General features: G+C 33.8%; 2 protein-coding genes across 2 annotated transcripts; both read right to left on the bottom strand.

The window, feature by feature from the left end:
* Positions 1–25,021: 25,021 nt before the first annotated feature.
* On the bottom strand, positions 25,022–26,082 carry LOC131040561 (glucan endo-1,3-beta-glucosidase-like). The gene is made up of 3 exons (XM_057973507.2): positions 26,070–26,082; positions 25,635–25,684; positions 25,022–25,546 (listed from the first exon to the last, which is right to left on the bottom strand). Exons 1-3 carry the CDS (start codon positions 26,080–26,082, stop codon positions 25,022–25,024), a joined length of 588 nt encoding a protein of 195 aa, XP_057829490.2.
* A 13,983-nt stretch (positions 26,083–40,065) lies between these two features.
* LOC131040327 (glucan endo-1,3-beta-glucosidase-like) lies at positions 40,066–41,476 on the bottom strand. The gene is made up of 2 exons (XM_059217014.1): positions 41,333–41,476; positions 40,066–41,222 (listed from the first exon to the last, which is right to left on the bottom strand). Exons 1-2 carry the CDS (start codon positions 41,343–41,345, stop codon positions 40,249–40,251), a joined length of 987 nt encoding a protein of 328 aa, XP_059072997.1. The 5' UTR covers positions 41,346–41,476; the 3' UTR covers positions 40,066–40,248.
* Positions 41,477–72,089: the final 30,613 nt, after the last annotated feature.

The following is a 72,089-nucleotide window of genomic DNA, read 5'->3' as shown; positions in this document are numbered from 1 at the left end:
AATCCAAGATCCAGCTTGGTGATAATAAATCATTGGAGGTTGCTGCCAAAGGAGCTATGGAGGTCCAAACAAAAGAAGGTATAAAGAGTATTCATGATATTTATTATACTCCACAATTGAAGCACAATTTGTTAAGTGTTGGGCAGCTATGTGAGAAAAATTATAAAGTAGTCTTTGAGAATAAGACTTGTACTATCTATGATAAGAATAAGGATAATAGGGTGATCACTGTTGTTGCTATGATAAGAAATAGGATGTTCCCTTTGAGGTTTGGTGAACATAACAACAGTTTGGCAAATATGGCTTATGAGGATTCAAGTTGGTTATGGCATCTCAGGTATGGGCATTTAAATTTTCATAATTTGAAGTTTCTAACCTCACATGCATTAGTTTCTGGTTTGCCCAAGGTTGAGGAACACAAGGAGGTTTGTGAAGGTTGTGCTAAAGGAAAGCATGCAAGAGAAAAGTTTCCAAAGGGCAATGCATGGAGGGCTCATCACCCACTTCAGCTTGTTCATTCAGATATATGTGGTCCTATGCAGACTAAGAGTTTGGGTAAGTCATCATATTTCATCACTTTTATTGATGATTACTCATGAAATTGTTGGGTATATTTTTTGAAGGCCAAAGATGAAGCCTTGGATACATTCAAGAAGTTTAAAGCCCTTGTGAAAAATGAGAAAGGGTGCAAGATCAAATGTTTAAGGACTGATCGTGGAGGAGAATTTTGCTCAAAGGCTTTCCAAAGTTATTGTGATTTTAATGGCATCAAGAGGCAACTTACTACTACATACACACCTCAATAGAATGGGGTAGTTGAAAGGAAGAATCGTACTGTGGTTGAAATGGCAAGGTGCATGTTACAAACCAAGGGATTGAGCAATTCTTATTGGGGAGATGGAGTTGCTACAACAGTGTACATCCTCAACTATAGCCCAACCAGTGCACTAGAAAAGATGACTCCTTATGAAGCTTGGTATGGTAAAAGGCCTAATGTTAATCATTTCAAAGTTTTTGGTTGTTTGGCTTATGTGCATGTATCGGATCAGAATAGACAGAAGTTAGATGCAAAGAGTGAGTCATGTATTTTTATTGGGTATAGTGAGAAAAGCAAAGCTTATAGATTGTATAATCCCCTCACTAACAAGCTTATTGTCTCAAGAGATGTGATTTTTGATGAGGGGGGAGTTTATGGTCATAAAAAAGGCCATGTTGAGAAGCCAAAATCTATTTTGAATGATGATATAATTGCTGATATTGATCATGAGCAGCCATCTAATGTTTCTATATCCAGTGGTTTAACTCCACCAAGCAATCCTTCATCAAGTACTTTAGTACCAAGTTCAAGTCCAGCTTCTTCTCCAAGTTCTACAAGGAAAGTAAGGAGATTGAGTGATATCTACCAAAAGAGTGGAAATCAAGTACATGAAGAAAACCCAATAGGTGAGACAGTGAACTTTGCTTTATTAGCCAAGGCTAATTTTGAACCATCATGTTTTGAAGATGCATGTACTAATGAAGTTTGGGTGAAAGCCATGGAAGAAGAGATGGATTCCATTCACAAGAATGATACATGGGAGTTAACAGAACTTCCACATGACAAAAAAAGGATTGGCACCAAATGGGTCTACAAGACCAAATTTAACAGTGATGGGAGTGTTGAAAGACACAAGGCAAGATTAGTTGCTAAAGGCTTCACACATAAATATGGAATTGATTATGAAGAGACATTTGCACCAGTAGCAAGACAAGAGATCATAAGAATGTTGATTTCATTAGTAGCTTAGAAGAAGTGGAGCATACATCATATGGACGTGAAAAGTGCCTTCTTGAATGGGTACTTAGAAGAGGAAGTATATGTGGAGCAGCCACAAGGTTTTGAAGTGTAAGGAAAAGATAATTATATCTACAAGTTGAAGAAGGCTTTGTATGGCCTCAAGCAAGCACCAAGAGCGTGGTATGCCAGGATTGATGGATACTTTCAGGAGAATGGCTTCCAGAGAAGTAAGAGTGATCCTACCCTATACTACAAACAAGAAGGTACTGATATTCTCATCATAAGTTTGTATGCTGATGAACTTTTGTATATGGGTAGTAGTTCTAAGATGAAAGATGAATTCAAAGCTGCTATGATGAAAGAATTTGAGATGAAAGATCTTGGTCTAATGAAATATTTTCTAGGAATGGAGGTTTATCAAAGTAAGGATGAGATTTTCATTTGTCAAACAAAGTATGCACAGGATATGCTGAAGAAATTTAATATGACTGATTGTAACCCTGCCTCCACTCCAAGTGCTCATGGAGATTTGTTATGTAGAGATGATGGTGCTGATTTAGTTGATGAGACAACTTACAGAAGTATTGTGGGGAGCTTGATGTTTCTAATCCACATGAGGCCTGATATTACCTATTCAGTTTCACTTGTTTCAAGGTATATGACAAATCCATCTGAAATACATATGAAGGCAGCCAAGAGGATTTTGATGCATGTGAAAGGGAATTCAAGTTTTGGTATTCATTACTACTCTTCTGAAAAGTTCAATCTTGTAGGCTTTAGTGATTCAGATTGGGGAGGTAGTATGGATAATCGTAAATCTACATCTGAAAATTATTTTTCTTTTGGTTCTTGTTTGATTACCTGGAGCTCGAAAAAACAATGTATTGTTGCCTTCTCATCTACAGAAGCAGAGTATGTTGCAATTACCTCAGTAGGTACACAAGCCCTTTGGCTCAGAAAATTTTTGAAAGAAATTGGAGAAAAACAAATTCAGCCTACAGTAATTTATTGTGACAATGTGAGTGCCATCAAGTTAGCTAAGAATCTGGTTCATCATAGCAGAACAAAGCATTTTGATTTGAAATATCACTTCATACGAGATTTGATGCAAAAGAAGGATGTCGAATTGAAGCACATCAACACCCAGGATCAGCTAGCAGATATATTCACCAAAGTGGTTGTGAAAGCTCAGTTTATAGCACTACAAGATAAGATTGTCAGCCCTCTCAGCATCAAGGGGAAGTATGTTGATAAGTGATGCTGCTCTAGCATGCAACTCCAGTTTGGACATGAAGCTATCCATTCATTGCCATGCACAAGCTATTTTTAGTTAATAGTTTTTTTTTGTTTATTCATGCAAATAAAGCATGTACTCCAGCATGCATGAATCCATAAGATTATTTTTAGTTTTGCTTTTTGCATGAGTTTGTTTTTAGTAAATAAAGCATGTTGTGCATGCACTTATTGTATTCTTAATTTAGGGAGTAGTTTGCTTTTTTTAGTTTGAGAGCCTTAATAGCTTTCCATGCAAAGCTAGGAATATATTTAGAACTGCAGTTATTATTTATTCTTCTAGACTATAAATTCTTTATATATACAACCTCTATGTAATTTTTTAATTAAGCTTCAATAAAGATATTGGTGTTTTTCTTCTTTTTGCTGTTATTGTTTGCAGTTGATTCAGAGAGGATAGGTCAGGTTCAAAATTCTACAGTTTTCCAAGCCCCTAACATTCCATAACACACTCCAACTGCAGGGCATTCAAATCCAACGGTTCATTAAAAAATCACAATCACAATAAAAACATATGCCACTACTCTTTCAATAACATTTTTAACAATAATTGCTCTATATACATACCTCTGGCCGCCATGATGCTCTTGAACTGCTTGCCTACAATTCCAACAAACTGATTTCTTTCAAAAGCTAAATATGAAACCAGCAAAGGCTACGATTTTGGCTGTAAAATGCAATACTTGTGATTTAGTAGATGCAATACTCGTTAATGAAAATCACAAGGCACGGTTAGGTATTTATAGTTTGCAATTGAATCGGTCATTGCGGGACCCTGTCCTAGAAACCATTCCGAAATAGACTTTGCCACCAAATGATAAGGAAAATGTAAACTCCTCAACCTTAATTTGAATTTGTTTGATGCCCCCTTATCGTAACAACACAACTACATTCAATTTCATTCGTTGGATAACGCTGATGCGTCTCTTTTAGCTTGCTCATGGTTCTACAAGGATAATGTCTATCTATTTTCGCTTAAGATTAAAAATAGATATATATACTTTGAGCGTCGAACATACAGTCCACTTCATTATCCTGCATCGACCACACGAAACTATTTTACCCGTTTGACCTGCGACTCGAATCAAAATTTGAACTTCATCTCACCACAACCTCTACACATATAGATTTAATAGCCAAATTACAGATATAGATGGTCTACTTGGACACAGCATCATGTTCTAGTTGCCACGTACGGTGGAACACTTGCAGGTAATTTGTATCTCGAGCTGTGTTTGCAACGTTGATATTGATAGATTAGTTTGAATGCTGCGAGATAGCAACGACTATTTATTGCAAACACTTCTTCTAGACTTCTTAATGCAATGATAGATTTTGATGCAGACACCTGGGACTGCCACTTGGCATTAACGCATAATTCCAAGTGGTTGAGGACATTTGGGAGGTTGCTTTTGAAAAAGAAAATAAGGGTAAACAAATAAGCAATAATTAGATTAGTTTTAGAACTTTCAAGTTGAGAAATAGATGAATGTATTTTTTAAATGATAAGCTTACATTAGTGCGATGGTACAAAATTATAAATTATCATTTTATTATCTACAATTAAATTTTAGTATTAGACGTTTGGGGATGGAATTCTTAATAACAGAAAATTTGTATACTCGTGTCATTTCCCACTTAGTTTTTGGTCTTTCTTTAAGAAAATGCATTGATACATTGACTAGAAACAAATAGCATATCTTTGTAGAAAAGTTCAACCTCTTCTCCTATCCCACCTACCTATTCGTTACATATATTCCCTTACCCTATTCACATGTTTAGGCATTTCGATACAGCTTCCATGTTTATTACACCAATGCATTCTACAAACCCTTAGATATCATGAAAGTGGAGAACCGTTACACATCATATAGACAACCAAAAGAGAATAGTTTTGCATTGCATAGGGTTTATGTTCAAATTTGTGAACGTAAACTTGACTTAGAGCCATTAAATTTACCTCAAGCTGTGTACAATTCTAATGTACGGTCTCAAGTATTATAGAGATGGAGATACACTAGTTCCGAAACATACATCAATTAGATCTTAAAGTACTTTGTAAAGGAAACCATTCTTTAGCCATAGAACTAAGAGTTATCTAGTTGCAACTACTTTTGTTAAAGCACATGTTTCAACTATCGAAATTTATCATTCCCAACTATCATCTCTTAATCTAGTCTAATTTTTGTTTATGTGAATAAATTCTATTAGATTGGCCTAGATTATAGATGAGACATGTTTGTTTCCTTTAAAATTTTTGTGAACTACAGGATCATGACTTCTTTCTACAGTTTTATTCATAACAATGGGATTTGCAAATCTACAATTTTTAAAATTTACATTCTATTTCATAATCTAAAATGTCTTTCCCACTTTTTTGTTTCATTTAACATGTGGGTAACAAATACCATAAATCTACGTCATTTTTTAGTTTGTCTTTTGAAGTGCTAAATTTAGCCATTTTTAACTAAAAGGTTTTTATTTAGAGCAAGTTGAAATGGTAAAAACATTTCCTACCCTAGTTTATGATCAATGATAAGATAGAAAGATATAGATCTAACAACTTCTTATGGGAATTAACACATGCATGAACCTGCACTGACATGTAAATCACATTAAAAGAAATTTAACTAGCATTAAACATAGTGGATATACTATTAGTTTAAAAAAATCCTTTTTGGAAAACCTAGCCTTTAATTGGAATCGATCATTAAAACATTCTAAGGTGCATGATATTATCTCACTTGTTGTATAACTTGCTAGAGTAAAATCTAAATAACATGAAACTATGAACTGTCTACTAGGATTCATGATGCCTATAAGCTCACTTAACCACCTAAACTTCTCAACACTCTATATGGTTACTATTTTAAGTAAATTCACATTTGTGAATGTATAGATGTTAAATATTACACACACATCCAAATGGTTAAATGAAGACAATGATGAAGAAATTGGTTTAATATCATTTTTCTTTTATGGGAAATTAATAGTTCCATTTTTTTAAATATTCAAATTCAAATTTGAGGAACTTAGAGGCTCTGGATAGTCTTGAAAATTGCCCAAAAAAAATAAAATGTTCAATAGTCATATTTTGTGGACAACCATCTTGTTGAGAGATTTCTAATGATTTATTGTAATTAAAAATCCATTAGTCGAATCAAAAGTTATGACTCCAAGATGTTGTATTACTGAAATGCAAATTTTCAAAATACCTTCTAGAGCAAGAAAAATGGATGGTTGGACTTCTAGCATCTAAATTGGGACTAGCAATATCTATAGTATTCTATTGTGATTATGCCTTTTTAATAAAAAAGGTGAACATGGCTCATAGAAGGTAATTCCACTTCTAATAGTGCAAATTGTAGCTTTGGCTTGTAGATAATTGTCATGAGAAAGTCCATGTGGTTGTAACATGTTATTTTCTAGTTGTTGTAGTTTTAATTTTATCAGAATAAATAGAAGTGAGTGTTTCTTTCCTAAATTTTCTATTTATTTCTCTATTATTGTTGCATGCTTGTTTTTGTAATGCGAGTACCCTTCATAAAGGTTTCATCAAAGTTTGAATTCAAGGAGAGGTAAAGATCTCAAAATTGTTTTCGGAGTTTGACTTAGAGGTTTTATTCTCTAAGCATTGCTGGTCATTTTGCATTTGTTGAGAGGGATGAAATTCATTGTGTGTATTTTTTTCTTTGAGTAATAAGGTTGATATACTTTGTATTTTCTAAAATGGATATTCGATTAAACAAGTATTCTAGATTCAACTTTCATACTTGGAGAATGAAAATAAAAATGAAACTAATGAATAAAAAATCATTGGGAACAATGGGTGGAAAGAAAAAAGCACCTACAAATGTAAAAAAATTATTGGATTAAAATAGTGAAGATGGTATAGCTAACGATATTATTGGTCTTTCTCTATCTTATTTTGAAATAAATCATATGTATTTAGATAACTCATTAGTAGACATTTGGAATAATTTGAACAAAATGTTTAGAGCAAAAGTATTTAGTGCAAAGTTTTAATTAAAAACTCATTTTTTTTTGCATTTGAAATGGAAGATGAACTTAGAATTTCAAATCACATAAATAATTTGAGGTCACTCATTAGGAAACTAGTAGAAGTCAAGGCTCTAATAGATGATGATAATACTAAAGATATTTTGTTTAACATCTTGCCTTTAAAATGTCATAATGTTATTTTTACATTCGTCCAAATAACTTCACAAATCTTAGAAGATATGACTTTAGCCCTTTTAGAAAAATAAAAGAGAACAAAATAAGATACAAAAGAATATTCTCAAGAGGAGAAATCACTATACTGATGAAATAATAATAATAGGTCAATCAATAACAAGTCCAAGAAATTAAATATTTTCACAATAAGAAAAAGGGCCACACAACTTGGTCATCTAAAAATGGAGATAGTGATGTTGTTAAAGAAAAAATTAAGGATAAACCAAATGAAGGTAACTTAGTGTATGTTGATGATGAGGATTCTCTAGATGATGAATCTTTCTTTAATAATTCTTCTTTTGGTGCAATTAATAGACTCGTACTTTGAGCCTCCACATTTGAAGGTTAGTAGCACCAAATGACAGAGGAGTAACTATCATCTCAATTTAGCTTCTTTATTTATATGATTCTTTACATCAAAACTGTTTTTGGCTTTAATTTCATTCTTTTCTTTTAGCTTTCACTGTTGGCACTAACAAATTTGGAGAATACATATATTGTGAATTTTTATTTTGGAGATAAGGGATTTGGTGTTGAGATCAATATGGATTTTTGTCCAATGAGTTTACGATACTATGATTAAGAATCGTACCATTCTTAGGGTAATTGGAATTGTTGTCAAACAATTCAAGAATCTATTATTTGAGAGTTTATGAATGAGAACTTGGGAATTCAACTTAAAGGTACACCCTATTGAGGGTCATAAGATAGCTTGGTGGAGGTTTTTTTATTTTCTATTTGTTACTTCAAAGACATATCTTGTCAAGAATTTGTATTTATATTATGTATTTAGCATTTTTTCTTATGTGAGCCTTAATGGGGGTGTAGGCCCACTAAAAATCAAATTGCATGTAAATAGACTAAAAGAGTAACCACCAACTCTAATCTACTACAAATCCTCAATCACAAACAAAAAAGGAGGGAATTGAAATTCAATCAAAATTCATAAATGAGAAATTAAACAATCAAATGAAAACCAAATGATGAATCCATGCAAGTTCCCCCATTGTTCTTCTCCTTCTCATGTAGTGTATGACAATTCTCAAAATCAAAGCACAATTATGGTAGCATGATTGCACATGAATTCAATGAATATAGTTGTTCGTGGTTTGAGAATGAGGTTAAATTTATAGATTTTTAGAATTTGAATCAATGATTAAGATTGATTTGACAATAGAAAGATCGATGATGGAGAATTGTTGAGACAATTTGGTTGGGAGATGATCACTCACATAAATAAGATTGATTAGTGAGTTATCTCATTTGATTAACTTAACTAGTGGATGGACGAATTAGTTAGTAAACCTGATTTTGAAAATGGTGGACTGACTTACTAGTTAGAAAAATGTGATTGATGAGTCACTAAGAGTCAGTTGTAATTAGCTATTTTTGACATGTTCTATACGATAATGGATGAAATTAGCATTTTAGTTAATTTGGAGAAAATTTGGTTTTCAAAATATGATGGAAATGAAATTAAATAAATTAAGAAATTGATTTAATTGAGAGGACATTGTTACCTAATTAAATTTGGGGTAATTATTCAGTTATGAGAAGATAAGTAAAACTGATTTAATTTAACAGTAAAGATTATTTAATTAAAGTAAATAAATGTGTTTGGTTAAATAATAAAACTATTTTATTAATATTAGAGGAAAATTAGTTAATTAAATAATTAAAGATTATTTAATAATAAAATTGAAGGGGAATTTGAAATTTGAAATTGAAGCAGAAGAGCGATGTTAAATTAGAAGAATGGAGTCCAATTAATTAAATAATTAAATTTATTTAATTAATAAGAATGAATAAATAGTGAAATTAGTGTTTGCAAGAATAGGAAAAATTTAGGTGTTTTTATTTAGCCCCTCTTTGAGACAATGCAATTTTAAGTATTGTTTCAAGGAAAAATCAATAAAATTCTGCCCTAGTATGCCCTAGAGGCAATAGGGTAATGTAATGCCCCTTTAAGAGATTATTAAAGGCATGAAAAATCTCTTGAAAGAAGAAGAATATTATATGTGAGATAGAGAAATGGTTAGCTTGATGACATGTCTAGGTTTGATTGGATAGAAGAGATGGTTGGAGTGATTTGTAGATTGATTGATTGATCACATTGATTGGATTGACTAGATTAATTGGTAAAGATAAAGTATAGTTTTAGGAAGCATACATCTTGTATAAGATAATAAGATAGATTATTTTTTGGTTTTAGGAATCACACATCCTATATAAAACAAATAATATATGATCACATGTAAATGGTTGATAGGAAAAATAAGTGAGTAGAAGAATCATTAGTTAGAAGTGAAGAATATGAGTTGATGATAGAAAAGAGTTGATCGATATTGGATATAGATAAGTGTGATTGATCAAATATAATAGATAGAATGGGATTGATTGATTGAGGATAATTGATTGGTTGATAGGAAACAATCTTTTAAGATTGTATTGTGCTTCCACTAGTGTACAATAATATCGTCATTGAGCCTATATTGTGGCAAATGGATATATATCACCATCTTCCGGAAAGAATAAGGTGAGGACTATCCATTTGCATAGATAGACACAATGTAAATAAAGAATGCCTTGACTCATACTAGTGGCAATATATCCTCGTCAGAATATGTGGGAATGTAACCACAAAGAATGTCAATCCTTATACAAGAAATCTCTCGATGACCTTTTACTTGCATAAGATGTTTTGATAATGCCAAGTAGAATCCTAATCATGTCTAGAAAACAATTTTACTATTGAGAGGGGGGCGAATTAGTAGTAGACAAAATGTAGATTTTTAATTACTTAATCCTTTTAATAAATTGATTAAATACTTTAAATTGAAATTTGAATTAAAAATATCTAAAATTGAAATTTGAAAGAGATGCACCACAAAGTAAGACTAATGCACAAGAAGATACATGGAAACCCAGGATAGAAAAATGATGATGAGAAATGTTGTTAGGATCTACTAGTCCTAATCCAGCATCATAGTTAAAATGTTTGCAATCGTTTAGGGCACCAACCATAGGGAATCACTAAATCCATTATCAAAGCACCAAATTTTTGAATCACAATCTGCTTTAAGCTAAGCACCAACTCAGTTTCATCAACCATACAAATATGATAAAATTGAATGAATACAATTGATTAGAAATAAAAAAACATAAATCCTTTAAAAATCAGTTATATTATATTGTTTTGTACTTCATAAAATAATCAACTTGCAAGCAATACATTTTCTACGTAGAAGTCTTTCTTCAAACATTCCAAACCCTTCCCAAGAACTGTTTCTTATATCACTCTCATATCCACAATCTTAGAAAACCTTACCAAAGGCTATCATGAATTGAATAATTATGTTGTCTAATTATTCTATAACATGTTACTTATCAATAGAAAAAAACAATTTAGATGTTAATTAAAAGCATAAAATTTTTGCAACAACAAAGACCATTCAACATTGTTATGAGAGTAGTATGTAGAGCAACAATGTTATTGCTCCATTGTTTTGATATCTTCAGTTACTAGAAATATAATTTTCCATATGCCTTACTATCTTATTTTTCATACTATTATCATACCCACCCTTTCCTTTGAATTGACTTATGTATTTAATAGTGTAAGTTTGCGACTAGTTATAACTAAATGAGATGATAGTTATAGGTTAATAGTTAAAAATCTAGAATCTGTTAAAACAATACTTGTAATTACAAGTTCAATCGTACACAATGCACTCTCATTATCATTGATGATACAATTATTTCAAACACAAGTATAAACTAACTAGCTTGTTCTACCCATCCCTCAACCAATCAATGTATACATTTGTTCATTCTTTACATTTTTTATTATTTTTAAATTATTATGAATGCATTGTCTTTCCAGGTTTACATATCAGTTAACACATACTACTAATATCTTGAACTTCATTACTATGTGTATTCAATACAAAGATTAATAGAAAAAAATACACTAAATATTAATTTTTCTCCTCCTTACATTGCTTATTTCATAAGTAACCTTATTCACAGAAGATTCATGAAGTTGATTCTACAATCAACATATCATCTGTCACAAATTGTCACAAGTTAGAATTGTTGTAACATATACGCCAATTTAGAACTTGACATCAATGATAAAAAAAAAGCTTCTAATAATTCACACTCAAGGAACTTAGTTACCCCAATAATATTATCAAGACAAACCACAAATAGAAATCAAAGATAAAAAACATGATCCATCCTCACTCATTTAATCACTTTTGAATATCATTGAGTAGTATAGGAACATGATGTAAAGATAAATCAATAAAAGATAAAACTATCTAGACCAAATAATTTAATAGCCATTTAGATATTTTTGCCAAAGAATTATTTCTTGATATGATAATTATTTCATAGGATGCCCATCATAAGTGTAATGTAGGGAAATAGGGTTCACTAGAAAACTAGAAAATTTGGGCTTATTTTTTCTTTGATTATATTGAGAGAGAGAATGATCCAATTGGCCTAAGATTTTCTAAGGTAGAAGGTGAATTCAATAGTCTCTCATGGGGGATAATTGAAAGTGAATATGTAGATTAGGGAGAATAAGACACAATTAGGTGGAGAGATGACCAATTTTTGTGTCTGTAGAGTTGTAATAGGGTGAGAACCCAATTTCGGAAGAGAATACAACAAAGTAGATAAGAACTAGACAACAGTCCAAATTTCAGGCAAAAGTATAGGGACTAGGTTGCCCTGATTGGCCTGCTCCCGAGACTGGGTAGTTCTGGTCATCCTACTCCTGATGATTTTTCTGGGAATAATTACGTACTGTAGATCTCCACCTGATTAATCTATAACATTTTTTCAGAGGTGTGTTGCTTATTCTTACACAATAGAAAATAGAGAAAATTTTAGGTAGAAATTGGTTTGCCTAATTCCAACCCAGGTTTAAGAATCAACCTTGAAATTGAATTGACATGTGCTTGAAAGAAAATCATGTTCATGTATAGTAAAGGCTAGATTTTTGAAGCAGTTGCCGGTGAGGAGGGACCTCAAAGAGATCAATTCGGAATGGTCAGCAAGAATTAACACAATGGAAACACAAAGATATGATGGAGGCAATGCAAAAAAATAAATTTATTGCATAAAAATTGATTTCAACTAACCAGTAACAATCGGGTTACAACATACCCGCTTTCAAGCCTGCTAGAATGTACAAAATAGGTCACAACTAGGACCTTGGATCTTGAGATCTATTTTCTATGCATAGTCTAGCTACTTGATTCTCTGATTGATTACATTTTAATGTGCAGTTACAATTATATATATATATATATCGATCCAAAGGATCCAATCGTACCAAAAGGAGCAAAACCCGAAGAACAAGACCTAACGTGTAAAATAACAAGGTCGGCCTCCGGAAGGAGATTCCTCCAGAAAATCCAAAGGATGAAATTTAGATTGCGGGATAAGGTTGGCCACATGCTAAGGAACATCAAAATTAACTCTCAAGGATCCACAAGCTTCAGAAGGGGTTCTGGTAGATCACCAGAATAGGTCCATGCAACCGGTAACAAGAACTGTCAAGGAAACTGATAGCAATATCTTGCCGAACAATGTTCCAAAAGACAAAACCGAACACATAGAAAGGAAAACTAAAAATGCAAATAGAAAGCAAAATAGAAAGGAATTTTTTTTTGGTTGATGCAAGATTGCTATGAATCGGGGATGCTCTTGCATCAGACATCCGTGGTTATTTAAAAAGTGAGCCTCTCACTTTGCTGGGGTCAAAGGGAAACCAAGGCGATCTACCTTTTCCTGAGAAATTCAAGATGAATCTTCAACTGGTTTTTCCTTCCACTTCACAAGATATTCTTTATACTGATTTCTCTGGGTACTATGCCCAACCCTTTGTCCAAAATCTCTTCAATCTAATCCAGTTCCTTCAGGGGCAACTATTTCTCCAAGTCTACAAACATGTTCTCACTGAATTATGCTTCATGATACTGATGAAGATCTGCAATGTTAAACACTAGTGAAATACTTAGACTATCCGGTAACTCCACTTCATATGCATTTTTGGAACTGATCTTCCTCAAAATCCTGCAAGGTCCAAACTTCTTCATCTGCAACTTATTATAAGTTCCAACTAGGAATCTCTCTTTTCTTAGATATACCATCACTTCATCACCAACTTTAAATTCCTTATGTCTCCTCTTCTCATCTTCCTTCTCCTTATACTTCATGTGTTCCAATTGTCGCTTAACCTGAATATGCAATGTTCCCATGTGATCTGCAAAGTCATCTTCTTCTTAACTTCTCCGGTCTTCACTGCTATTGTCTCTCAATTCTGATATACCTCTAGGATGCACTCCGATAACAATATCAAAAGTTGTTCTTGTGGAACTTCTATTAACTGAGTTGTTGTAGGCAAACTCTACTTGTGCAAGGATAAAATCCCAACTTCTGATTTTATCTCCCACTAAATATTTCAACAAATTTCCCAAACTCTGGTTAACAACTTTTGTCTGTCCATCAGTCTATGGATAAAAAGTAGAAGTGAACTTCAAATCTGTCTTCATCTTCTTACAAAGTGTTCTCCAAAAATAGCCAACAAACTTAGTGTCTCTATCTGAAACTATGCTTTTAGGTAATCCATGCAACCTTACCACTTCCTTGAAAAAGAGGTTTGCTACATGCAATGCATCTAATGTCTTCTTACAAGGTATGAAATGAGCCATCTTCGAGAATCTATCCACTACTACTTACACGTAAAGTCTCAACTTCTTCAAGGCTTGAACTATGGCATAAAACTCTTGATCATACATTGAATATCTCCTCCAAACACCATTCAATTTATCACTGAAATAAGCTACTGCTCTCCCTTCCTGACTCAAGACTGCTCCTATTGTTATTCCACTTGCATCACAATCCACTTGAAATACTTTATTGAAATCTAGTAAATCTAACACAGGCTACTTAGTCACTTTCTATTTCAATAGTTCAAAAATTTGTCTTCTCTGGTGGTCCACTTGAATTCCTTCTGATCTCCTCTCATGGTATCAGTCATAGGTTTAGAAACTGAACTAAAATTATTGATAAACTTCCGGTAAAATCTAGCCAATCCATGAAATGATCTTACCTCTCCAATGCTTTCCGGTGTAGGCCATTCAACAATTTCTTTCACTTTCTCAAGGTCCATATTCAAACCATCCTCAGATATCACAAATCCCAAATAGACTATTTCATCCTTCATGAAAGTACACTTCTTGATATTGATCAGCAAGTTCTCTTCTCTCAACCTCTGCAAAACTTGTCTTAACTACAACAAATGCTCCTCTTTTGTCTTACTGAAAATCAAAATATCATCTAAATACACAATTAAAAAATTACCCAATAATTTCTTCAATACCTCATTCATCAGCCTCATGAAAGTACTCGGTGCATTAGTCAATCCAAAAGGAATCACTAACCATTCATATAGTCCTTCATTTATCTTAAATGTTGTCTTCCACTCATCACCTTCTCTGATGCTGATCTGACGATATCCACTCTTCAAATCTATCTTTATAAAGTATTTTGCTCCACTCAAATAGTCCATTATGTCATCCATCCTAGGCAAAGGAAACCAATATTTCACTGTGATCTTGTTTATTACTCTAGAATCAGTACACATTATCCACTCTCCATTCTTCTTAGGTTCTAATACTGTTGGTACTGCACAAGGGCTCAGACTCTCCTTGATCAAACCTTTCTTCAATAGCTCCTGCACTTGTCTATTCAATTCTTCATTATCTGTCAGTGTTAACTGGTGTGCAGCTTTGTTAGGCATACTAGCTACAGGAACCAAGTCTATGCATGACTAATACCTCTCACAGGTGGAAATCCATCATGTACATTATCTGAAATGATGTCCTCATATTCTGTCAGCATATATTTTATCTCTTCTAAGTGTTCTCCTCTCGATTTTGGTTTCTCAGTCTTCTTAGGAATTAAGACAAAACACACATTCTCATGTCTCAATCTATCCAAGAATTTCCTTCCATCTACCAATTAGATTCTAGCATTCATACCAACTTCATTCTTCAAAGGTTCCTCCAAAGGTAACAAGGTTTTCTTCATCCCATTGGCCAAAATAGTGTATGTATTCTTTCTCCCATCATGTATTGCCTGTCTATCGAACTGCCAAAGTCTACCCAGCAAAAGATGACAAATATCCATAGGCATAATATCACACAAGACTTCATCATGATAATTCCCAATTTTCAATTTCACCAAACATTGTTCACTTACTAACAACTTATGTTCATCCTGAATGCATGTTATTTGATAAGGCTTAGGGTGTTTTAATCTCTCCAATTTGAACTTATTCACCATTTCTTCCGAAACAAGATTATCTGAATTACCACTATCAATAACAACTTTAAAACAATTACCGGATACCTTACATCTAGTCTTCAATAGATTCTTCCTCTACAAGAGCTCTCATCTCATCCGGTATGACACAAAACTCGCCTCATCACCAACAGTTCTCCATCTTCAGATTTATTGTCTGATCCGGTGGGGTTTTCTTCCACCACTGTTGCTCTTTCAGTAGTTTATGTCTTCTTACACTCAAATGCATGATGTCCTTCTCCTCCACACTTAAATAAGGTTCCTCTAAATGTCCTCTTTTCTTGTCTTCCAAAATTCTCATTCTGGTAACCATTTGGTTCTCTCCTCCAGTAGAAATTTCTATCATCCTTCCAATATGAATTACCTTCTTTGTTAACTTCCTTGTCCTTTCTCTGATCTGTACTGGTTCCTCTTCCTCCTTGAAATCTTCCTCTGGTAAATATTCCACCCCTGCCTCTCTGCCTTTGCACATGTCTTTTGTTTAACTTCTCTTCTACCTTTAGGGCATATTGGTAAGCCTCCTCAACACTCTCTAATTTGATCAAACTCAGTTCATCTTGTGTAGACATCTGTAATTGATTAAAATATCTTGCAACGTGTTCAACTTCATCATCAACATGTCTAAATCTGATCTTCAAATTGTAAAATGCTTCGGTGTACTCCTTCACACTAGATTCCTTTTGTCTCAAATTCTGCAACTTTTGAAACAGATCCACTTGATCATTCACTGGCACAAACTTTGACTTCAACTTAGCAATCATCTGATCCCATGTCTTAATCTTCTCTTTACCTCTTCTCTATCTATCAACTTGCAAACTCTCCCACCAAAGAGATGCACATGACCTTTCAACCAGGTATAGGCATATTTCAACTTCCTCTCTTTTGTAGTGTTTTCAAAATCAAAATACTTCTCCATCTTCAAAATCCAATCCACCAATTCATTCAAATATATCTTCCCATCATATTTTGGTGGGGTAAAATGACGTTTAGTATTCACCCTACTTAAAAACCTCAAAAACCTTTCCTCATCCGGATCAACCGCCAGTAGGTTTTCTTGTTCTGTCGGGGCTTCTTCTCCTTCATCTTCACTTAAATCTTCAATATGTCGGCCTCTTCTCTGGGCTGTCTCCATAGCTTCCAACCGAGTTGCTATACCTCGCCACATCTTGATCACAACAGGGTCTGTATTCCCATGCGCTCCACCATTCCTTGCTCCTCTTCACACCATCATTCATGCTAGTCCTCTACAGCTACAAATCCGATTCACAATCCACCACCCTACAACAAAATTTTAGGACATGTAACCTCCAGAATGAAGCTTCTCTCTAATACCACTTGAAGCAGTCACCAGTGAGAAGGGACCTCAAAGAGATGAATCCAGACCAGTCAACAAGAGTAAACACAATGGAAACACAAAGATATGATGGAGGTAATGCATAACAAATTATTTTATTGCATGAAAATTGATTACAACCAACCGGTAACAATCGGGTTACAACATAATCGCTCACACGCCTGGTAGAATATACAGAATAGGTCACAACCGGGACCTTGAAACTTGAGATCTATCTTCTACGCATAGTCTAGCTACTTGATTCTCTAATTGATTACATTCTAATGCATAATTACAATTATATATCGATCCAAAGGATCCAGTCGGCCCAAAAGGATCAAAACCCGAAGAATAAGACCCAACATGTAGAATAACAAGGTTAGCCTCCGCCGAGATATTCCTTCGAAAAATCCAAAGGATGAAATATAGAATGTGGGAAAATGTCGGCCACATGCCAAGGAACATCGGAATCAATGCCGAAGGCTCCGCAAGCTTCGGAAGGTGTTCCAATAGATCACCAAAATAGGTCCAAGCAACTGGTAACAAGAACTATCAAGAAAACCGATAGTGATATCTTACCGCAAAATGATCCAAAAGCATTGCAGTTTGGAAGAAAGAAAGATGATCAAGTCTTCAAGAAGAATCCAACTCTACGGGATCTGGTGAGCCAAAACTGGGACACACAGAAAGGAAAACAGAAACTACAAACAAAAAGAAAAATAGTAAGGAGAATGTTTTTGGTTGATGCAAGATTGCTATGAACTGGGGATGCTCCTGCATCAATTTGAGAATAGAAATGTCTTTTACCTTGATGATGAAAATTATTCTTTGAAGATGATCATAAATATATCATAAAAGACATTCTTGCATGAAGGTGTCCACAATGAAGAATATGGTGGGATGAAATACCTTGAATTCTTGAATTGAATTTCCTATAGGTTGCCTCCTATGCTTAGTTTGTGATTACCCAAACTGAGGTAGACCTTTCATATATACCACACAAGAACTTTGGGGTGCAAAACATAGAGAAAGTCAACATGGGAAAAAATCTTTCTCAACCTAGCCAAGCATGTTGTGATTTGAAGTTGGGGCCAAACATCAGGGAGCGAGTCATCCTAGGCGACCTGGTCCTGATAATGTGGCCGCAAATTGGGGCCTGAGGTCCAAAATGAGAAGAAGCTAGAATGACATATGGAATTGAGTTACAATAAATGGTACTAGAGGTAAAAGGGCATACATGCTAAAATAGGGCCTAGATGAGAAATAAATTTCATAGCGATGCAATTTGCAATGCTACATTTACCCCCACTTTAGTGGGAGTATGAACATACACATATACTCATGGTAAAGTAGAAGAAAGAGAGAGAGAGAGAGAGAGAGAGAGAGAGAGAGAGAGAGAGAGAGAGAGAGAGAGAGAGAGAGAGAGAGAGAGAGAGAGAGAGAGACATTAAAATAGAGAGAGGAAATGGATAAGCCTGCAAAGAGATAGGGAATCTCTATGTTTGAGGGAAAAAGTCCCCAAACCAACGGTCTTAACTCATATAACCACGTGCAAGGAAACACAAAGACACACAAAGAGGTTAGTACTATGAAAAAAGGTTCCAAGTCAACTAGTTAAAGAGATCTCAATAATCAAAATGTCTCAACCACTAATATCAACCTCAGAATGCTATTGGAAGAGAACATGTGATCACCTTGAAAGAGTAAAGCACACATCAAAGAAAAAACAAGACTCCATGGTCCAATCAACTAGCACGGGTATGCTATGGGATCATAGAGGAGAGAGAGAAAGAGAGCATGGATTATACTGGCTCGCAAGTTGTGTTATGATAGGTGATCAACTAGAGAAGAGGAAGAGTATAAAATAGTAGGGCATAGATTTTGTTGGCTAGCAAGTTGTGTTATGATAGGTGATCTACTAGAGAAGAGGAAGAGTATAAAATAGTCTAGCAAGTTGTATTATGATAGTTCCACTCATCACAAGAGTGCTCGATGCAAAGAGAGATTTCAATAGTCTAGCAAGTTGTGTTATGCTACTCAACCCATCTAAAAAATGTACCAGTTCAAAAGGAAAGGTCAAACAGTCTAGCAAGTCATGTTATGCTAGTCAACCTATCCCAATGATAATGAAAGAAAGCATTGTATCCAAGGAAATCTATGAAAATGTTGCAAAAAAGATAACCACGAAAAGGATTGTCTTTGAGGAAATCTGCAATAAAGGATGCAAAAGGATGACCAAGGAAAGTATTGTCTCCAAATAAATATACAATATAGTACAAAAGGTGGCCACATCTAATCCCCCATCCTTAAGATGGCAACATAGAGCTATGGTGACATATTATGGAAAGAAGAACAAGGATACTCAACTTTAATCATCAAGGATATATCCCTAAACAATAATATATATGCACTCCTAGAAATTATGTAATTGAAGGTATCCTAGTGAAGTGAAGGCACTATTGTAAAGGAGTATCAAATCTACATATCAATCAATTATCAAATATTCATCAACATTCATTCAATTATGGAAGCTTCAAGAGGCATTGGAAGATGATATGAACTCATTGATTGATGATTGGCTTGTCCCTCTTCCTAACTCCATTTCCTCTGAGAAATCACACCTCCATTTCCTCCAACCACCAATGGGATCCCACATTTTTAATAACATTTTGTTTACCAATGTCATACTGTGGTACATCTATAAGATCCTTGAAATTCTTTCTAGGTGTAACATGAATGGCCTCAAAAGAAGAAGCATAAGGTGAAATCATAAAAAATTCATTTGAAGATATAATAAACCAATAATGTACCTTACATTCAAACTATTCTTAGGACATCTTATTACTCCAAAAATATCCTTATCTAGCTTCAACATTGTCACTACAACCTTGGATGGGTGGTGGATGCCAACATTCAATATAACCTATAAATAATTATAACCATATCATCTCAAGTGAAAATACAATCACATTTTTTTTGCAAATAAATATACCAAAAATTCTAATGACAAATTGAGATCTATGTCTCTTTTACACCTCAAAGAATATTATGGTGAGGTGGCTACCACATTAGCATAGTTTCACATCTAGACCGCCAAATTGACAACATAGGAAAATATAAATCTTTATTTCTCATCCATTAGGATGCCACTCACACCTATCCAATCTAAGCTTACTTTATCCAAGACAACATTTAGAGAAGTTGATAGATAAAGTTTTTGTTCTTTGGAGAATGAAAACAATCATTTTGATTGGTTACGTATAAAAAAAAATTTGAAGGAAGAATGGTTTGATAATTTTTTGAGATCTCATGTGTCAAGATACTATGAGAAAACATTGAGATAGTAATTCAGTTTATGGTTATTTTGTAGATTGTAACAAGAAAAAAAGTTAGTAATTTTTTGGGAGCTTAAGTTTGCTACTTTGTGAAAAGAATGGACTAGTATTGGGTTTGTGATACTTTAGTAGAATCTCTTTGTAGGTTGAGTGTTCTTTCTATGTTGGGAATATAATGTTACAAGTTTAATCATTTATAATGAGCCCCTGTATTTTTTTCTATATTTAAATGAAACATAATGTTTCTTGAATATACATTGTTATCTTCCTTTGACTCTACTAAAGGATCTATGTTCCTGTCACTCATTTATTTTATTTTTTAATATTTTGTATTACCCATAGATCTAGATATTCTTGAACTTTCCTCTTCCAACTTCATAAATATTTCTTCACCATAATTCATATATATTTATTCTCTTTCTCACTTTATATTATCCATTTTAGACTTAAATTAGTTTGTCTTCACCATCACTTGATCTATTAATACTCATAACCTAGAAATCACATATTCAGATTGAAAATTAAATAATTAGGAAATTCTAACTTGTTGTAATACAACTTGGCCCATGAACTATAGAAGATATTATCCAATAACTCGTCAATAATGGATCTTTTTCTCACATTCCTTCTCAAACATCTCAAATCAACTATTAATGTGAAATTTTACTAACTGCACAACAATTCAATATCAATCATATTATTAAATAAAATATAAAAACACGCATTTAAAACAATAATAACATGAAAAAAAGTGCAAGACAATGACTAAAACAAGGTAATTTCCCTAGAGAAGCCTTTAAAGTGGAAAAAAACTAGTAAAATTGAGAAATTTACTTCTCAATTCCCTAAGCTCCACTCAATTGTACATTGTAGTGAGTTGGCATGAATGCAACACATACCCTTTAATGTGATAGTTGATCTTGAAAACTTATAATGAATTTGTAAGAACCCTGTAATCTATCCATTGTGAGGAGGATTAATAGTAGAGACAACCCTTCTACAAGCTACCGCATAGCCTTTAGTTGTCTTTAGTGGCACCAAAATTCATTTTCCTATACTTCAAAGGAATACAAATTCATATGTTTCAAATTTTATTTTCTTTCCTAATAGTGATTTTTTTAATCTCTTGCAATAGAGAGACAAAATAAAAAATGTTGTGGTCAAGATGAACTCACCATAGTGATTTCATTTTTATTGCAATTTAAATGATTTTACTATGTATAAAAATCGATGAATTTGTCACAACAAAAAGGGTAGTCTTTTATATTGCTTGTTCTCTTCTCCTAACATCTCTAGAATGCGTCCAATCATTCTAAGCCTCATTTGCAAGTATTCTAACTTCTAAAAGTGAAAATCATTGATTTTTAATGATGGTGTGTTTCTATAAAAACTTCCTTGATCAGAAATGGATACAATTAATAATACAATTGTAAAACAATAACTCATGATATATCAAATAATAAAAATACCATGATAAAATATTTTTTAAATTTCTTAAAAAATGTGTTAATTTTATTTAAGGTGGTTGGATTAAGATATTAATATTTGTTGAGCACTTTTAAAAATTAAAGCCTCTACTTATATTTAAAAAAATATAATAACAATAAAAATAATTATTTTAGTTATTAAGATTGACTATATAATCATTCTATTACTCTACATACAAAACTTACTATTTATGTATGGATGTGACTCCCCTCATTAACTTTTTAATAAGAACTGGGGGCAACTTAAAAAGTATTTATGTATGGATGTGACTCCCCTCATTAACTCTTTAATAAGAACTGGGGGCAACTTAAAAAGACTTAGCATTCGTAGTATTCTTCGTTACATATTAAATAACATCTATCCAACCTTTTTTAATGTACATCTTTCCTGTATTAATTAATTAAAATTTAGAATCTTATTATATAATGAAATTCAGTTGATTAGTAAAAACAATGAGATATGCATCAAGAATGTTCGATAGAGAACACACATACTAACTATTTAGTGAAGATACAAGTTTCATTTAAACAAACAAAGTTGGAGGAGAAACATATGTTAATATAAATGAGCAAAGAAAACATATAATCGACACAAAGAAAAATTAAAAATAAAAAAATAACACAACAAATACACGAGACACAAATTTATAGTGGTTCACCATAAATGTTATGTCCACTCTCAAGCAAGGAAAACACGTTATTTATTGTTGCCCAATACTACTTCATACATGGATTGCACACAGTCATTTATACAATCACATTCATCTATAAAACGAAGAGTTGAGGAGGTGAATGGTCATGTGACCGTTGGGCTTCACATTCCCAAAAATCTCCCCCTTGAAGTTCAATTAGTACAACCATGCATTATGGCATTCCCTGCATTTCTAGTTCTAATCTCACATTACAACTAACCTGTAAGATTTTAAACTTGTGAACTCTTGTTTACATACACTTCGGATTACCCTTCTCCAAATCAAATTAGAGTCCAAGATATCTTCTCCTACTGCAGACACAAACTTACCAATTATTCTATAATATAAAACACCACTTTTAGCTTTTTCAAAAATCAGTCTTCCATCATGGTCACCTGCTCCTTTGCTCCCCTTCTCTCCAACCCTAAAGAGAGCATATAAACGCGCATAATCTTCATCAGACACTACAATGCTAGTAAGGATGATATCAAGGAAGTATGTATGTAGAATTGACACAACTTTGGCTTGTATTGCCATCCAAACTTTTTCACTAAATTCAGCAGTATGTGGACCCTCTTCACCATCCAATACACATGCTGTCATGCCCATTCCTCTTCTACCTCCCAATAAAACAACAAAATTAAACAGGCTGCGCGGAGGATCAAACAAACTGCCAAAGGGATCATAAAATGGATCATAACCAAAGATATCCTGAATGAGACTACGCCCTTGGAAGACATTACCATTCTTTAGCCTACACATTAGGAGATCGACATTATTTTCAGCCTCATCTCGGTTAATTATTTTCTTAAACATCTCTATACCAGTAACTTTACACTTAGTTGGAGGATCCTCTAGCACTTCAGCAACGTTATCGACTTTAATAGTTCCCTGCTCAATACGTCTAGTCACAACAGTTCCACGATTCTGAGTGGAAAAAACATCTTCGATGGGCATAAGGAATGGTTTGTTAAAAACTGCTACATAGTCAAACACTTTTGATTCCTTGCTGAGCTATCTCTTCGATACAGATCGAGTCATAGAACGCACTTTGGGGAATTCGAACCCAATAGCGGCAGCAACAACTATGGCTTGTTCAATAAAAGCCTCACGTAATCTTCTCATCTATCTACGAACTAGAGGCGAATGCTTCTTTTCAGATTTTTCAATGGATTTCGACACAGCAGTGGGATGATGATTAAAACAACACATTTCCCTAGATATATATACGTTAAAAGTTAAAAAATCCAACAAGATTGAGTATTTTACTCCTTAATCCACTAAAATCCACTCAATCATACATTGTAGTAAGTTGACATCAGTATAGCACATACCCTTTACTTTGATGGTTGGCCTTAAAAACGTATAATTCATCTTATAAAAACCTTGTAATCTAGTCATAAATCATACATAATGAGCATGAAAGGAGGTTTAGCAAGAGACTTAAACATTATACAATCTACAACATAGTCTTGCAAAGTCTTTCCTACTACTGAGTTTTGCAACAAGGTATTTTCTCATGCTTGGAAGGTAAAAAAAAATTAAAAAATTTCAAATTCAACTCTCTTTCTCAGTAATAAAATCTCTACATCTTGTAACAGAGGCAAAGCTAAAATTGTTGTGGTCAAGATGAATATAACAGTGATTTCATTGCAATCGAAATAATTTTCCTACCAATAGAATTTGATGAATTTGTTATAGTTTAAAAGTCGTTCTTTTCTCTTACTTGGTTTCTCATCCGAGCACCTCTAGAATGCTTCAAATCGCCCTAAGACCTAATTTGAAAATATTCTAACGTCTAAAAGTGACAATCACCAATCTCCTTATAATGGTGTGGTTCTATAAAAACTTCCTTGATTAGAAACAAATATAAATAATCATACAATTGAAAGACAATAACTCATGATATAACAAATAAAAAAAAGCCTTTCTATAATAATCTTTTAACATACAAAACAAGTGCTAAATTTATTTAAGAAAATGAAATTAAAATATTAATATTTGTTAAACATTTTTCAAATTAATACCTCTATTTATATTTATAAAAAAATTATAATAATAACAAAAGTATCTTTTTTTAGTTATTGATATTGGCTACATATTCATGGTATCATAAAAACTCACTATTTATCTATGGACAAGGATCTCCTCATATAACATTTTAGTTAGGAGTGCGGACAACTTAAAAAATTGACTTCGATTCATATGAATATTTTTCTTAGTATTCTTAATAAATTCAAATTATCTATTTAACCTTCTCAATATATATTTCGTAAGAAATTCAAAATCATATTATATTTTGAATTTTAGATGAATGTAGATTGAAATATTTATTGAACATACGGCTCCTATGTAAACAAAAGAATGGTGGAAGTGAGACAAACAATAAAACATATTGATATAACCAAAGAGAGGTGACTATTATGGACTTTGATAAGCTGCATATTCTGCTAATAAGATCTTTATATTCCATGAGAGGCTCGCATTCCTCATCCAAAGGAGAAATCGACATGGTAAACAGGGCTTTTATCAGGATGGAAGAGTCCAAAATGGCGTTCCGTCTTTTGGCCGAACTTCAAGTTCTCATTGAAAAGGCCAAAAATGTATGCATCGATTAGCCTTTCTGGTCTCCTGGGTGTTCCTTCCTCGGACAACACATGCCTAATTAGATTGTTATTGTAAATCCTTGCATTCTCCATGTTAGCGGCTTCTTCAATCCCCCCCGACTCCAAGGGCCACCCGCTCTCAGTCACCATTATCTCTATATTCAGATATCCCATTCTCTCCACGGCTGCAATCAACGAATCGATCATTGCGTCGAACAGATTTTTATACAGAAGACCTCCGTCGTTCACCACAGCAGTGGACGACCTAAACAACGCGTAATCTGATGATATCTGGGCTTTGTTGTCCAGGTAGCTGAAGTATGGATACACATTTGCCATGAAAGGAGACTCGTTTTCTGCCAGGAAGTCGAAGCTCATCGTTGCCCACTCCCACAATAACTTCAATGCCTGTGTTTGACAAGGCTCTCAGAGCTATCTGATGTGCCTGAAAAATCCTTAATTTTCCAATGTTATACATCTGCAGTAGATTTACTACCTCTTGTGGACGCGGAAGATTGTCGGCCACCATTCCATAGCACACCCCAACTGCAAAACAAATAAACAGATTCTTTAATGTAATGGGTGATAAAGTGGATCATTCATGATAAAATATAAATAGATCAAGATTGGGTCAAAAGAACTCAGTTTAATTCTGATGATAAAGTAGAGAGGATCCAAAATAAATAAAATCCACTTAAACAATACTGTTGATTCCGACGAACATAGCGATTTGATGCACTGTTAGGCAAGCACTTTGAGATTAGATCATGTAAACATTTTTCTATCATCATATACTATGATCCACAATGAGTTGCTAGAATATAATTCTAAGCATTGAGAAAATAAGAATGTACATATGATCTAATTCAGAAATAACATGAACTGTGAAAATTTAATAGCTTTAATGAATATCTTTTCCCAATAGAGTTACCTCTGGACGCCATGCTCTTGAATGTTTACCAGTTACTTTGTAGATGGCTCTTGCTTTATTCACTTTAAGGATTGTACTTGATAGGAAGGTGCTCAAAGAATCTTGTTATATGCTGTGCAGACCAATACACAAAAGTTTTTACAGTGCAGTTGCGTAATTGTTTTACTTACTACAAAACCAGATAGTCCAGGCGGTTGGCCAATCTAATCTAGTACGCATAAAATTCTAGGTTTGATGTCATGATGGATAAAAATGGGATGCAGTAAACTTCAAAGTTTTAACACCATTCTCATCAACTTCATAGTTTTCAGGTTGTAAGTGGAAAATCTGCGGATAGGCTTTCGCAACTGCTTTTTAAGTAAGTCACGTTAAACCCTGCAAGGATTTTGAGTGTCCAACTTAGCCGCTCAGCCCCAAGTTAGTGGAGCTGTCATGCTTCATTTTGAAGCAAACGTCTGCAACATTGGAACCGACGTTGATAAAGTATTTTTTAATGCCAATGGGATCCTTATCACCGTCGAAAAATGGATTGTGGGTACAATGTGCATTAAAGAAAATTTGGTAGTGTTGAAAAATGGACTGCTTGCTTGGTCATATAATCTCTTAAGTATAACACATTTAAATACTGAGTTTTCATTTATTTTTCTTTCTAAAGTGGTGCTTTTAGCATAACGTTTCTTTAAATATTGTTAACTAAGACATCAATATTTTTGTCTTGGGAAAAATATAAAATAAAGTTCATGTGTAATCCAGACTAAGAGACTTTCACTTTGCTATTAATGTTATTTCTCCCTAGATGCTTCAAAAAATTGGTGCTTTCATGCCTTGGTAGAGGGATTAGAAATGCTATCTTGATCCACCATTTTATAATTATAAGCCCCATAAAGATATTTATGGCCTTGTCTTTATCTTCCTATAGTTGGTCAACAAAATCAAGGTTGGAAACCTCAGTCTTGCCTTGGTAGTTAGTATATATAATTCTAAGTTACTTGGTTAGCTATCCTTAGGCCTAAATTAGCCCAGTTTCTCGGTGCATTCATTTTAATTATCTTTCACTTTGTTCTAGCTTAACACATTTGAGATCCTCGTCTCCATTATGTATTTTGTCGATAATTAGATACTCTCAAGTATATTTCCTAGTTTAGCACCAAAGCTTAGCAATCTTGGAATTTGATTCATGATTTATTTAGGTGTTGTATATCTACTCCTATTTAATAGCATATAATGTTGTTGTGGAATTGGTCTTGTTTCTCTTCTAAGCTACCTAGGTTTGACATGCTTTCAGGGTGTAAATCCTCAACATTTACAAAGATACAAATGTAGTTCTTCTTTCAAGATGTTTAGTTGAAGTTCATTTCTTTTTTGTACACTAAACCTATATTTTTCTCTAGTGTGCTTATGAAAATTCAAGTGCAAGCTAGCAAAATTAAATACGAAGTGGCACATTTTCATGACCTTTTAAATCATCGGACAATGGTTCATGCACTATCGCTAGACTCTCAACCCTCTTCCTCTCTTTCTTAAGGATGCAAACACTTCTTCTAGACTTCTTAATGCAATGATAAATTTTGATGCAAATGCCTAGGACTGCCACTTGGCATTAATGCATCATTCCAAGTGGTTGAGGACATTTGGGAGGTTTCTTTTGAAAAAGAAAATAAGGGTAAACAAATAAGCAATAATTAGATTAGTTTTAGAATTTTCAAGTTGAGAAATAAATGAATGTATTTTTTAAATGATAAGCTTACATTAGTGCGATGGTATAAAATTATAAATTATCATTTTATTATGTACAATAAAATTTTAGTATTAAGACATTTGGGGATGGAATTTTTAAGAAAATGCTTTCATACATTGACTAGAAACAAATAGCATATCTTTGTAGAAAAGTTGAACCTCTTGACCTATCCCACCGACCTATTCGTTACATATATTCCGTTACCATATTCACATGTTTAGGCATTTCGATATAGTTTCCATGTTTATTACACAAATGCATTCTACAAACCCTTAGCTGTCATGAAAGTGGAGAACCGTTACACATCATGTAGACAACCAAAATAGTATAGTTTTGCATTGCATCAAGTTTATGTTCAAATTTGCAAACGTAAACTTGACTTAGAGAAATTATATTTACCTCAAGCTATGTACAATTCTAATGTATAGTGTCAATTATTATAGAGACAGAGATGCACTACTTCTGAAACAAACTTCAATTAGATCTTACAATATCTTGCAAAGGAAACCATTCTTTAGCCATAGAGCTAAGAGTTATCTACTTGCAACTACTTTTGTTAAAGCACATGTTTCAACTATTAAAATTTATCATTCCCAACTATCATCTCTTAATCTAGTCTAATTTTTGTTAATGTGAATAAATTCTATTAGATTGGCCTAGATTATAGATGAGGCATGTTTATTTTCCTTTAAAAATTTTGTGAACTACTGGATCATGACTTCTTTCTACAGTTTTTCATAACAATGGGATTTACAAATCTACAATTTTTAAAATTTACATTCTATTTCATAATCTAAAATGTCTTTCCCACTTTTTTGTTTCATTTAACATGTGGGTAACAAATACCATAAATCTACGTCATTTTTAACGAAAAAGTTTTTATTTAGAGCAAGTTGAAATGGTAAAAATATTTCCTACCCTAGTTTATGATGAATGATAAGATAGAAAGATATAGATCTAACATTTTCTTATCGGAATTAACACATGCATGAACTTGCACTGACATGTAAATCACATTAAAAGAAATTCAACTAGCATTAAACATAGTGGATATACTATTAGTTTAAAAAATCATTTTTGGAAAACCTAGACTTTAATTAGAATCAATCAATAAAACATTCTAAGGTGCATGATATTATGTCACTTGTTGTATAACTTGCTAGAGTAAACCCTAAATAACATGAAACTATGAACTATCTACTAGGATTCATGATGCCTATACGCTCACTGAACCACCTAAACTTCTCAACACTCAATATGGTTTATTGATTAATTTATAAATTATCAAAAATGACAATATTTTTAAGCATCACCTTCATATCCTCTACCATGTCATAGAGAAAATGATAGTATGTACATTAAGGTGCTTCATGAAAGTTCCAATGAGATATAGTAAGGATTAATTCTTTCTTGGGATGTAGACCAATGCGAAAAGTATACACACATACTTCACCATGTGTCAAAGATATCCATGGATGCATAAGGCATAGATAAAAGGGATATATAAATATGCATCAAAAGAGAAGGGTTGAGTAAAAGGAGAAGGATTTTTTAAACAATCCATGTATAAGCAATTCTTTAAATTCTATGGTTAAGATTTTAATTAAATTCAAATCCTCTCCATTTTAATTCTCAACTATTTACGGACTTAATCATAAGGTATCAAACTTTTAATTCTTTCCTTTACCATGATATCAAATACTCCAATTTAGAATTAAATCAAAAATTTTAGTTTTTATAGTACTTGCTCTTTTGTCAAACAAATTTTTCCCTTGTTGTTTTATTTTTGTATTAATAAAATGAGCTCCCCTTCAAATTATATTTATTTCAACCAATTGATGTTACCTATAAGCAGAAACATCATCTGATTCCATAGATGATTCATGTACAAATATATTTTTTAACAATAGTTTGTTAATAGGTAATATCACATCCATCCCATATACTAGCTCATATCATCATTTTCTTATTTATTTATTGGGTGTAACTTGGTCAGCTCAAAGGACTACCTCAATTTGGAGTCAAAAGTGTTCTTGTTCTTTCCCAATATTATTTTGATAATGTTCATTAAACACTCAATTTTGATATGGGGGAGAGTGATAAAATTTTATTTTATATTCAAGATAGAGATTAGTGAAATCCAAAGACTTGAAGCACATAGCATTTTTGGTTATAACCTTATAAGGGAATTCAAACCTGGTGATAATGTGATCTCAAAATAATTTCAATTAAAAGTTTGCATAATGTGTACCTTAACTACTAAGCCCATTTTCGTAATCACATATTTTTGTACTAAAATATATTTATATGATTTTAAAAAAATATGATAGCCTACATAAGTATCTTGGTATTCCACTCTTTGTCCTTTTCATTTTTATATAATATTATTTACCTTCCTTATTTACTCAAACTCTAGCAAGTTATTCATATTTCAACTTCGACAATTATTAATAGTAGTGCGAGTGATCTTTCTCATGCTTAAACGTGTAAGTCATTACACCCATAGTGTTCTTGAATTAGCAAACTTATTTTTATGTACACTTCCTAGTCTACTTTCACTCTTCTTTCCAAATTCCTTTTTGTTGTTTCTCTCCTTCCCTTATATTTTTCCCTTTATCTCTCTAAATTATATGAGGAAAGATAGGAGATAGATCATATGAGTTATGTTAGTTTTTACCTTAGCCTCATTGACATGTCCTTCTATAGGAACATTTCCATTTGAAGCATATATCCAAGACACTAATCCATATGTTTGTAGTTTTCTCTTGTAAATCAAACTTGATTGGTTTTATGGTTTTCCTTTAAAAAGAATATGTTGTTTCCTTTAACAAATCGTAGCTATCTAATCATAAATTAATATTTTAATTTCCTAAAATGCACCATTCGCTACTTCCATTTCTATGTATCATGACAGAACACCAATTTCAAGGGAATAAGTACCAAAATGTCCATGTATTTATTTTCTTGGTGGTTCCTATTTGTACTCTTTCATAGGGACCAATTATCTCAATTCTTAATTTAGTCATTTCCTACCTCACTTCAGATCCATAATTATGATTCAAATGATCTTGATCACATATAGAGTAAGTGAAAATGACTCATTTTCTTATTTCCATATTAATGACGAATTAGTACTCAATATTTCTTACAATTTTAAACTATATAGTTTTATTATTTTCTAAGAGATTTGTTTATTTTAATGCTTTTAATCATTGTGCATCATCAATATTTTTAATCTAATGTCCTTTTTATATTCCTTTCCTATAAAATACAAATAATTCTTGAGGACCAAAAATAATATTGATCCATACATGTTGAGAGAGATAAAAATTAAGAATAGTAACGAATCTATATATCAAGTTCGTCTCATTATTGGAAGGATGGAAACACTTCACTTATTTAGGAGTGATAATTATTTACAAGAGAGAAATATGTATAAATTTAGGCATTATTCATTATTGGTGAGTGAAACATAATAAAGGAAGGATGTCCCACCTAATAGAAAGTGAAGTTGATGGGGCATATTACATTTTTATTGTGATGGAAGAGAAAAATAGTTGATTTGAAACTCTTCTTTTAATATCCATTACAGATGTATCTTATTTTTATTTTCGATGATTTGATGATATCTAGATTCCTTGCGTATTAGACCTGTAATTTACCAACTATCCACATTATGAGAATTAAATTATTAGAATACTTGCACAGAAAAAATATCTAGGTCATTTTACATTAAAGGTAAGATTGCTGAAAAACTAGATAACTAGAGTTAAGAATTTTTATCATTGGCTGGTGTACTATCTTAAATTGTAACTATTGTTTGAGCGAATCCCTTATTGTGTTTTCTCCTAGCTCTTATCCAAGCATATTTTTGGAATTTGTACTATAAAACTGTCATCATATGATCGCATGGTGATCTGGGTGGACAAGGGTGCTAGGCGCCCTTGTCCTAGTGGTTAAGGTTGTTAGGCACCCTTGTCCCTCTCAAAGGGGTGCATTTTTAAATATGTCATTGCTCAATTCCCATCGGTTGATCCCCAATCCTGATACCTTAATATGATAGTTGGAAGTTGGACTGATTTATGTAGTAGCTTGACAACACTCTATAGGATCATCATTTCAATTTATTTTCATAATCAACATCCACAAGCATTCGCATACATCATAAGAATCCATCAATCAACATTTCATCTCACCATATACTTCAATATATGAGCATTATGGACAAGAAAATTGGAGAAGTCTTCATGCAACAAACATTTTCATGATTAATTCATTTATGTATTGTCATGTCATGTTATTACATCAATACTTGTGAATATATTGAAAGAGCATTGCATCATCACCATTATCAGCTACATCAAGCTTGAGCTTAATAACATTCAACCTTTTACTTTAAAATATTTTCTTTTGAATTTATCTATTTCAGTCAAAGGTTAATTCCAACCCAGGGTTTGACCTAGGAAATCATCCATAAAAATAACATTTTACAATCTTGTGTTTACGGGTGATACGATTCAGAGACAACAATTATACATCTGAGAAGAGTAGACCGTGGCACATAGTACTAGAGTTTTTCAAAAGTTAAAGCAATATGTATAAAAATGAAAAGATATTTTGATATTCAACAAATTAATAGAAAGTTGTTGGTGAGTTTTGAGCACAAAACTGACATTTAAGATAGTTGCAGGCCGTGACCAGTGCCTTATCCATTAGCTACCTGAATTCATAAGACATAAAATGAAAATATAACAAATTTTTATATAATACCATGAGATCTTAATAAAATATTGCCTTACAATGTTTCTCATATGCATATCCCAACCCAAACTGCTTATCTAAATCCCTGCATAAGCCCTACCGCTCTTCAATTCCACTCAGGCATTTAATTGACCCCTTAGATCAAATCATGAACCAAAAATACATATACCACATAAGTGCAATTAATGAGAAAACCCTTGATTCTACTCATTCAAAAACAAGATAGAATCACACACTGGAGAAATGGGTTTGAAACATGTTTTTATTTACTTAATCTGCTGCCTTCTGTTACAAAACATTTTATATATAACTCGTTCAAGAACCTGCATACAATATGACCCTAGACTTACTCTATTTTCTCTGTAAATGACTTTTACAGCTTGCTCCCTTCACCTAGACTCACTATACAAGACTAATAAACTGGAAAAATTTTGCACCAAAATTTATGGACCCCGTCTCATGGCCTTGAATTCCCTTATATAGAAACAAGTGAGAAAACAAGCTTCAAGCCAGAGGAAAACCTGTCACTAGGATACAAGACCCCTTTTGATTCTAATGAGGCTCACCTTACATGAACGATTTTGTTCTAATTTTGTTGTTCCTTGGCTGCAAAACTTCAGCTTCAGAATCAGTTTTTGGACACTGACTTGTTATCTTTTGAATTATTCTGAGAGAGAGTTCCTTGATTTACCTTACTGAGAATCCCTAACAGTATGCATCCTCTGATCTTGTTGACATGACCTTGATCATTCCATTGCCAACTCAAAAAGAATCCTTATCCCTTTATGCCTCTAAAAATCTTAGCTTCTCATTGCGGTGGCAATGAAACTTGGTGAGATGGCTCCCTTGGAGCTACCAGTTTTGCTTGTTAATGCAACTCGACCAGAAAAATAACCTTTTGAATATTTCTTTTGAATATCAGCCGGTGTCCAGGTGTCTTGACTTGTCCTCCTTTATCCCATGTCGACAAGCTTAGTTCTTTCTGCCTTTATTTTCCCACGCAAGTGATAAGCAAGAAGCCTGATTTGCTCTTTTGAAATATGTTCCGAATTTACATCGTAGATCTTATCCATCCTAGTGTATCATATGATCACCATTGGTCAATTTGATATTAACCTTCTAATGTAGCATGTGGGTCCATCAAAAGCTTGACTAAGTATCACCAAATTACCTTCCAACTCAACTCTTTCAGCGGTCCCACTGTCAGACTTACTCGGTCTCCCTGGGAAACGTTGCATCATCTCGTGATGTCGTGATCCTTAACTTCCTTGCATCTTCCTTCGTGGGACTGTGATGGCCATTAGATATGTGTTGCTCTTTACATATCAGACACAATGACTACCTAACATTTGCCACTAACCTTCAAGCACCTTTCTGCTTGGGTTAAAACGTCACCGTCCACTTGATGCACATGCAAATTTATTAAACTTTTAGGAGCTCGATAATTAATCATAGAGACGTTGGCCAAAATATTAAGGCTGGACTTAGGAAACTTTATCAATGCCCGCTAAAAATATCAAAGGGGCCCGACCATAGGAAAAGAATGTAGACTTAGGAAAAACATTTGACGCCGACAAAAGAAATAATGCCTAGGAAAGGAAACATGGTGCCTTCAATGATGAAAATGACCGTCACTTTTAAGTGAAAAAGGTAATGAAGAAATATAACAAGCTTTGGGTTTTAAATAAAAGACTTACTCGGATATACATAAAACTCAAACCCTAAACCCTGAGGGCACGAACAGAGAGCATAATTAATTCAAAATGACTAAAATTTTGACAGGGACACTAAATTTTTGCATAGTCATTTTCAGGACTATCAGGTGTATTGATAGTAACATTTAAAGATTATTTTTAGTCAAAAAAATGTAATTAAGTTTGGTTTAAAAATAAAGATCTTGTTGATATAATTTAGAAACAATAATCATATGTTTTCCATTCATTATTTTATGTATAAGTATAGTTCTTATGATGATAATTATTATGACTGTGATACGGTTAATTGAAAATCTACCAACTATATTCAAGTATTCCTTCTTGTTAATGGTTGAAATCGTTTAACATATATTATACATCTCTTAAAAAGGGATATATATCTCCGCAATATTTAAATAATCAAGCCTTAATGGACTAAAACAGCTCAAAATTATATATTTTTTGTTGCAATCCAAATATTTTTTTAGTTATCTCTGTAGATATTTTAAGTTTTATTTATCAACCTAATTTTACTCTTAACAATTTTATGTATAGAAAACTTGTTTAACATTCAAATTTTAATATTGTTTAATTCAATGTATTTATCAATATACTATGTCAAAATAATATTTGGTTATTCATCTTTGCCAATCTCAAAGAGCATTTAGATTAATAATTTATTCTATTTAAATTTAAATTATTTCTAAGTTACTAAATTAAAATGATTAGATTATTAAAAAAATTTAAAAATGAAAGGATTAAAAAAGAGAATCCAAATTCTAAATTTTCTTGGACACGTGTAGATTTAAAAAATGTGCTAATCAACTTTGAACTTGTAACAATATGACTCATCATCATGTAGTCACTTTATTGTTGAAATATAAACCTTGAAGGAATTTTACAAATGAAATCCTTGTAAAATAACATCCTTTTTCATAAGGCCACCATTACCATGTATAGATTCAAGCATCCAAATATGAAATGTTACTAACATTTATTAAATTTTTAAACATTCATAATTAAATTACAAATGAAAAGATTAATTTAAATCTTTCATACTCAAAATTATAACAAAATTTGCTCATGGACTTAATAATTTTTAGTCATCTATTACAGCTCTATTGTAATTCTATTCTACTCTATATCTACTTATATTCTAATGACATTCTTTTTGTTCAAAATGTTAACCAGTTGCTAAGATGTTAACCAGTTGCGTTGATTAAAACAACCAAATATTCCTATTTAAAGTCGTTTGAATATGCCTGTATAAGTGATAATTGAATAATCATAAAAAAATTTCCCTCATATCATATCAAAGCATTCAATAATGGTGTAACATTTATTTTTTAGTATATGCACATATGGCATTGGGATTTGTAGAGATGCCATGATAAAATGTATTAAAGTCATGATTGGAGAAGTCTGGCATGTAGATGTCCACTTGCTGAGCAGGTGAGGCATAATCAATTGTATAATTAGTTAAAGTGAAGTTTATGTTACTTCACATATATGAATAATCAAGGACGTTACATACTTGATTGATCATGGCATCCATGTACTGTTAGGTGTGTAAAATTGATATTGATATTCTTTTGAGCTATGGCAAGAAAATATTATGTATAGGGGATGCATGGACAGAGACTCAACGATGTGAGTAAAAGATGGTTGGCGGATAGAGGTTGAGCCACCCAGAAGTAGTTGTCTATCATACAAAATAATATATCTAGTTTAGTGAATTTTTTGTTGGACTATATGGCCATCTATGTTTGAACTTAATGAAGGCCCCAGGGGGATTAAGGTGTCGAAACCTATGAGTCCTTGCATTAATTTTTTGAATAATATAGGATGGAAATATTGTTATATCCCGAGTTCCTAAGTTTAATAGGTATCCTTATAACTTTGTGGGTCCTGTATGATAGGAGAATCCCACATGCATAGTGAGGAGGTCACGATAGAGTGCTACTTGTCAACTAGGCACTTCCTGGGACACCTGTAGCTTGTGCCTTCTACTTGGAAGTCCACCATAGTACCAAATGTCACTTGGGCACACATTTGTTGAAATACATTTGTGAAAACATGCTGGAGTAGCATGAGATGGTAATATGTGTCAAGGCACTTTTGAGTTAACCATAGCTTCATCCCTATTCGGTAGCAAGTTGGCAACCACTTCCAAGAGTCAAGTTTGGAAGTTCCTATTGCAAGTTGACTTGTGCATGGATGCAACTTTTAATTTTGTGTTGTGTCTACATCAAATTGTATTCCTTGAAAGGTGTAGTTATATTTGACCAGTGTCCCTTGCATGTGGCATATTCATGATTGGGTGTTGTATTTAGAAGTTGCTTCTATGTGCACTCAAAGCTCTATGAACATATGTTTCTAGAGGAAATGCTGGTGAGAGGAGTTCATTTTATGGCATTTGTGATGCTATATTATCGAGCAAAAATGCCAATCTCCATAGTTTTCAACAACACATATATTGTAACTATACATGTGTTGTTGAAAACTACAAATTCTCTCTAGTTTTGGGGTGTAGGATCTCTTACCCAAAACGGTTTTCCCCACGTAAATTCAATCTTTTGTTCTTCTATTTCATCCTTCTTTTTATGATTTTATAATGTTGAATCTATTCGTGCAAGCTAGTAAAACTGCTTGATCTGCGAGGAGCTAAATTTCCACTCACTTTCCTCTAAGGTTTTCATACTGGGAAATTAACTATGCTTGATATTGCTTTATGGCATAGTAGTATGTGATTCTATTAGATACAGGATGTGCATACTAATCTTTGATGTTCATCTGGAGATGGTCGACTTCCCTTAAAGACCTAATGGAGATCATTTCATAGTGGCGAGCCTAGCATAAATATACTAGCCAAGCTACAACATGTTCATATTAAAAGTTCTAGATCAACCTAAACTATAAAAATTGTGAAGAATTTGTCATAAATTCTTTTAATTTTTGTATCAAATAAATTGTTTCTACACCTTGACTAGTGATCTGTTACCATTTAAACTTAATCTCTTTCTCTGATAAAGTTTTAGGTCTGTGTAAGGTTTGGCAAGAGGGTAACGCCTATGCCCAATAGAGCATCTCTTCATTTCTTTATAGTTGGCTTCATTTTAGTGGTTTTTGTTTGTTGGTTTTGTTTTTGGTCCTCGTCTCTCCTTGGTAGTTCCTTTCTATTTTTGGTATTTTTTCTTTAGCTAGGTGTGCATCTCTCATGCACCCTAGGTGGCACATTTTATGTGGATATGTAATGGTACGGAACTCTCCCACTCTTAATTAATCAGAACTTGCGATCCTGGGAAGGGTGTAGCTTTGAGCTAAATTCTTGAGTTCTCTGTCCCAAACTCTTGAATCATATATTTTTAAATTATTCGACAATAATCAATTTTAAGTCGTGAGAGAGTTCCATCAAGTTGTTTGATGACAATTAGAAGGGTACAATTATTTTTTACATCCTCATAAACTTAGTAGACAACAATCTAGATTGTACTCAACACCAAATCCCTTACCTGTCTAGAAAAATCAACCTTCACAATACATGTATTTTCTTCAAAACAATTAGCATAAAAAGAGGAAAGAAAACAAACCAAAAAATATTCTAATGCAAAATATCATCTTAAGGTGAAAATCCACCTTCAGATGATGAAAATTCTTCCATGCTGCACTGCCACGTGCCTCGAAATGTGAAGGCTCAAAGTACAAGTCTATTAATTCAACCAAGAGAAGAATCATTGATAAAATATTCATCATCAATTGAATCTTCATCCTCAGCATATAATAATTTACCTTCATTTTACCTCGATTTTTCCTTTAATTACATCATTGTTTCAAGTTCTACATAACTGAGTTGTGTGACCCTTTTTGTTACAGTCAAAATATTTAATTCCCTCTTTATTAGGACTAGACCTTTTACTATTTCTTCATGAATATAGTGCATTATCCTATTGAGAATCATATTTTGTTCTCTTTTATTAAGCTAAAAGGGTTGGAATCATATATCTTAAGGTTTGTGAAGTCATTTGACTAACTACAGGAATAACATTAACTATTGTACTTTGAAGGAAAACTATTTAACAATATAGCTTTACCATCGCCATTATCTCTTGCCTCCTTGACTTCTACTAGTTGCCTAATGAGAGACCTAAAACCACTTATGTTATTTGAAATTGTGATTCCATCTTCCATTCCGAAACCGAATAATTGAAGTTTTAGGAAAAAAAGTGCATTGAGTGATTTTGCCCCAAACAATTTATTTAGATTCTCCCAAATTTTGTTGGTGATTTTTCTAATTCTATATGGTGTAATCTAGAGTTGGAAAGAGAAAGGCCAATGATATCCATGGCTTTATCATCTCTTCTATTCCAATCTAATAACTTATTACATCTATTGATGATTTTTCTTTTTTGCTTACTATCCTTATAAAATTGTATTCATTAGTTGCATTTGAATTTTTATTCTCCATGTATAGAAATTGAATCCAAGACACTTGTTTAGTAGAATCTCCATAAAAAAAATGCAAACAAATACAATCCTTGTCATGACCAAAATTCTTCTTCTTATGAGTATCTCATATAAATCTCTAATGAATCATAATGCTATTTAGTATCAAATAAATTCATGTCATCTTACCTTCAAAAAAAGGGTAAAAGAAAAAAGAAAGTAGAGAAAAAAAGAAAAGAAGAAAGAAAGAAGATCATATTTCCTCGAAAGATTCCTCTAATTGGATTAATATTCCTCACCATTGTTCAATTCGATAGTAACAATTACCTTCTATGCAACTAGGTAATCTTTTATTTCATACATTGTACCAGTCATTTTTCAATCATTCACAAACATATTAAGATTATGAGACTCCTTCTAAATGTAACCTCTGATAAAATATGCTTCGTCTTCAAGAAATGGCATAGAGATTATCACAACTCTCATAGGTGTATGGCTCACTATATTTAAATGCATATCCTTGCGAACAGGAACCGTATCACTAGACAATAATATTTCCCCATACTGACTCCATAGTTCTGAAGTCGCCAAACTCCTATAGATATAGGAAATGGCTCATTGCTTCATAATTGCGATGATGATAGTTATAAATTTCTTTCTAATCTATTCTTCTAATGCAATTTCAACAAAGCCTTGGCAAGGTTGTAAGGGAAACAAAAATAGCTTCAACCTTTATTCTAGGCGTCCTTGCATACACAAATGTTCACCTCTAGATTTCCATACATGGTTGGGAATGGGAAGAACGTAATGCCATTATTACATCTGTCACAAGTGCATGCTCGAAATTCTATCGCCTTTCATGCACAGTGGACTCCATAGATCTTTTACACGATCACATTGTCACCATTGTGAACATAAAACTCCTTTATCATTGGTTATTCCATCGTTTGGTTGTGTACTAGGATTTGGTACTAGATTATAAAATAAATGCTTGATTAATTTGTTGAATGGTGGTGACTCGTTTTTACACAGGCATAATTATATAGTACAATGGAATTTAAGCAGGGTGTTATGGTAACAATAACATCATCTATAGCACATATTAAAAAATAAAGATGCATGTTATAAAGTAAGAAAATATGTTATTCCAATTGTATTATGCTGCATTGCAAATATGAGCATTCACACGTTCTATTATAGATTATAGAGTTTTTATTATAGGCTTTTATTATTTCCTAAAACATTTAAGCTTTTAATCCATATATCTTATCGAACGTTGTTGTTTTTCATTTCTTTCCATTAAAATAAAAACAATTGTTTAAATGAAGCCACCTATACATGTTGGGAGAGACAAATACTGAGAAAAGTAAAGTGAGTCTACGTCAAGTTGGACTCATTATTCAAAGGATGGATTATATGAGGGAAAGAGCGATACACTTCACTTATTTAGGAGTGGTAATTTTTTACAACATAGAAAGGCGTAGAAAGCCGGGCCTTGTGTTTTATTGGTGAGTGATAGGAAAGGACGCCCATACCGTCACACCTAGTATGGAGTGAAGTTGACGGGGTAAACTGGGTTTTTATTGGGATAGAAGAGGCCAAAATGGCGCTCGATCTCTGGTCCGGGCTTCAAATTCTCGTTGAACAAGGAGAAAACGTAGGTGTGGATGGGCTTTCCAGGTCTCCTGGGCGTTCCCTGGTTGGAGGAGACGTGCCTGATGAGGTTGTTATTGTAGACCTTGGCGTTGTCCACGGTGACCGCCCGGGCCTCATAATCATGATCATCTCCCGCAGAGGGCCACCCACTCTCTGTAACGAGCAGGGGTAGGTCTGGATGTCCCGCTCTCTCACACGCGGCAATGAGAGCGTCCACCATGGCATCGAACAAGTTCCTGTATTCACGACCTTCGTCGTGGACCACCGGGGCAGAGGGCTTGAAGAGCGCATAGTCTAGGGATATGTGGGCCTTGTTGCCGGCATAGCTGAAATAAGGGTACACATTCGCCATGAATGGAGACCCGTTCTCAGCCAACAAGTTCAGCAGGGGGCGGAGTGTGCTCTTGAGATCGTTGCGGAACTCTCCCTGCGAAGGCGGATAAGAATTCCCCAGCACAGATGAGGCGTGGGTGGTGGACACCCTTATATCCTTGTGCAGATTGGCGTTGCGGACTGCGGTCTGAATGTTTCGGATTGCAGGGACGAGATATGAGACATATTTCTCGTTTCCGTAATGCAACACCTCGTTTCCCACTGAAATGTATTTGATGTTGGCCGCCGGGTAGAAGGCGCCAACGTTGTCCTTCACCCACCCGTTGGCTGCCGCCTGGTTGCCTGCTATCTTCTCAAGCTCCTCGTTCCTCAGTCCCACTATTACTTCTATGCCTGTGTTTTCCAGGGCTCTCAGAGCTTCGTGATGTGCCTCGAAAATCCTCACTTTTCCGATGTTGTGACGCTTTAACAACTCTACCACCTCGCGCGGGCTGGGCAGATTCCCTAACATTCCATAACACACTCCAACTGCAGGGCATTCAAATCCAACGGTTCATTAAAAAATCACAATCACAATAAAAACATACGCCACTGCTCGTTCAATAACATTTTTAACAATAATTGCTCTATATACATACCTCTGGCCGCCATGATGTTCTTGAACCGCTTGCCTGCAATTCCAACAAACTGACTTCTTTCAAAAGCTAAATATGAAACCAGCAAAGGCTACGATTTTGGCTGTAAAATGCAATACTTGTGATTTAGTAGATGCAATACTCGTTAATGAAAATCACAAGGCACGGTTGGGTATTTATAGTTTGCAATTGAATCGGTCATTGTGGGACCCTGTCCTAGAAACTATTTCCAAATAGACTTTGCCACCAAATGATAAGGAAAATGTAAACTCTTCAACCTTAATTTGAATTTGTTTGATGCCCCCTTATCGTAACAACACGACTACATTCAATTTTATTTGTTGGATAACGCTGATGCGTCTCTTTTAGCTTGCTCACGGTTCTACAAGGATAATATCTATCTATTTTCGCTTAAGATTAAAAATAGATATATATACTTTGAGCGTCGAACATACAGTCCACTTCATTATCCTGCATCGACCACACGAAACTATTTTACCCGTTTGACCTGCAACTCGAATCAAAATTTGAACTTCATCTCACCACAACCTCTACACATATAGATTTTATAGCCAAATTACAGATATAGATGATCTACTTGGACACAGCATCATGTTCTAGTTGCCGCGTACGTTGGAAGACTTGCAGGTAATTTGTATCTCGAGCCGTGTTTGCAACGTTGATATTGATAGATTAGTTTGAATGCTGCGAGAGAGCAACGACTATTTATTGCAAACACTTCTTCTAGACTTCTTAATGCAATGACAGATTTTGATGCAAACACCTGGGACTGCGACTTGGCATTAACGCATCATTCCAACCACTTGGCATTAACGCATCATTCAAAGTGGTTGAGGACATTTGGGATGTTGCTTTTGAAAAAGAAAATAAAGGTAAACAAATAAGCAATAATTAGATTAGTTTTAGAATTTTAAGTCGAGAAATAGATGAATGTATTTTTTAAATGATAAGCTTACACTAGCACGATGGTACAAAATTATAAATTATCATTTTATTATCTACAATCAAATTTTAGTATTAGACGTTTGGGGATGGAATTATTAATAACAAAAAATTTGCATACTCGTGTCATTTCTCACTTAGTTTTTGGTCTTTCTTTCTTTAAGAAAATGCTTTGATACATTGACTAGAAACAAATAGCATGTCTTTGTAGAAAAGTTTGACCTCTTCTTCTATCCCACCTACCTATTCGTTACATAAATTCCCTTACCCTATTCACATGTTTAGGCATTTCGATACAGCTTCCATGTTTATTACACCAATGCATTCTACAAACCCTTAGATATCATGAAAGTGGAGAACCGTTACACATCATATAGACAACCAAAAGAGTATAGTTTTGAATTTCATAGGGTTTATGTTCAAATTTGCAAACGTAAGCTTGACTTAGAGCCATTAAATTTACCTCAAGCTGTGTACAATTCTAATGTATGGTCTCAAGTATTGTAGAGACGGAGATGCCCTAGTTTAGAAACATACATCAATTAGATCTTACAGTACTTTGCAAAGGAAACCATTCTTTAGCCATAGAGCTAAGAGTTATCTACTTGCAACTACTTTTGTTAAAGCACATGTTTCAACTATCGAAATTTATCATACCCAACTATCATCTCTTAATCTAGTCTAAGTTTTGTTTATGTGAATAAATTCTATTAGATTGGCCTAGATTATAGATGAGGCATGTGTGTTTCCTTTAAATTTTTTGTGAACTACAGGATCATGACTTCTTTCTACAGTTTTTCATAACAATGGGATTTACAAATCTACAATTTTTAAAATTTACATTCTATTTCATAATCTAAAATGTCTTTCCCACTTTTTTGTTTCATTTAACATGTGGGTAACAAATACCATAAATCTATGTCATTTTTTAGTTTGTCTTTTGAAGTGCTAAATTTAGCCATTTTTAACTAAAAAGTTTTTGTTTAGAGCGAGTTGAAATGGTAAAAAAATTTCCTACCCTAGTTTATGATCAATGATAAGATAGAAATATATAGTTCTAACAATTTCTTATGGGAATTAACACATGCATGAACTTGCACTGACATGGAAATCACATTAACAGAAATTTAACTAGCATTAAACATAGTGGATCTACTATTAGTTTTAAAAAATCCTTTTTGGAAAACCTAACCTTTAATTGGAATCGATGATTAAAACATTCTAAGGTGCATGATATTATCTCACTTGTTGTATAGCTTGCTAGAGTAAAAGCTAAATAACATGAAACTATGAACTATCTACTAAGATTCATGATGCCTATACGCTCACTCAACTACCTAAACTTCTCAACACTCAATATGGTTTATTGATAAATTTGTAAATTATCAAAAGTGACAATATTTTTAAGCATCACTTTCATATCCTCTACCATGTCACGGAGAAAATTATAGTATGTATATTAACGTGCTTCATGAACGTTCCAATGAGATATAGCAAGGATTAAGTCTTTCTTGGGATGTAGACCAATGCGAAAAGTATACACACATACTTCACCATGTGTCAAAGATATCCGTGGATGCATAAGGCATAGATAAAGGGGATATATAAATATGCATCAAAAGAGAAGGGTTGAGTAAAAGGTGAAGTATTTTTTAAACAATCTATGTATAAGCAATTCTTTAAATTCTATGGTTAATATTTTCATGAAATTGAAATCCTCTCCATTTTAATTCTCAACTATTTATGGACTTAATCGTAAGGTATCAAACTTTTAATTCTTTCCTTTATCGTGAGATCAAATAGTCCAATTTAGAATGAAACCGCAAATTTTAAATTTTATAGCACTTGCTCTTTTGTCAAATAAATTTTTCACTTGTTGTTGCTTTTTTGTATTAATAAAATGAGCTCCCCTTCAAATTATATTTATTTCAACCATTTGATTTTACCTATAAGCAGAAACATCATCCGATTTCATAGATGATTCTTGTACATATATATTTTTTAACAATAGTTTGTTAATAGGTAATATCACATCCATCCCATATGCTAGCTCATATCATCATTTTGTTATTTATTTATTGGGTGTAACTTGGTCAGCCCAAAGTACTACCTCAATTTGGAGTCAAAAGTATTCTTGTTCTTTCCCAATATTCTTCTGATAATATTCATTAAACACTCAATTTTGATATGGGGGAGTGTGATAAAAGTCTATTTAATATTCAAGATAGAGATTAGTGAAATCCAAAGACTTGAAGCACATAACATTTTTTTTTATAACCTTATAAGGGACTTCAAACTTGGTGATAATGTGATCTCGAAAAAACTTCAATTAAAAGTTTGCATAATGTGTACTTTAACTGCTAAGCCAATTTTCGTAATCAAATATTTTTGTAATTAAATATATTTATATGATTTAAAAAAAAAATGATAGCCTACATAAGTATCTTGGTATTCCACTCTTTGTCCTTTTCATTTTCAGATAATATCATTTACCTGCCTTATTTCCTCAAACTCTAGCAAGTTATTCATATTTCAACTTCGACAAGTATTAATTGTACTGCGAGTGATCCTTCTCATGCTTAAAGGTGTAAGTCATTACACCCATAGTTTTCTTGAATTAGAAAACTCATTTTCATGTACACTTCCTAGTCTACTTTCACTCTTCTTTCCAAAATCCTTTTTGTTTTTTCTCTCCTTCCCTTATATTTTCCCTTTATCTTTCTAAATTATATGAGGAAAGATAGGAAATAGATCATATGAATTATGTTATTTTTTAACTTAGCCTCATTGACATATCCTTCTATAGGAACCCTTGCATTTGAAGCATATATCCAAGACACTAATCCATATGTGTGTAGTTTTCTCTTGTAAAGAAAACTTGACTGGTTTTATGGCTTTCCTTTAAAGAGAACATTTGTTTCCTTTAACAAATTGTAGCTATCTAATCATAAATTAATATTTTAAATTCATGTAATGCACCATTCGCTACTTCCATTTCTATGTATCATGACAGAACACTAATTTCAAGGGAATAAGTGCCAAAATGTCCATGTATTTATTTTCTTGGTGGTTCCTATTTGTACTCTTTCATAAGGATCGATTATCTCAATTCTTAATTTAGTCATTTCCTACCCCACTTCAGATCCATAATTGTGATTCAAATGATCTTGATCACATATAGAGTAAGTGAAAATGGCTCATTTTCTTATTTCCATATTAATGACGAATCAGTACTCAATATTTCTTACAATTTTAAACTATATAGTTTTATTATTTTCTACGAGATTTGTTTATTTTAATGCTTTTAATCATTGTGCATTATCAATATTTTTAATCTAATGTCCCTTTTATATTCCTTTCCTATAAAATACAAATAATTCTTGAAGATCAAAACTAATATTCATCCATACATGTTGAGAGAGATAAAAATTAAGAATAGTAACGAAACTATATATCAAGTTCGTCTCATTATTTAGAGGATTGATACACTTCACTTATTTAGGAGTGTTAATTATTTACAAGAGAGAAAGACGTAGAAACTCAGGCATTATTCATTATTGGTGAGTGATACATAATAAAGGAAGGAATCCCACCTAATATAAAGTGAAGTTGATGGGGCAGATTACATCTTTATTGTGATGGAAGAGAAAAATAGTTTATTTGAAACTCTTCTTTTAATATCAATTATAGATGTATCTTATTTTTATTTTAGATGATTTGAATATATCTATATTCCTTGCGTATTAGACCTATGATTTACTAACATTATAAGGATTAAACTATTAGAATACTTGCACAAAAAAATATCTAGGTCATTTTGCATTAAAGGTAAGATTGCTAAAAAACTAGACAACTAGAATTAAGAATTTTTATCCTTGGCTGGTGTAGTGTCCTAAATTGTAACTTGTTTTTGACTGATTGCCTTATTGTGTTTTCTCCTAGCTCTTATACAAGCATATTTTTGAAATTTGTACTACAAAAATGTCATCATATGATCGCATGGTGATCTGGGTGGACAAGGGTGCTAGGTGCCCTTGTCCTAGTGGTTAAGGTTGTTAGGCACCCTTGTCCCTCTCAAAGGGGTGCATTTTCAAATATGTCATTTCTCAGTTCCCATCGGTTGATCCCCAATCCTGATACCTCAATATGATAGTTGGAGGTTGGCCTAATTAAGCCGATTGGATTTCTAGTGGGGGCATTTATGCCTAGAAAATTGTCAGTGCACCGGATTCCCTGTTTTCGGTCAATGTGTTTTGCCGTGTTTTTTTTATAGTTATTGGAAATTGTGTTAAAAAGTCATAAATATGTAGTATTTTAATTGAGATTATATATATTTGGCGTGACATGTTATCGGGAAGTTGATTTAATTTTCGCTGACAACGAAATTAAATTGTTTGCCTTTGCCATTAATGGTTTTGTACGGCACAATTAATTCGCTTGGCCTCGGCAGTTTCATCCATTTGCAATGAAAAATATCTGCAGAATGGTTTTCGATGCTTTCGTTCGCTTCCAGTGAAGATTCTTTGTGTATTTCTTTATTCACTTGCAGTGAAGAATATCTTCATTTAGCCTGCAGAGTGGACAGTATTCAAAACATCGTTGCTATTTGTCTGGCTCTGTTATGTTTTTTAGAAGAGAAGAGGGCATTTAGAGGTTTTTGTTTCATCGATTGCACTGTTATGTGGAGTTTGGTTTACCATTGTTGGGTATATTGGTATTGTGTTTAGTTTTCGGTGACTTTGCTGTGTGTTTTTTGTTTTGGACAAGAAGAGGGTGTCCAAAGATTTCCTGCAATCTGCAGTTGGCGTTTAAGCTTTTTCAACTTAAGGTAACTCTTAATCTTATTTTGGGTACAATTTATTTCTTTCTAACTACTATCTAATGCTGGTTTTTGTGTTTCCATATGTTTCATGTTTGCAATCTCTGTGGAAAACAAGAAAGTGTTTAAAGGATCGGGCTGAAACCATTTTTCCCAGGTATGTAGCCCACACTCATCTAAAATCTCTAGAATTGTCGTTTAACATTTTGAGCATTGGGAAACAAAGGGTTTTAAGGGAGGCTACCCAAGAAGAGATGGGTGCTTTCAGTTTGTTTATTCTCTATTTAACAGACATTTGGAGAGTATTCTTTGTTGTTTTTGAAATTTGATTCTAAAATTTTCATAACAATTGTAGCCATTTTGAGGGTTTTCCCTTCTGTTTTGGTGGATTAAAAAAATTTGTTGCCATTTGGGAGGATATTTGGTTTTGCGGCCTTCAAATTATTTGGGTTTTAGTTCTATCGATTTGTGGCTAATACTAGGTTTATCGCCTACCCAGAAAGCTTAAAAAACAGGCACATAAGGAAAAACGAAGAAGAACCCACTCCATTGGTATCTTTGTTCACTTTTTATAACACTTCAATCTAAAATAATAGTTTAAGCAATCAAAGAAAAATTAATAATTAAGGAAAGATTCATCAATTTATTAGCCACAAATCGATAGAACTATTATTTGCCTTTTGTGCTCGGAAAATTGTCAGTGCACCGGATTCCCTGTTTCTGATCCATGTGTTTTCCGTGTTTTTTTTATAGTTATCAGAAATTGTGTTAAAAAGTCATAAATATGTAGTATTTTAATTGAGATTACATATATTTGGCATGACATGTTATTGGGAAGTGGATTTAATTTCTGCTGACAACGAAATTAAATTGTTTGCCTTGGCCATTAATGGTTTTGGATGGCACAATTAATTCGCTTGGCCTTGGCAGTTTCATCCATTTGCAATGAAAAATATCTGCAGAAAGATTCATCAATTTATTAGCCATAAATTGATAGAACTATTATTTGCCTTTTGTGTTGTAGATTTCTATACTGTTAAGATATTATTTGCCTTTAGTTATGATTGCGAGCTTGTGCTACCGATTTTGATTTGCTGGCTAGTGGCATGGTTATCGCAAAGGCATTTTTACTATTTGGTTTTATTATGCTTGTGACCATACAGCTGGATATAGAAATTATAAAAATACATACGTACCCATATCTGGAAATGGTGTGATATTGAATACAAATAGATATAAAAAAAAATGAGACCCCCTAATGGATACACATATCTAAGCAAAGAAGGCAAAGTATGTGTTACTAAAATATTAAATAATATCAATATTAGATATAGAACAACTTCTTGAAATCTATATTGTAAAAGACCAAACTTTTTGGGGTCCTCAACAAAATTTTGATTGCCTTTAGTTCTAATTGCGAGACTGTGCTAACAATTTTGATTTGCTAGCCAGTGGCATGGTTATTGTAAAGGCATTTTTACTGTTTGGTTTTTATTATGCTTGTGACCATACAACTGGATATTGAAATTATAAAAATTCATACGTACCCATATCTGGCATTCTTACTGTTTGGTTTTTATTATGCTTGTGACCATACAGCTGGATATAGAAATTATAAAAATACATACCTACCCATATCTGGAAATGGTGTGATATCGAATACAAATAGATATAAAAAAAAAATTGAGACCCCCTAATGGATACACATATCTAAGCAAAGAAGGTAAAGTATGTGTTACTAAAATATTAAATAATATCAATATTAGATATAGAACAACTTCTTGAAATCTATATTGTAAAAGACCAAACTTTTTGGGGTCCTCAACAAAATTCTAGCTACAAATCGTGAAATTGTATGTCTTATATTTTGCATATACTGAAATTGAAACTCTGGTTCATTTCGATTGAACTAAACTTAAACCTAGCCTATATTAAATTTGTAGTTGAAATAGATCAAAACCTTGCTATATCATTTATTTTTGTCATTTAAGAACTAAACCTACATGTTTAAATATCTAACAAAATTTTACAATGGTCACGCTATTTGTTGAACATGAGATATAATAAAAAATTAAAAAATGCATTGTCATTCATTGTAAGCCTAAAAAACAAAGCACAATAGCTTTTTAGCAAAAGAGGTTAGTTTGTGTTAAGTGATGCAAAAGTGCTCCTAATATGTCACTTGAACTTTAGTTTCGTTCGAATATTCAAGTTGATGATTGGCTGCAAAATGTAGCTATATTAAATTTGTAGTTGAAATACATCACATCCTTGCTATATCATTTTTTTTTGTCATTTAAGAACTAAAACTAAATGTTTGGATACCTAACAAAATTTTACTTTGGGGACACTATTAGTTGAACATGAGATATAATGAAAAAATTAAAAATTGCATTGTCATTCATTGTAAGCCTAAAAAACAAAAGATAGTAGCTTTTTATAGCAAAAGAGGTTAGTTTGTGTTAAGTGATGGAAAAGTGCTTCTAATATGTCACTTAAACTTTAGTTTTGTCTGAATATTCAATGTAATTGTAATTGGGACTGTAATGCCATTTTCAAGTTGATGATTGGCTACAAGATGTAGCTTGAATATGGGATATGGTCCACAAGTCTCGAGCCGTTGTTGGTTATACGAAAGCACTTCAAGTGTTTGAACTATAACGAAGGTAGCCATTGTGATATTTAGAGTCCACTTCGTTATTCATAGCTCTCACTTAAGAATCTCTTAAGCAGCGTGGCTCCTCAACAAAATTCTGGCAACAAATTGTGAAACTGTATGTCTTATATTAAGCATATACTAAAATTGAAATTTTGGTTCATTTCGATTGAGCTAAACTTAAATATAGTCTATATTAAATTTCTAGTTGAAATAGATCAAATCCTTGCTATATCATTTATTTTCCTCATTTAAGAACTAAAACTACATGTTTAGATATCTAACAAAATTTTACTATGGGCACACTATTTGTTGAGCATGAGATATAATAAAAAATTAAAAATAGCATTGTCATTCATTGTAAGCCTAAAAACCAATGTATTTTTCTAATTTCTATATCTAGCTGTATGGTCATAAGCATAATAAAAACCAAACAGTAAAATCTGTTAATACAAGAACTCCAATTAGGATCTCAATCCACACAAAAATCATATACTCAAAATTTTTTTGAATTGTACATTTGCAACCCAAATCAAGAAGTCCAGTCAAATAAGAATTTGTCTAGACCCGCATCGCTATTTAGAATTGTACCTTCGTTGACAATTTTCTTACATGTTTTTTCGCCCAGATAGGCCCGTTTAAAAACTAATGAACCTTCTTGCTTGATAGTTTTACCAAAATTGTGGAATGGCTTTGTAGATAGTTATATACGTATATATATGTACGTGTGTGTGTGTGTGCATGTATTTATGTATACGTATATATAAATATATCTGTTTATGTTTATATATACTTATGTACATATCCATATATACATACATGCTTGTGCATCTATATATCCATTTGGATACATACATATCTATGTATGTGTATATGTGTATGTATATATATACATCCATATTTATGTTTTTGCATACACATGCATATGGATTTCTATGCCTGTGCATGCAAATATATAGCTTTGTATATATATTAAAAAATATCTATGTCTATCAGCTTTCTGTTCTGGCATTTATGCCTAGAAAATTGTCTAGATTCCAGGTTCTTTTAAAAAATGAGCATGGCAAAAATTGGTTCCAGTAACCTTGTGGAAATGAGGCTTCCAAAGCTCATGCATAATAAATGAATTGCGGTGCAGGCATTGGATACATGGATAAATGTGATCCCTAGAAATTCCTAATTTGGGCACTCTATAATTTTGTATTTTGCCACCTTGGAAAAATAGGAAACAAATCTTTCAATTTGTTGGTCGCTCAAAATTTGCATCTATGGTTTGCATGTATATTAATCTCAATATTTATGAATGTTTATTTTTAATGTTGCACTTTCCTTTTGAGGATTTATTTGAATATGCTATTCAACCTTCCTTTATGCTGCTTATTGTTCTATAGATGTTGTGTGCTCTCATAAAATATCTATTTCCTGAAATTGTGAAGAGCATTACGCACTATGTCATCTTCTACCAGCTCTCCTGCTCCATCGCAAAAACCTCCCCTAGACACTTTGGTATGCTAATCCATTCTATATTGTTGCAAATTTCAAGATATGAGCATTGTTTTGGGTGTTCCAACAACACACACAAAAACATCGTCTGTATACATGTTTTGCTGCATCTACATAGTTGTCATCATTCCCGTGTTCCACAGTCTGGACATATATTCTATCCATCCACTGGCAAAAAAAAAAAACTCGTACAACCAATGACTTGTTCAAACATACAGGGACCCATTCTTTTATTCAAAACTGCTCCACCATCTTTGAATATGGTTGCCATTCTATTATCTTGTTTCATACATACATATATAGAATCCCACCATTTTGGATATATATATATCTCGCCAAACATAGTTTTCTTTTACCAGATCTGCATTGCTACTATGAAACTTCCCTTGGATATGCATTCAGTCTTCTTGTGCTCTCCTTGTAGGGGCTTAATGACCACCTCGAGCTTACCCCGTATGCAATCTAATCCATGAATGTTGGAGATGATATCCCTTCCCCATTGCTGCAGCTCTTGTCATTTGAAAAAATGGCTGGTGATCCAGATGACAATGACAGATACAAAATAGTCTTGTCTGATGGCACACATATGCAGTTGGCCATTTTGCCACCTAAGTATGCTGACTTATTACATGCAGAGACATTGAAGATAGGTTCTCTCTTTTTGTTGACAAACTATGCTTGTTGATACATTTGGAACACAAGGTAGCTTCTATTGTCTATTTTCCTCATTTGTGTGAACCTATTTCTATGCTATTTACGAACGTATTTCCTGCAACTGAGCAAACCTCCTTCTTCCTTTTATAGGACCATCATTATATTCACTCTAGATGTCAAAAAATGAATTGTGATTTGGTTGGAAAACCCAGATACCTCTTTAAAGAATAGGAAGAACAAATGCTAGGCAGAGAAACCCCACCATCCACTAAACGTTCTCTTAAATTTGTTGCAGATCTGCCTTCTCCACAACATGATCCCTCTGAAAATATCAGCCCTATTAAAGTTTGAACCCTTTCCAAAACAATTGGACAATAAAAGGCTGAGTCACAAATAAGAGGAAAATGCATCAATATAATATGGCAAAATGCAATGGCCAAGTTTTTAGTTTTGATATTACAGATGAAGAGGGTTGTGAAATTAGAATTACTTCCTTTGATGAAATAGCAGAATTGCACTATCACCGAGTTGAAAAAGGAGCTTCATATGTTCTTTCCAAAGGTTCTGTAAAAGACGCAAACATCGTATACAATAAGCTTAACAGCCACCTTTTGATTGTCTTGACTGAAACTTCAGTTTTGAAGCATTGTGCCCCTGAATCTGCTGAGCCAAGTAAAAAAACCCCCTTCACCCCTATTAATGAAGTTCTCACCAGCACCAACAATACTTTGCTTGATGTTATTGGTGTTGTTGTCAATGTCAAAGAGATTTCTGTAATTCGTAGAAAGGATGGATCTACTATAAACAAGAGAATAGTAAAGATAAATGATATGTCAACTTTGACAATTGATGTTAACCTTTGGGGGCTGCCATTAGAACAGCTAGGCAATGACTTGAAGAATATGCATGCATCTGGAACATTTTCCATCCTTGATGTTCAAAATGCAAGGGTTGGGTATTTCAATAGAAAAGTTATTAATATTTCAGCGTCAACAACTTTCAAAATTAACCCTTCCATTCCTGAAGCAAACCCCCTCTGTTTAAGAGGCCCTATCCAACAATGCCTTGATTCACACTCTTTGGATGTACATGCCAAAAATAACCAGTACTAGAGAATGTCCATTGCAACCATCCTTCAACGTCGTAGCGTTGCACCAGAAACCATAGAGACTACTATTACAGCTATCTTGTGATTCATAAAGGGGGGCCAGTTTTATTATACAACTTGCCCATTACAATTCAACGGTAAAGAATGTAAAAGGAAATGTAGTAAACTAGCTGAGAATTTGTGGCTCTGCCCTAGGTGTCAAACACAATTCCCTGAATGTAATTACAAATACCTCCTACAGATGAAGCTACAAGATCAAACAGGCTCTGTTTGGGCTAGTGCATTTGATGAGGTTGGTACAGAACTTTTGGCTCTGCGTGCAAAGGAATTATACATGCTGCAATATGACTTAACAACAAAAAAAACACCTCGCAGCATACTTAATGAAGCTATGTTCAACCACTATTGTTTTACATTTTTGGTGTCTACTGACACATACAACTCTAAGCATAGAATAAAAGTAACAATCAAGAAAGCGCAGAGGCTTGATTTTGAAGCTGAGTGCAGCTACTTGCTTGCAGAGATTGCCAGAATGGGTGCAACTGCATGACTCTATACTACAGGAACAGAAAAAAAGGATTTCCCTTTGACTGCGTTCAGTATATAAACATCAGTTTTCCCCATTTGCAAATAGTTTGTCAATATTTTGTTCCTCCAAACTTAGTCATACTTATTTCAAATGTTGAATTGCTGCATATAACCACATATTACTATTTTTCTCTTTTGCATTTTGAGATGGCTAGCTCAAACCTTTAACTGATATTTGTCTCTGGCAATGAAGGCTAGCAATTGTTGTGTCTGCTTTTGTTCATAGCCTCTTTTTCTATGCATGCTTTTATTCTAACAATGCTCCACTTCAAAAAACACTTTATGTAAATACTAATAGCATTCCATTTTGGTTTCCACATATACACACAATCTTTGTTACTATGTGCATATTTACAAAATTACATTTGCATCGGTGCTTCAAGTTCTCTACATTCTTTTTAGAATTTTTGGGAATACATATAAATATAGGTCTCCTTTTTATACTATTGCAACTGCAATTCTAACTACAGTTTTATACCTTGTTATTGATTGTTACATAATAAAATTAAACTTAACGTTACCACTATACAAGCTTGTCCTAATATTTCTCTTTATATATATATGAATGTATTAGTGTGCATGTTTATCTATCTCAGTGTATATGTTACCATATTTGTCTATTTGCATATGCACATGTGTAAAAATATACTGTTCTAAACTACATATATGTGGTCATTTGCCTATTTATGTGTATATATATCTATGTAGGTACATATGCATATACATATATATGGTCCTGTATCTATGTATTTACATATGCACACATGTAACTGTATTCTATTTTGAACTACATATATACCTAAATACATAGATAAGTATATCCATATATCATTGCATTTATCTAAACAACCAACACATTTTGTAGTCCATATTTACATTTGCCTAAGTAGTCAACATCTAAACTATGTGTTTTGGAAAAAAAAAATTTCTTGTCTTGTTCTTTAAATTTGTTAATCAATATCTTAGATTGGTTACTCTTTTCAAACATTCGTTAGTATATATATTGCTTTCCATCCATTATGTAATTCTTTCAGTTTTTTTGAAATCTGCCCACTCCACTGTTCACTGAGACATTAATTTAATTATCATCTGTCCATAATGATAGCTCTGTTGTATGTATTGTGAAACATCCTTTACTAAAGTAATATTGTTCCTTTATTATGGTTTTTCTCATAGCCTACCCATCAAATGACATGACATTGACACTCTAAACTGCATATATGTTGCCTTTTTGAAAGAAATATTTCTACATATACATCTATCTCTTTGCATATCCACACACACACACACACACTTACACACACATCCACCCACCCACCCACACACACACACACACACACACACATATATATATACATGTTAGTATATATACATATGTGCATATACATATACATATATACGTTACCATATTTATCTATCTGTATATGCACATGTGTAAAAATATACTATTCTTAACTACATATATGTGGCCATTTCCCTATTTATGTATATATATATTTATGTATCTACATATGCACACATGTAACTGTATACTATTTTGAACTACATACATATCTAAATACATAAATAGGTATGTCCATATATCCTTGCATTTATCTAAACAACCACATTTGTACCTTCCCTTCAATGGATGAACTGCACCATTTCTATGTGCCCTTTTGTACCATTTCCATACATATGAGTGTGCAACCACACTTGTGTACACCCTTCCACAGCCGCACTTTGCCAAGGTGCGCCCCTTCCCATTAGGCCATCCATACAATTGAATTCCCCCCATCTTCAATCGGCGGAGGAGGGTGGAGAACCACTAGAAGGGAATTGGGGTTCTACCGATTGAAGTCTCTTCACTGCATTTCAGATTGTTCCATAAAAAAAAAGCTTCCACCTATTTACTATAATAAGCCTTCCACTTAAACGTCCTTTCATGGATTCCAGTCACCCAGAATCGCACTTCAAATTATGCTCCAACAAGTTTATCTTTGGAGTAATTGTTCATGCCTATTTACATTCTACTTGCATTCTTTCATCTGCATTTTCAAATTTTGTCTATATTATTTCACATTGGGCTACGATTTACAACAACTTCTGAACTACAACATTATTTCATTGTGATTGAATCCTGCCAACTAACAAATACGAATGGTTACAAATTACTCAATTATAGCTTTGTTATATTGTAAGCAGTTCTTGGAAAATTAACGTGCCTATGAAATAGTGAATTACTAGTTTAGTGCAGAAATCCCAGATTTTGTGATAAAAAAGAAATAAAAAATAAGGTTACCCACATCTCTATTTGCTACCATCTGTTTATAGCTTATTAGTTCTAAGAAGACCTTAGCCCCACCCCTGGCTTGTTCATCTTCATTACGACACCAACAGATTTTGTAGTCCAGATTTACATTTGCTTAAGCAATCAACATCTAAACTATGTGTTTTGGCAAAAAAAATATCTTCTCTTGTTCTTTAATTTTGTTAATCTATATCTTAGATTGGTTACTCTTTCCAAACACTTGTTAGTCTATATGCTGCTTTCCATCCATTATGTAATTCTTTCAGTTTTTAAAAAATCTGTTGTTCACTGAGACATTAATTTAATTATCATCTGTCCATAATGATAGCACTATTGTATGTATTGTGAAATGTCCTTTGCTAAACTAATTTTGTTCCTTTATTATGGTTTTTCTCATAACCTACCCATCAAATGGCATGCCATTAGCATTCTAAACTACATATATGCTGCCTTTTTCAAATAAATTTTTCTGCATATACATCTAGCTCTTTGCATACCCACACACACACACACACATACACACACACCCACCCACACACACACACACACACACACACACACACACACACACACACCCACCCACCCAACCACACACACACACACACACACACACACACACACACACACACACATATATATACATGTTGGTATATATACATATGCACATATGCATATACATATATATGTTAACATATTTATCTATCTGCATATGCACATGTGTATAGATATACTATTCTAAACTACATATATGTGGCCATTTGCCTATTTATGTATGTATATATCTATGTAGGTATGTGTGCATGTGTTCATGTGCATATACATATGTATGATCCTCTATCTATGAATTTACATATGCACACATGTAACTGTATACTATTTTGAACTACATATATATCTAAATATATAAATAAGCATATCCATATATCCTTGCATTTATCTAAACAACCACATTTGTATGTGCCCTTGCATGGATGCAGTGTGCCATTTCTATGTGCCCTTTTAAACCATTTCTATACATGTGAGTTTGCAACAACACCTGTATACACCCTTCCACAACTGCACTTTTCTGAGGTGCGGACCCCTTCCCATTATGCCACCCATACAATTCAATTCCCCCCATCCTTAATCAGCAGAGGAGGGTGGAGAACCATTGGAAGGGAATTGGGGTTCTCTCGATTGAAGACTCTTGACTGCATTTAAGTCTTCCACTTAAACGTCCTTTCATGGATTTCAGACACCAAGACTCGCCCTTCAAATTATGCTCCAACAAGTTTATCTTTGCAGTAATTGTTCATGCCTATTTACATTCTACTTGCATTCTTTCATCTGCATTCTCAAACTTCGTCTATATTATTTCACATTGGGTTACAATTTACAACAACTTCTAAACTACAACATTTTTTGATTGTGATTGAATCTTGCCAAATAACAAATAGAGATGGTTACAAATTACTCAATTATAACTTTGTTATATTGTAACCAGTTCTTGGAAAATTAACTTGCCTATGAAATAGTGAATTACTTATTTTGTGTAGAAATTTCAGATTTTGGGCAAAAAAAAAATTTAAAAACATGGTTACCCACATCTCTATTTTCTACCATCTCTTTATAGTGTATTGGTTCTAAAAAGACCTTAGCCCCTTCCCTGGCTTCTTCATCTTCATTACGAGACCAACAAATTTTGTAGTCCATATTTACATTTGCTTAAGCAATCAACATCTAAACTATGTGTTTTGGCAAACAAAAGTATCTTCTCTTGTTCTTTAAATTTGTTAATCTATATCTTAGATTGGTTACTCTTTTCAAACATTTGCTAGTCTATATGGTGCTTTCCATCCATTATGTAATTCTTTCAGTTTTTTTAAAATCTCCACACTCCATTGTTCCTCGAGACATTAATTTAATTATCATCTATCCATAACGATAGCTCTGTTGTATGTATTGTGAAATGTCCTTTGCTAAACTAGTGTTGTTCCTTTATTATGGTTTTTCTCATAACCTATCCATCAAATGGAATGACATTGACACTCTAAACTACATATATGCTGCCTTTTTGAAATAAATCTTTCTACATATACATCTATCTCTTTGCCTACCCACACACACACACACACATACACACATAAACACACACCCACCCACCCCCCCCCCCCCCACACACACACATATCTATATATACATGTTAGTATATATACATATGTGCATATACATATACATATATACGTTACAATATTTATCTATCTGCATATGCACATATGTAAAGATATACTGTTCGAAACTACATATATGTGGCCATTTGCCTATTTATGTATATATATATCTATGTAGGTACGTGTGCATGTGTTCATGTGCATATACATATGTATGGTCCTTTATCTATGTATTTACATATGCACACATGTAACTGTATACTATTTTGAACTACATATATATCTAAATACATAAATAAGCATATCCATATATCCTTGCATTTATCTAAACAACCACATTTTTATGTGCCCTTGCATGGATGCACTGCACCATTTCTATGTGCCCTTTTATACCATTTGTATACATATAAGTATGCAACAACAACCGTATACACAATTCAACAGCTGCACTTTGCCGAGGTGCACCCCCTTCCCATTAGGCCATTCATACAATTGAATTTCCCCCATCTTCAATTGATGGAGGAGGGTGGAGAACCATTGGAAGGATATTGGAGTTCTACCAATTGAAGGCTCTTCACTGCATTTCGGATTCTTGCATCAAAAAAAGCTTCCACCCAAACATGTCGCACATTCAATAGCCCCCCCTCCTGTTTTTCCCCCCTTTATTGCTTCTCGCTCTAACTCGCCACCATTCTTGTATTTCTATCAGATCTCCGAAGAGCCTGCTACACAAATATCGGATTTGAAAAAAGCAAGAAAGAGAGAACAAAATAGGCTTTACTATGCTAAACATAGAGAAGAAATTTCTATAAAGCGGCAGTACAAACGCATTAATCAAAACATGGATTCCAATACTTTGCAGCCATTGTCAGATCTGGTTGCAACCCACTCTATAGGTGTTCCCATACCTCAGATATTATCAAGCTCATCTGCAACCCACCCTTCAGATTTGCTCCAGCCACATTCAATAATGCTCGCCCAGTCAGTCACACAATATGAACAACCCTACAACCAACCTTTGCCAATTGATCAGCAGACAAATATAGCTTTTATTGCTACTACAACACCAATCTCAGACCATTTCAAATCTTTTGAGTTTACACATGGGTTGTCTTCTTTCCGAACAAGAATAGATAACTTGTCGCATCTACACATATGTACAATCTGCAAAGAAAGGTATATTGATATGCATGTCAAATTAACTCAACCTGAGGTCATTTTCTCAAGATGCTATAATGAAAAGGGTGTTCACCGATTCTCTATTGCAAACAATATGGATCCTGGTGAATAACCCATCATTCTAAAATGGCTTTCACAGGTTGAAGAAATTCTTATAGCAAGGATAGCTCCTATTTTGCAAGTTAGCCATGCTAGGGGTGGTCAATACCAATATATAGGGCACACCATTAATTTCCCACAAGACATTTCAGAAATAGCAACTACTTTGCCATGCAAATTCCAACATTTGGAGATTGTCATTATTCGAAGGAAAAATCTTGAAGGGAAAAAATATGACTATTATGTAAACAGGTTCAATGTTATGGACGCATTGAGTTACAAAATTCAACATGACCGTTACTACAGTGATGTTATCATTGACATTGTAGCTCGTGAATTATTGTTGCTGACAACTACTGATATATCTGATTTTTTGCATACCCTCCCAAATTGTATTGATCCTCAACCTCCTTCACCAGCACAACACCCACTCTATAATGTTGATGAAGTTGAATTCCAACCCACATCATCATTCATTCCAAATTTTTTGTGTTCAACCGCTGAACTAGATGCCATTAAAAAGATGTTGCACCTAGATAAGGATGATCAAAATGTTGCAGCTTGGCTTGAAATAAGTTGCTCACCCATTAATGAATACAACACTAAAGGCTTGTTCACTATGGCTTTCCCAATATTATTCCCAAATGGATCTGCACTACCCCTACAACCAAGGACAAAACATATTCATTTGCATGAATATGCTTTGCACATGATAAGATATCACGACCAAAGGTTTGGATAGCATGTTAGGTTCAGATATTATCTTTATAATCTAATAATGAGACATCGTTCCCAACAATCGGCTTCATTTTTCCTACACACCAACTTAGAAGACTCCTTCCCAACTACGTTGCAAGCTTTACATGAATAGCTGCAATCTACACCTTTTGATCAATTGCCAAACCAATTAATGTGTTTTGCAGCTTCATTGCGAGGCACTAGAGCTTATTGGAATAGATCGCGTAGGGATCTCACTACAATGGTACACCAATTAGGAGCACCTACATTGTTCTTCACATTGAGTGTGGCTAATACAAAATGGCTAGAACTACATAAATTATTTCCAGCCAACCACTCTTCAGAACACCAGTCCACAAAGAAAACATTTATAGAAAACATTATCCACAATCCACATGTTACAACATTGTTCTTGCATTTTAGATTCACAATATTCTGTGAGGAGATCATTGACAATGTTTTCAAATCAAAATACCATTGGTACAGGTATGAATGGCAACATCGTGACTCTGCACATATACATGGCTTTTTGTGGTTGCCGAATGCACCTAATATGGACGATATAGACTGGTCTAAAAATGATGATGTGCAATCAGCTAAGTCTTTTTTTGATAGATATGTTACATCATGGAATCCTCGCAGCCAACTTACCTGAGAGAATGGACTACACACTACTTCACTACTTGATCCATGCATGTCTGATACAAACCGAATTCTATCTGGTGACCCTTTCTCTGATTATTAAGAACTCATCAATGTTGTTCAGCGGAATACAAAATTCTCTACTCATACTTGCTTAAAAAAAAGGCCTAGCCCTCCATTGTCAATACAAAGCACCTTCGCCTGAGCAAGATTTTTCAACACTGATTATTGATGCTAACTACAAGCCATGTTATCAACCAGCCAGAAATGATAGCCTTTTAAATATTCACAACCCACTTATGCTAGCAATATGGTGTGCAAATGTTGATTACCAGCCTGTTTGTTCCAAAATGGCTGTTCTGCAATATATCTCCAAATATGCTTCAAAAACAGAACAGAAATCAGAAGGCTATGTTGACATGCTCAAGAAAATAGTCGCTACAACTAATACTCAAGATACCATCTTGCTAGCATACCAGAAATTCATGATGGGGATAGTTGTTGATCGAGACATCAGCGCACAAGAAACTTGCCATATGTTGCAAAAGCTACCATTGATCAGTTGTTCCCGTCATTTTGTCTCCCTTAATGTTAGTAGGAAGGTCCTCCACCATATTACTAATCAAAATGACAATGCTGAGCTCTACAAATCTTATATTTCTGCTTATATGGAAAGGCCTATTGAATTGGAAAAAGTCTCCCTAATACAATCAGCACAACAATTTTCATACAATGGCCAACATAAGAAACATAAATGGAAAAAACTGCAAAAACAAGAAATTGTCAATGTTTACCCACAATTTAAAAGCTCTCCAAATGAGGATGATGACAACTTTGAAGCCTATTGTTGGAGTGATTTGCTCATGTACAAACCCTTTCATCATATTCCTATAGATATAGGTGCATCAACCGACCAAATCATTGCAAATTGGAAGCTATTATACATGGATGGTTACTCACGCTGGCATATTTATGGAATAGAACAAGAATGCACAACAGAGAATGATGAAGACTCTGATACTAATGATTTTTTACATTCACACAATGAAGACCAGTATGAATGGGAGTACCTTTCACAAATGGGTGCTTCTAACAACATCACCATCAATGATCTCCAAATGTTAGGCAAATGAGATTACGATATTAACTTTGATTGGGCCAAACCTCATCCCACTAATCCACTTCATCTTACAACCTGCCAACCTGCCCTTCTTCAACCACCTTCTTCTGCCGCTGATGCATTCCCTTTGACAGCAAAACAAAAAATTGCACTCAACCTTATTCTTGCGCATTACACAACTCACCAAACCATCCCGCCTCTTCGTATGATTATACAAGGCACTACAGGCACTGGCAAATCATATTTTATACAATGCATTAGAAAAGAACTTAACCTTTCCACTACTCGAGAGCATAATCCTTTGCTTGTACTTACCCCCACTGACGTATCTGCATATAATATATATCCAAGTAACAACAATCCATGCTACCCTGTGCATCCCTCTTAGACATATGCAGCCTTTGACAGGACAATCTTTAATGTTCTTCCAAGAACAATACAAACAATTACAATATATTCTAATTGATGAAATGAGCTTTTTGGGTCCTAAATTGCTTTTAAAAATTGACAACAGATTACATCAAGCATTCCCTCACCAACAACACGAACCCTTTGGAGGTATCTCAATAATCCTTGTGGGTGACCTTGGCCAGCTACCTCCTGTCATGGACAAGCCCTTGTATGCATCACATTCTACAGCCCTAGCATTATGACACTCATTCCAAACTGTGGTAACCTTGGATACAAGTTTTCGACAACAAGGCACCTCAAATATACAACAAGAATTTCATGCAATCTTGAAAAACATTAGAAATGCCAATGCACTCCAAACAGATTGGGAAGATCTTATGTCTCGATCCTCCACTAAACTAGCTATTGATGATAACAAACAGTTTGACTGTTCAATTCATTCATTTGCAACAAATGCATCAGCCAAACACCACAATACTAAAATGTTAAAACAATTACACTTGTTGTACGATGTCTTGCCCAACTTCCAAGGCAAACTAGCATTGCAAATGATAATGATGAACAACTCCCTTCAGAAATACTCCTCTCCCTCAATGAACAAGTAATGTTAATTGCTAATTTATGGATACAAGCTGGCTTGGTCAATGGCTCATTAGGACAAATCGAATCCATTGTCTATGATATAGATTCTAAACCTTCTGACTTACCAAAGTACATAGTTGTTGAGTTCAAAAATTATACTGGACCTCATTGGGACAATGCAAATCCTAAATTTGTGCCTATTGCTCCTATTACTCGAGGTAGCTACACTCAGCTACCCCTTGCAATGGCTTGGGCTCTAACTATTCACAAATCCCAAGGCCTCACTTTGGACAACGCAACAATAGATATTGGAAAGACTGAAAAATAGGGGCTCATCTTCACTGCAATCTCACGAGTAAAATCACTTCAAGATCTAAGAATTGATCCACCTTTCACTTTTCAAAGGTACTCAAAATTACAAAGCAATCTTATACTACTATCAGGAAGAAAGAAGAAAACAGATTGGCCACTCTATCCAATCAGATTTCTTCATCGCATCCCGATCATCCACTCTAATCAGCAACAACATCAGGTATGCTAATCCACACTTTTACTTGCACTCCACCATTTACCTTTTAACTTTATGCACTCTCTTCATTTTACTATGCATTTGATAAATAATTTCACTCCTTTTCTTGCAGGTTCCATTTTGCATGTTCTTCCACTGCTTGTTGTTTATACACACACCCACATTAAAGGCTTTCCTGCCTCCACCTGCACTTTCTACACACAACAACATTCAAGCTTTGCCTTGCATCATCAGGTATTCCAACAAATTTGTGTGTTGTCTTCTCTTTGCATGCACATTTCACATTTAAAGATTCCACCACCCACTTTCCCCTTCCATCCCTAAAAAAGGTATAGCTATCTATTTCTATCAGGTTGTCCAGTTTGGTTTGATGAATTTTAATTTACTCTTCTCCTCTCCAGTAAGAAATAATTTAATACAAACTGCACATGATTACATTTCCTTGCATTAGGTTGCTCAATTACAACATTATTCTCCTCCTCTGCCACTCCATTTCATTGGAGCAGAATTAGGTATGTACAATTTCAAACTTTTTTTGTTATGGAGATGTTGTATCAACTATTTTCACCTCTACACATACTGTGAGTACATTCCTTCCTATTTTATTTCGGTCCAACAAATTTCTCTATAACCTTGTACAATGCTCCACTGTCAATCTTTAACCTCGTCTTCCTGCGATTACAAATAGGAGCTAAAGAAACAGATTACAGCTTCTACATATACACAATGCAACTCATAAGTACAGTAGGTAATCGAATTCAAACCTATATCATCACTAGTCATCTTCTATTCATTTGTATGTTCACTACCTGTCCATTCTTATCAATTCAAGCTCACTTTTACCTACTCAATTTCATAAACTACTCTCTCTATTTACAATCATTGTTGTTCAAATAATTTCGCTTTTCTACATCGCTAATTTTCTGCTCTTTTACAACATTAAACTTGTCTCCAATGCATTTATGTTCTCACTTCACTTTCGCAAGCTATATTATTTGATGTCTTCCTTGCTACCTAAGCACTGTTACAGGATCACATGCGTCTTCTCTCCAATGCTATATACACTATTGCATCACTTACATTTTGAATAACATCCAAACACTAAAAAGGTAAAGACTTCTCATTTTTCACTCTTTCCTATTCTATTTACATCGCTTTTCATTACTTTTCTCTTTATTTTATTCATTTTCTTTGACACGGATGTTATCAATAGAAATTAGTAGTTACCATTTTGATGCTGCCTCTTCTACGTATAGCTCATCTTACGTTTTATTTCCATTTTTTTTCTCAAACATTTTTACATAAATTAACACTAACATTGCATGCCTCTTTCACATCCAGCTTGCTTATCGTTAAATACATCTTCCATTTTTTGCTATTGCCCTCTCTGCTATGCTCATACTAATAAGATAACCTTATGAAATAGAAATCCAACTCTACCAGGTATGTTTAACTTACTCTACACTCTTTACTGTACTTTGCATCTATTTTAATAGCGTTTGACTATTCACTTCACAATTTTACATACTACTTTCTAAGTTGCACTCACTTATTTTAAATTGTCCATATCTAAGACTCATACATTTACAGAACCACGTTATTGATCTCCACTATCTCCCACCACTAGCTCTCAAAAAACAAAAAAGGTGCTTCTACTCTCTTTAACTTCCATTTAAAGAGTGACCATTTTTGTTTGCTTATATCCTCTTAGTTCTAATCATTTCTGCAACTTCTCAAACTATTTTATTCTAATGCCACCATTTCCAATGCATCACAAACTCTTTTGGTTTGATTACAATAATTCAACAATTGCAATTTCCTCCAGTTGGATAACAGAATGTCTGGCTGATTCCATTCAAGCTGGTCTCTTTGTTATTACACAGCGGAGCTAAACAAACAGATTGGAAATGCTTCATATGTACAGTGCATATCTAAACCCCATGCAGGTAACATTACATTAAAGTTTCTTTACTCTTCATTTTCGATTTTCTCTTCACCGCATCTACAATGCTTTTATCGTTTACCAAAATTTCTAAGTTATTGCCTCACTTTGCGATTTCAGAATTTCATTGATGCGACACACATCGCTTACCTTCTCTATTCCTGGGATCTTTCAGGCTGGAAAATAGAGTCATTTTACCAAAGGTACCCAAGATTTAAGTATGCCTCTTCTCTACAACTTCAAATATTCATTCTTTCTCAAAGTATAATCTACAAAGTTTTTTTGCAATTTATTGCATAGTCTTGCTCACTCCGTTTGCGTGCTACCCCCCCTACAGGTATCATTCTTCACAACACTTTCAGTGTATATAAGCCTTTTACGGTTTTCCTGAACAATTTCTCTTTAAGGATTGCACATCATATGGTTCACTTATACATCTTCTTATAGCAGATTGCTACGTTTTAAGTTTTCTTGATTCACTCCACTCTCACAATTCATCCCACCATACCACCCTTAACTATCGGCGAACCGTTGCAGGCACTACTCCTGCAACTGCTAGTTTATGTAGTACCTTGACAACACTCTTTAGGATCATCCTTTCAATTTATTTTCATAATCAACATCTACAGGATTCTGCATACATCATAAGAATCCATCAAGCAACATTTCATCTCACCATATACTTCAATATATGAGAATTATGGACAAGCAAATTGCAGTAGTCTTCATGCAACAAACATTTTCTCGATCAATTCCTTTATGTATTGTCATGTCATGTTATTACATCAATACTTGTGAATATATTGAACGAGCATTGCATCATCACCATTATCAACCAAATCAAGCTTGAGCTTAATAACATTCAACCTTTTACTTTAAAATATTTTCTTTTGAATTTATCTATTTCAGTCAAAGGTTAATTCCAACCCAGGGTTTGACCTAGGAAATCATCCATAAAAGCAACATTTCACAGTCTTCTGTTTACGGGTGACACGATTCACAAACAACAGTTATACATGTGAGAAGAGTAGACTGAGGCACATAGTACCAGATTTTTTCAAAAGTTAAAGCAATATGCATAAAAATGAAAAGATATTTTGATATTCATCAAATTAATAGCAAGTTGTTGGAGAGTTTTGAGCATAAAACTAACATTTAAGATAGTTACACGCCGTGACCAGTGCCTTATCCATTAGGTACCTAAATTCATAAGACATAAAATGAAAATATAACAAAATTTTATCTAATACCATGAGATCTTAAGAAAATATTTCCTTACAATGTTTCTCATATACATATCCCAACCCAAACTGCTTATCAGAATCCCTGCATAAGCCCTACCACTCTTCAATTCCACTTGGACATTTAATTGACCCCTTAGATAAAATCATGAACCAAAAATACATATACCACAAAAGTGCAATGAATGAGAAAACCCTTGATTGTACTCATTCAAGAATATGATAGAATCACACACTGGAGAAATGGGTTTGAAACATGTTTTTACTTACTTAATCTGCTACCTTCTATTACAAAACATTTTACATATAACTCCTTCAAGAACCTCCATACAATATGACCCTAGACTCACTCTATTTTCTTTGTAAATGACTTTTACAGCTTGCTCCTTTCACCTAGACTCACTATGCATGACTAAGAAACTAGAACAAAATTTTGCACCAAAATTTAAGTACCGTGTCTCATGGCCTTGAATTCCCTTTTATAGAAACAAGTGAGCAAACAAGCTTCGGGCCAAAGGAACACCTGTCACAAGCCTACAAGACCACTTTTGATTCTAATGAGGCTCACCTTACGTGAATGATTTTGTTCTGATTTTGTTGTTCCTTGGCTGCAAAACTTCAGCTTCAGAATCCTTTTTTGGACACTGAGTCATTATCTTTTGAATTATTCTCAGAGATATTTCCTTGATTTACCTTACTGAGAATCCCTGACAATATGGATCCTCTGATCTTGTTGACATGACCTTGATCATTCCATTTCCAACTCAGAAAGCATCCTTATCCCTTTATGCCTCTGAAAATCTTAGCTTCTCATTGCGGTGGCAATGAAACTTGCTGAGATGGCTCCCTTAGAACTGTCAGTTTTGCTTGTTAATGCAACTCAACCCAAAAAATAACCTTTTGAATGGGTCTTTTGAAAATCAGTCGGCATCCAAGTGTCTCAACTTGTCTTCCTTTATCCCATGTTGACAAGCTTAGTTCATTCTTCCTTTATTTTCCCACGCGAGTGATAAGCAAGCAGACTGATTCACCCTTTTTAAATACGTTCCCACTTTACATCATAGATCTTATACAACCTGATGCATCATATGATCACCATCGGTCAATTTGATATTGACCTTCTAATGTGGCAAGTGGGTCCATCGAAAACCTGACTAAGTATCACCAAATTACCTTCCAACTCAACTCTTTTAGCGGTCCCACTGTCGAACTTACTTGATCTTTTTGGGACACGTGGTATTATTTCATGATGTCGCAATCCTTAACTTCCCTGCATCTTCCTTCATGGAACTGCGAGGGCCATCAGATATGTTCCCTCTTTATGTGTCGGCCACAATGGCTGCCTAACATTTGCCACTAACCTTCGACCACCTTTCTGCTTTGGTTAAAAAATAACCATCCACTTGATGCACGCGCAAATTTTTGGAACTTTTAGTATCTCGATATTTAATCATAGAGACGTCGGCCAAAATATTAAGGCTGGACTTAGGAAAATTTATCAATGCCCGCTAAAAATATCAAAGGGGCCCGACCATAGGAAAACAACGCAGACTTAGGAAAAACATTTGAGGCCGACAAAAGAAATAATGCCTAGGAAAGGAAACATGGTGCCTTCAATGATGAAAATGACCCTCACTTTTAAGTCAAAAAGGTAATGAAGAAATATAACAAGCTTTGGGTTTTGAATAAAACACGTACTCGGATATACATAAACCTCAAACCCTAAACCCTAAGGGCAAGAACAGAGAGCATCATTAAATCAAAATGACTAATATTTTGACAGGGACACATAATTTTTGCATAGTAATTTTTAGGACTATCAGGTATATTGATAGAAACATTGAAAGATTATTTTTACTTGAAAAAAAGTAATTAAGTTCAGTTTAAAAATAAAGATCCTGTTCATATAATTTAGAAAGGATAATCATGTTTTTTTCCGTTCGTTATTTTATGTATAAGTATAGTTCTTATGATGATAATTATTATGACTATGATAAGATTAATTGAAAATATACCTACTATAGTCAAGTATTCCTTCGTGTTAATGGTTGAAATCATTTAACATATATTATACATCTCTTAAAAAGGGATATATATCTCCCCAATATTTAAATAATCATGCCTTAATGGACTAAAACAACTCAAAATTATATATTTTTTGTTGCAATCCAAATATTTTTTTAGTTATCTCTATAGATATTTTAAGTTTTATTTATCAACCTAACTTTACTCTTAACAATTTTATGTACGGAAAACTTGTTTAACATTCAAATTTTAATGTTGTTTAATTCAATTTATTTATTAATATACCATCTCAAAATAATATTTGGCTATTCATCTTTGCCAATCTCAAATAGCATTTAGATTAATAATCTATTCTAATTAAATTTAAATTATTTCTGAGTTCAAAAATTAAAATGATTAGATTATTAAAAAAAATTCAAAATGAAAGGGTTGAAAAAGAGAATCCAAACTCTAAATTTTCTTGGACATGTGTAGATTTATAAAATGTATTGGTGTAAATAATTATTCATCATGGATATTATTACTCTTTACTTAAGTTTACTCAGGTACATGCATTACATAGTAGTTTGGGTATGAGACACTTGGGTGTTTGTGCCACATTGGGATAGTGTGTGTGGGAGAATTTCCACCTTTTATGTTGTGATCTTGTTGTTACACTCCACATTCAGTGGTTGATCCACCTCATGTGGAATATTATATTGTTTCTCCTACGTACCCTCACCTATTTCCTACCTACCCTTGTTTCTTATTGAGCCACATGTCATGTTTGTGTGCTCACATATCCCTAGCCTTGCCTATATAAGCAGGCTCATCTACTTTGTTTGTACGGACAATCAACATCGATTGATGATCCAGTTGATCAGTATTTTCATCTTGATAGAGTATAGTTTATTTCTATTATATATTTTGTCTCTCTTATTTATGCTTTCCATTGCCTCTTGATCTTGGCAAAATCTCACATGGTATCAGAGCCATTAGAGTGTCATTGGTTTGCTAATTGAGAGAAATTGATGCTTTTTGGAGTTTTCTATTGCAGGTTATTATTGAAGCTTGATGGGTCAAATCTGAGGTCACCATTGGATTGAGGAGGTCCAAGAAAGTTAGTTTTTCCTTTTGTTTCATCCAAATCGGACTTTGGAGGCCAAATCTAGAGGCATTTGAAGTTTGATGCTGTGGCAGAAATTTTCCAAAAATTATAATTTTGCAGGCATTTTTCAAATAGCAATATCTCACTCATCTAGACTCGTTTCTTCAAGCAATTTTTTTTGTTTTGGGGTAGAATTTTGTGATCTGTACAGTGGTGTAGGAGTTTTTGGAAATCGCAAAATCCTAATTTTTACAACTTTGGAGGCTTCGTTTGGACTCATATGGACTCCTTTTCAGGTGTCGTTTTTTTTGAAAGTGCATATTTTTTCATCTACTTTCATAATCTGCCATCAGTTTGCAATGATTTTAAGTAGAAATTGTACTTTCAGTATTTGGCCATTTTTGGCATATTTGGTACTTGCATTTTGCTTGGATCTCATTTTAGATCACTAGCAGTATTTGTTGAAGTCTCTTAGATCTCATTTTGAGAAGTTGTAAATTGAAATCAGAAGTCCACTTTGCCTTGTTTTGCAAGTGGCACATTGTATACGCACTAAGTATAAAGTGCCAAAATCACCATTTTGGGGGGATTTCTTGATTGAGTATTTTGGGGGGTGTCTTGTGTGATTGTGCCTCTCTCTATCTTGTGTTTTTTCATTTTGGTGCTATGGGGTTCTCCTAAATTTCCACTTTTAACTCATAATTATGCATCATGGAAAATTAAGGCATGGAGTAAACTAATGGAAAAAGGACTCATTCATTATGTAAATGAAACTATTACAGCACCACCTGATCCTAAGGCTGATCCTAATGCTCAAATTGAATGGCTTACTAAGAATGCTATGGCACTTGGAACTCTTAGAGAGTATGTATCAGATGACCTCATTTTTCACATTGATAAGTGTACAACAATTAAAGAGGCTTGGGATATTTTTAAGAAATTGTATGGTCAAGTTGATGAGATTAAGGGCTACAAGCTTGATAGTGAACTCACAACTTTGGATCCCAAGGATTTTGATACAATCCAAGATTATGTCACAAAAGAACTAAACTAAGAGCAAAGCTAAAGGATTGTAGAATTGACAAAAAGGATTCTCAATTGGTTTATAACTTGTTGGACAAGCTTCCTTCAGAGTATGCAACCTTTGTATCTAGCTTTCACACCCATGGGTTAGCTCAAGGTTCCTCATACATTTCTCCCTCATTTGATTCATTCACGGAGATGTTGATACTTGAGCAATCTAAGTTGACCACGATGGGGATTCCCAAATCTTCAAAGTCACAAGCTTTGGTGGCTAACAAAGGGAATCAAAGTAATCAAGGAAAAGGAAAGAATCAAAAGAAACCTAAGTTAAAACCACATCAACATGGAGCACAATCTTCCTCTCCACAACAAGGTGATTCACCATTCTCACCTAAGAGGAAATCATATAAGGACAATCTTTTTTGTGGATATTGCAAGAAGTCAGGACATGATGAACATCATTGTTATAAGAAGGATATTGATGAGTTGAAGAATCTTCTTGAGAAGAATAGAATCAACCTACCTTCTAGAATGTCTACATTGGCTTCTTCTTCCAAGGATAAAGGAAAGGATCACTCTTTTGGGATAGATAAAGGAAAGGGACAAGCTCTTTGTGCTACTACAAGTCATGATTGAGGGAGATGGCTTCTAGATTTAGGGGCTTCTCATCCTATGGCATCTTTGCAGTCTATGTTTTCTACATTTGAGCCTTGCCACATGCCGCAGATTTTGATGGGCAATCATACATACATGGATGTGATTGGGAAAGGATCTATTGCCATTGGGGATAACTCCTTCAATGATGTGTTGTGTGTACCCCACTTGACAAATAATCTTCTTTCCATCTATCAAATCACACATGGGGTAACTAGGAAAACTGTGGAGTTCACACTTGATTCAGTTATCATTAGAGACTTGGAGAGTGGAGCTATCATTGCGACTGGGGTGGTTGATCATGCATCTCGGTTGTACTCTTTTTTAGATTTTGGTCCTATTGATAAGGTTGGTTCTTCCTATGTTGATGATTCGGATTTTGAGGAGAACTTTGGGCATTTGAATTTGGGGATTCTCACATGTGACCCCGTTCTTGAGCCTTGCATTTCATCTCCTTCGATTGATATCACACCACCTATTGCACCTGATGATGCAGCTAGTGCGACAATTTTGCCTTCTTATGATTCAGTGCAGCAGGATATTTCATGTCTTCTAGCTTCAGTTGATTGGGATGCCTACTTGACAAACATTGCAAGTTTGTTTGTGGACTCCTACATTGCAGATTTGGGAGACACCATTCATGACATTCATCTTCTCTTTGATAAAGATGATCCTTCTTTGATTGTTGCGAGGGATAACTTTGACCCTGTTGTGCATTCTCTACATGATCAATCTTTAGAGGTTGACATGATTGTGG

Source organism: Cryptomeria japonica, chromosome 3, assembly GCF_030272615.1.
Source record: "Cryptomeria japonica chromosome 3, Sugi_1.0, whole genome shotgun sequence".
NCBI classification, from domain to species: Eukaryota; Viridiplantae; Streptophyta; class Pinopsida; order Cupressales; family Cupressaceae; genus Cryptomeria; species Cryptomeria japonica.
The sequence above is the reverse complement of the archived record's forward strand: the minus strand, read 5'-3'. Positions and strand labels throughout refer to the sequence as shown.

Coding starts and splice junctions, on each gene's coding strand:
- LOC131040561 (XM_057973507.2), bottom strand. Junction 25,547..25,634: donor ATCTTCCGCGTCCACAAGAG/GTAGTAAATCTA, acceptor TGTCAAACACAG/GCATTGAAGTTATTGTGGGA.